This window comes from Dendrobium catenatum, unplaced genomic scaffold, assembly GCF_001605985.2.
Source record: "Dendrobium catenatum unplaced genomic scaffold, ASM160598v2 fragScaff_scaffold_1409, whole genome shotgun sequence".
Classification (NCBI taxonomy): Eukaryota; Viridiplantae; Streptophyta; class Magnoliopsida; order Asparagales; family Orchidaceae; genus Dendrobium; species Dendrobium catenatum.
The window spans coordinates 341,059-413,147 of NW_021319871.1; the positions used below are offsets into that span (position 1 = coordinate 341,059).

A 72,089-nucleotide genomic window follows, 5' to 3' on the forward strand; every position below is an offset into this window, starting at 1 on the left:
AATTCTAAATAAATGACAAGTTATCTATCTTGAATAAATTAGACTCAACAAGAATTTTAAATTATGTGTTATAGGTGGTTTGCTGGCAAACCCCTACTGCCAGACATAAGCCTAGTTTGTAAGAACACCCACAATATCTTCACATTAAGAGGTTTATCTGATCTAAATAAATTTTAAACTCAAATTAAAAGTAAATTTTTTATCTAAATGTTAAAGCAAAACTACAGATTATGCTAAAGTGTTTCTTGAAAACCAGAATCTTAAAGAACTTTCTACCTTTCTTCTTTCAATTCAATAAATCAATTTCAAAGCTTTGATCTATTCCCAGTTGGTAGTTTGAACACATCAAATCTCTAATATAAATGTTATAAATCTAGAATATCTAGTCCCCACTTTAAACAAAAGTTTTCTTTTTAGAGATGTGTGACTTTAAAGGCTTTCCTCTGTAGTGATCCTAAAACTCAGTAAAATATAAACCCTACTTGAGTTTTTGAAAGTAGTGAAAAATCTTTGGATGTATTGCTCATCTCCTCACAACGTCTCTCTGCTCTACTCTGAGGCAATTTTTGGGTGATTTAAGGCTTCCTCCCGTGCGATCATTTTTGGCCCTCCTGTCTCGAATTTCTTGGCGATTTTGGTTTGGATTTCTTACTCTTCACTTATGGTTCTCTATCATGTTTTGATTTTGCTATTTTTCATTTTTTTTTTCATGTGGGAAGATGACAACCATGTCGTCATCTTGCCTGGTTCCTTCTTCTTTTGAAGGGAAAACACGTTCTTTCAAAGAAGCTCTTGCTGGTTCTTCATCATCTTCTCCGAAACTGAAGTTTTTGCACTCTTCCTTTAAGGGCTGTCCGGCCCTTCTTTTAGAGGATTCGGTAGTTGATCTACTTGCTGCTCCTTATGCTTTAACCTTGGTTGGTAAATTTATTTTGAGAAGGGAAAATCTTGATGTTATCTAGAAGTTTTTTGTTAATATAAAGCTATATGGTTCTTTTCATGTGGGTTTACTGGATCAAAGGCATATTGCGATCCAGTTAGCCAATGACCTTGACTATAGCCAGATTTTTGGTAGGCGTTCATATATTATTCAAGCTTGTCAAATGCGTCTTTTGAAACAGACTCCAGATTTTGATGTTAGGGAAGAATCTCCTATTGCTCCGGTCTAGATTTCATTTCCTAATTTGCATTTGCATTTTTTTATTCATCAAATTTTATTTGGTTTAGCATCCATCTTTGGCTATCCCTTATAGACTTATCAAGCGACTGCTTCTGTGTCTCGTCCGTCAGTTGCTAGGGTTTTGGTTGAGTTGGATGTTTCTAAGAAACATCCTATTGAAATTTGGATTGGTTCGGAAATGAAAGGTTATTTCCAAACTGTTGATTTTGAAAATTTTCCTATATTTTGTTCCTTTTGTAATATGCATGGGCATGCTATGAATCAATGTTTTTGCAAAAATCCCCATTTACATACAGATAAGAACAGTTTGAAACAATCATCTAAGACTGCTCCTATAGGAAAATCTCTATCTGAGAGCCCCTTGGTCAGACCCGAGACAGATCATCCTGAGGAAATTATTGCCTCTGTTCCTCTTGAACAAGGAGTCGCTCTTGTCAATAATTCGCTTAATAATTTAATTAATGCTGGTTGTACTGACTGTGAGGGAAACATTGATATTATTGTGCATATTGTTGATCCTTCTCCTTCTTGTATTCTCAATCATAATATAACTGAGGTTAATGATATTATGATTTCTGATCCTCTTTGTTGTTAGAATGCTGAAACAGTTACTAATGGTGTTATTCAATTGGTTGACAGTGATAAAGTTAAGAATGATACTATCTTAGAGGATGGAGAATTTGTTGCTGTGGAGCAGCAATTATTATCTTCATGTAACCTTAATGTTGTGGAGAGAAAGGATTCTGAAATATGGGAGGATGATGGTAGATTTATGGAAGATGATGAAGCTCATGTCAACAATGTTGGTAAGACTCTTTCTTCTTGTAATTACAACAGTGATAATCTTACTGATACTGATGAGATCATGACTGCTGCTAGATGTTTTGCCTCGGATGACAATGATACTAGTTTTATTAAATTTCATTGTAAAAGGGGCCGAAAGCCTAAGCATGTTTCTTTACAACCGGCTAGAAAAACTCCTAGAAATACTCATTCAAATGCTTCTCTTTAATATGTTTTTATGTTTAGCACTATTATTTGTAATGTTAGGGGCATTGGTTGCCCTTCTTTTAAGATTCATGTTAAAAATTTATGTCGTATTCATCATATTTCTATTCTGGTTTTGCTTGAACCCCTTTTCCCTGCTTCTATATTAGTTAGTACCTCTCATTTTCTTAGTTTTAACAATGCTATTTCGAACACTGCTAATAAAATCTGGGTCTTTTGGAAAAATCCTATTAAAATTAATGTTATTTGAGATTTTATTCAAGTTTTACATTGTAAAATTGAGGCTTTCATTTTTTTGTGTGTTATGCCTCCTTTGTGTATGCTGCTTCTTCCCTTTATATTAGGATGTTATGGGACCAGCTTATGAATTTTAATAGTATCTGTTAATTACCTTGGATGATGGGAGGTGATTTTAATGCTACTACTACTCCTTCTAAGAGGAGCAGAGGGTCGCCGCTTTCTTATCATTCTATGTCTTATTTTAATAACATGATCTTGTGTTGTAACTTGATTGATATTGGGTTTGCTGGTAATATTTCACTTGGAACAGGGGTCACTTATGGCAAAGGCTTGATCGTGTGCTTTTTAATGATTCGTGGATTAATGCCTTTTGTTCTACTAATGTGCTGCATCTTTGTAGAACCTTGGATCATTCTCGTTTGCTTCTTAACATTAACAGTAGACATATTAATGCTCCTTCTCAATTCAGGTTTCAAAATATGTGGTTACTTAACAACACCTTCTTTGAAGTTGTTAAGTATAATTGGAAAGCTCTCCTTCATCCTGACAACTCCTTTGTTGGCATGAAAAGGCTTTGGTTCAAGCTTAAGAGATTGAAACAAGTTCTCAATTGGTGGAATCATAATATTTTTAGAAATATTTTCACTAACATTCTTCAAGTTGAGCAATGTGTGACTTTCAATGAAAACTTATGTCAAATTGATCATTTTGATGTTAATTTTCATTGCTTAATCAATCCAAAATTGATTTTTTCACTTTCAAGCTTAGGAAGAGGTTTTTTGGAAGCAGAAAACTGCTGCTAAGCACTTGGTTGAGGGTGACAGTAACACAAAGTACTTTCATGCTTTAACTAAGAGAAAAAGGGCTAAGAATAGTATTATCAACATTCAAAGATAGGATGGTTCTTTTTTTAATGATGCTGCTGAGATTGTTAATCTATCTGTTAGTCATTTTAAAAATAATTTAATAAAGTTTTTAATCCTAGTCAGGCCATGTGGATCACTCTTTTATTCCCAACCTTATTTCTAATGAGGATAATGTCTTCCTTTCTTCTCCTCCTTCCTTTGAGGAAGTTAAAGATACTATTTTTGGTATGTATAGTGATTCTGTTGCGGGTCCTGATGGTTACACGACTCTTTTCTTTAAAAATTGTTGGCATATTATTTATGATGATATTTTTTTGGCTACTTTAGATTTTTTTGATGGTAATCCTATTCTTAAATTTTTTATGTCCACTTCTCTTGTGCTTATTCCTAAAAGTACTTCTATTCAAATGTGGAATGATTTTCAGTCTATTAGTCATTGTATTTTTTTTTTCAATAAATTGATATCTAAGATTATTTCAAATCATTTATCTTCTATTTTGCCTAAAATCATCTCTCCTTTTTAAATGGGCTTTGTTAAAGGTAGGGCTATTACGGATAATATTATTTTGGCTCAAGAATTAACTCAAGATTTGGATGCTAAGGTTAGAGGGGGTAATATGATTTTGAAGCTTGATATTGCCAAGGATTATGATAACATTATTTGGAAGTTCATTTACTTTATGCTTGACCTTTTTGGTTTTAACACTATCTTTATTAATCTTATTAAAAATTGTGTTAAATATGTTTATTTTTCAATTATTTTGAATGGCTCTAACCACGACTTTTTCAACTACTCCCATGGTTTAAGGCTGGGCTGAAAGTTCGTTATGAACTAGCCTAAGGCTAACCAAGAGGGGGGGGGGGGGTTGATTGGTATTTAAAAAAATCTTTTAAACCAAAGCACAACAAAGCTCAAACCAAAATCACCACGGAAAACAAGTGCGGAAAAATTAAATGCGGATGCAGTAAAAAGAACACAAGGGTTTATAATGGTTCGGTCAACTCGACCTACAACCACTTCTCGCAGGCGCCATCTGAGTATTGCTCTACTAAAGTGACTCTCCTTTTGCTCCCATAGCAAGGCGGAGTAGCCCTTATAAAAACATCCTTTTTGCCAACCCCGGCAAGGTAGAGAACCAAACTCCTTTTGCTTCCTCCTAAAGCAGGCAGAGAACCTCGATCGATTGCTGAAGCTTACCAATCCTAGTACTTCCAAGGATAAGAGACTCTAGTGGTAAAAGAAGTGGAACAATGCTTCGAGCAACCCTTGTGAATCTCCCTCACAAGCTCTCCCTCACAAGATCCTCTTTCTCTTTCTCTCTCTCTCTCTCTCTCTCTCTCTCTCTCTCTCTCTCTCTCTCTCTCTCTCCTCTAGGCTTTCTCAGGTCAAGACAGTAGCAAAAGATTATTCAAAATATTGAACAATAGCTCTTAATAGAAGAGCTTCAAAATAGCTCATTAATTGCAAGTTGCCGACATTATCTTCCAGGATGATAGGTATATCATCCTGTACGATCAATGCAATTTAAGCTTAATCAGCCTAGATGATCTGGGATGAATAGAAGAAAGGTGTTCCTATCATCCAGGCCAATAATAAATTGTCATGTACTATTAGTTCAAATCAAAGACTATCCGCCCGACAATCACTCTGAAAAGAGTTCTGGACGACTCTAAATTAGCTTGATCGTCTGGGCCGATCTCATGATTGTCCCGGATGATTAGTTCAAATCAGAGGAAAATCGTCTAGAGCATCGCCCAAAACTTGAGCTGGCCAATCCTTATCACCCAGTCCATCGCCCAGAATTTGAGCTGGCTGATGTTGATCGTCCAGGAGCACTAAGGTTTTTTGAACTGATCATCCTGGCTGATCTTACGATCATCCAGGATGATGTGATCTTATCAATAATCCTTAATTGCTTGCCTTAAATGCTAGATTAATTTATGCATGATTGTATCATATCGTCCAGGCTGATACAAGATCATCCTGGCCCATTTTCATAAATAAAGAATGCCTAAATAGATCATGGCGGTTGATTCTTTCTATTTTGAGGCTATCGTCCTAGCCAATACAAGTATCATCCAGGATGATCGGCTAATGACGGCTATCTTAACATGATGCTTAATTAGGGTTTCTATTTTGAACCCGATCATCCAGGATGATATAAATATCACCCGGGATGATATGAGTAAAAAAAAAAATTTAAATCACTCAAGTGTGTGTGTAGGGTTACTTAGCATCAGACACTTCAAAGATTACAATTCACTCAAGAAAGGGAAAAAGAAAATTACATACTAACTCAGACCTAGTCTACCCAATCTTGAGTTGGTTTTGATTACTGTCTGATCTTGAGGCCATGAAATGTCAGTAGAGAAGGCGGTCATAGAGAAGTAAGAGTGTTTATTAATCATCAAAACATAATCCATGAAAATAGATTTGCAACAATCTCCCCCTTTTTGATGATGGTAAAATACTCCGATGATTAATTCCAAAATAGCAGTGCAAAATAGAAATCTTCTAAAATTCAGAATACATAACACAGTGAAAGCACCCAAACATCCTACTCCCCCTTTTGAAATCTCAAAAAGGAGGAGGAAACGAAGAAACAAAGTAAATAAAACACTTTTTTTTTTAATAAACCAAGGAATGAACATGATGTAGTATTCCATGTGATTGATTTTAAAAATTTGTAAGTTAATGAGTTAATAAAATCAAAAATCCAAAAAAAGGTAAAATATTCGATCATGGTTACCCTTAGCTCGGATTTTCTTTTAGGGTAAAATAATCTTTTGAAATTAATGACCTAACTCAACAATTAAATTGGATATGAAGAAGGATTCGTTCACCACTTGGTTTCAGAAAAAATATCTTATACAATAATGTATTAAAGTAAATTTGTCACAATCGTAAAACAATCGAAGTCAAGCCTTTGATTTTATCAAGTGATACATGAAATCTTCTAAGTTTTAAAAGATTTGAAAAGAGAGGAGAGCTTGTTTTTGGTGGGCTCATTTTATGCCTCTTTTCAATTTGAATGGCACTTTGTGCATCTTTTATTATTTGATACACTTTGTGTGTGTGTGTGTGAGTGTGTATATATATATATATATATTCAATTTGGCGTCATTGCGCATCTTTTGTTTTTGGCATCATTGGCCATTTTTTTTTTCATTTTTGCAATCTACATTCTCTTTCAAAAACTCTTAAATAATCTTAATTATGAGTATATATTCTAGATATTAGAGAAGAAAAACTCACTCTCTAATATAGGGAAGAACAATCCACAAAACAGAATAAATAATCGTATGAAGAAATGCAATGATAAGGGTAACGAGGAATCTTGATGTGACAAAAAGACTTTGATCATTATAAATACAAGATAGATTTGCTGTAACAAGGTTAGAAAAGATCTTAATTGCATACTCCATTTATTAATTTGATAAAGACTTTTGATTAGAAAAGAAAATTGTGCCACTAAAATATGTTAGAGAAAGAGAAACAATCAATAGAATATTTTTACGCTTTAATAGATTAAGAGATGTAAAATATTGACTGCAAATTTTTAAAAACAAGAACAAGACATACGATATCACTTTAATGATGATTTAAAAGAAAGCAAAAAATAAAACAAAACAAAACAAAAAAAACTAACAACAGAACATAAAGCAACAAAAGAAGAAAAGAAAAAGAACAAAAAGAAAAGCAAGTAAAAGATCAAGTTCATGTATTTATGTCAATCAGACTCAATCTGGTCCTTAAAGAGCTGAAAGTGTTGAAGGCCAGTGGTTTAGTAAAGATGTCAGCCAGTTGATTCTAAGTTGTCTCATGGTGTAACATAATATCTCCCTTAGCCACATGATCTCTAATAAAGTGATGCCTAATGTCTATGTGCTTAGTCCTTGAATGTTGGATAGGATTCTTAGAAATGCATATGGCACTAGTGTTGTCATAAAAGATTGAGATGGTGCCTACAGGTAATCCCAATTCCAATACTTATTATTTCAACCAAAGGACTTGTTCCACATAACTTCCTAAAGAAATGTACTCAACTTCAGCAGTGGAAAGTGCAACAGAGTTTTTCTTTCTTCAAGACTATGAGACCAAAGATTTTCCTATGAATTGATAAGTTCCATAAGTGCTTTTTTTATCAACCTTACATCCTGCAAAATTAGAGTCAGAAAATCCAATAATCTCAAAAGAAGTGTTGTGCCTAGGGTACCAAATTCCTAAGTTTTGGGTCCCTAAAAGGTATCTAAGAATTCTCTTAACTACAGTCAGATGGGATTCCTTAAGGTCAGCTTGAAATCTAGCACAAAGACAAACATCCTTCAATCACCTTAAGAGTAGGAGTCTCATTATCATGAGAAGCCAAAGGAACAACATTTCCTTGTGATAGTTTGGATGAATCCTTCTCCTTACGAAGATGTGGATGTAACCTGTAACAACTATTTAAACCATATCCATGTATTTTACAATGAAAGAAAAAATGGGCAAATTTTTAAATTTCACTTTTTAGAATTAGTCTTTTAATTGAACCGATCCAAATCTGATTATGATGTTTCTTAGAAATATCTAACTCAACTAAAATTTGAGCCACATACGGATTATAGATAGACGCAGTAGATAGTTCCATCTGCAAAGGCCTACCCAAGATCGACGCTAAACCAAATAAAATATGCAAATTAAAGAAATGAAGTCTCATATTCAGAAAGGAAATCCAAACAGGAGCGTTAGGGGATTCCTCACTAACTTCAAAATCCAGGGTCCATTTGAGCAACCACATATAACAAGCTTAAATATAGTAAGATCGCCTAGAGAAAATGTGGCTATAATTAAGATCATTTGAATGTTGAATCGCAATATGCCCATGATAAAGAAAACCGACATGAAACAAACCCCAAAGTTTCAGATTAACAAAAAAATTTTGGATGACATCCAAATTTGGACGCTATAAGAGGAACTTTCCAACCAATGTTAGAGAGAAAGGAGCAGCTAGCTGAATAAAAACTGAGTCATTGAACGTCAACATACGACAGCCCTTAAAACAAATTTGCACAAATTGGATCTTAGAAGATGAGGAAGAAGAACCAGCCAAAACATCTTTGAAAGTGTGAGATTTTCCATCAGGAAATGAAGTGGTTGAAGGGATCGATGAAAACATAGTCGTCATCTCCCCAGGAAAAAAAGCACAAGAAAAAACTCAAAACAAGCCACAAAATGAGTAAAGGAGAAAGTCAAGAAATGAATCACAAAGAGAAAATGAAAAAACCATGCCATAAGAAGGGAACCAGGAGCACGCACAGGGAAACCCTAGATCGCTTGAGTATTGCCAGAGAGCATGCGAGCAGATGATAAACTTTAGTAGTTAAATTTAAATCATTTTCTTAATTAGGGTTCTAAATTAAGTTAAAAATTCATAAAGTCTAAAATCAATAAAAAAAAATATTTCAAAACTTTATCAAGTTTAGTTTAATGCTGTTATATAAACTTAGAGTTAAAATTTTGAGTCATTTGGAAACATTTAAACTTAAAATTAATGCAAAATTGTTAAAATAACCCTAATGGCCTCTTTTTATAAGTTTCCCTTGGTTTCAAGCCTAAATGACTTTGAAATGTCGAAAATAAGACTTAAAGATAATATTAGGCACTTGTCCAAATTTCACTAATTGTTGAGTTTATTTGAATTGAAAACCATGAAATCCAAAGCTTAAGCAAATTTTTGGTAATTTAAAACTTCAAATGATTATACAAATTTCAAATTAACTTCAAATTGAAAAAACATAAATGCAATAGAGCTTTAATGAGTCTAAAAATAGAAAAATATCTAAAAAATACTTTTAAAATAAATTAAACATTTTTCTTAAATCTCCCTTAAATTAAAATTTTAATAAAAAAACTATTAAAATAATGGAAAAAAAAAGGAAATGAAATCTAAAATTAAAATTACATTTCAATAATAAATTCCAAAAGTTTGATATAATTATATCTAACTTTAAGAAGTTGCATTTGTTCTTTCTAACAAATTTCAAGAAGTTTAGAGATATCATTATTCTTGTATACGAGCCCTTAACAAAGTAATGCTTATGTCCTTCGATAAAGTACATTATTTTTTAGGGTCATTTGGTTAAGAGAATAAATGAAAATATCTAAGTTATTATCACTAAATAAATAATTATATGACATTTCAATCTTCAAGATTGTATGTGATTCTTTATAATAAATCGATTACAACAATCAAGAAAAATTTTATTTTTATATTTTAATCTATTGAACAAGAATAATATTTTTATCTTTCGAGATAATATATTATTCACAATGTTGTATTTGATTATAAAAATATAAATTTAAAATCATGCTGGATTTATTTTTCCACACCATGATAGACAAACTTGCAGATTCTTAGATAGACGCTTTTCGGTAATTGACATGACATGCATAAATGGAAACACTTTGTTTCAGATAGTGGTGTGTGGTCACCTCTTGGTGTAGAGTAAGTGAAGAGGTGAGTAATTTATGGGACACCGCCCCCCAACCCCTTTAAGATGTTCAGTTGAATTATATTTTAAAGTCATTGGGAGAGCTCTTTTATACGTACATAATGTATGAATTCATCTGCAGTAACTCACTCACTATATGTTAAATATCTAAAAAGGTACATATGAGTATACATACTAGTTAAAATAAAGGGTACACATTTTATTTTTTGTTCTATGATGATGATATTCATTTATTTAGTGGTTGCATTACGATGTAATTTGTGATTAATAGTAAGGAGTTATTTATTTTATTGCCACCTTTGACGAATATAAATCATATAAATTTTGAAATGCTTAAATTTGAATTTTTTGGCTTTGTCATTATTTTCTTAAATGGTAAGATTTTTATGAATTTCCATCTCTTTCTTAAAAATTAATTATAGGGAAAGTTGAGTGGCTACTAAGAAAGGCAGACTTAAGTGGCTCGGTAAGAAGATAATGACAAGGCCAAAAAATGGTTCCTGATACTAAGTAACCTTACACACACACACGAGGATTTTTTTTTTTTTTTGCTATTTTTTGTTTTGAGTTCATCAGCCTGGATGATGTCATCAAATCGGCTAGGATGATCCGATTAAGAATAGAAATCCTAATTAGGGCATCCTGGTTAAGATAGTTGTCATTAAGCACATCGTCCTAGACGATCCTTATATTGGCCAGGATGATAGGCTCAAATCAGAAAGAACTAGCCACAAGATCTATTTACGTAAGATTTCTTTTTGGACATTGGTAAGGCCAATCCATTACATAGGCCTTGATGATTTAACATAATTATGCCTAAATTAATCTGGTAATTAAGGAAAGTAATTAAGGCTTGATTGATACGATCACATCATCCTGGATAATCGCAGGAACATTAGGGATGATCAGTTCAAAAATCCTTGGTTGCTCCTAGATGATCAACATCGGCCAGCTCCTATTCAGAGCGATGTACTGAACGATTTTCCTCAATTTTGAATTAATCGTCTAGGACGATCGTACGATCGACCCAGATGATCAAACTAATTTTGGATCGTCCAGACCTTCTTTCTGAGCTATTATCTGGCTGATAATCTATAATTTGAACCAATCGTACAGGAGGATATGTTATTGTCCTGGACGATATGAACAAATTTCTTTTGTTCGTCCCAGATCGTCCCAGCTAATTAGACTTAAATTGCACTGATCGTACATGATGATATTTATATCGTTCGGGTTGATAAAGTTGGCAAGTTGTAATTAATGAGTTATTCTGAAGCTCTTCTATTTAAGAGCTCTTGTTCTTCACTTTATAAGATCTTTTGCTGTTGTCTTGACCTCAGAGAGCCAAAAGGAGAGGGAGAGAGGGAGGAACTTGTGAGGGGGAGTTTGTGAGAGGGATTCACAAAGGCTGCACCATGCAAGATTCCAAGGTGTCTTCTCCAATCTTCATCCTTCATCCTTGGGGGTTCAAGGGAGGTCTTCTCCAAAAATTTGGTTGACGTTCTCTGCCTGCTTCAGGAGGAAGTAAAAGGAGTTGGGTTCTCTGCCTCGTCGGGGTTGGCGAAAAGGAGTTTTTGTAAGGGCTCCTCTGCCTTACCGTGGGAGCAAAAGGAGAGTCATGTTTGTAGTGCAATACCCAGAGGGCGCCTCCGGGGAGTGGACGTAGGCTGAGTTGACTAAACCACTATAAATTCTCTGTATTCTTTTCTTACTATGTTCCACATTTATTTTTTCGCACGTTGATTTCTTTGTGGTGATATTGGTTTGATTTTTATTTATTTGGCTTTTTTATTACGAAAGATTTTTTAAGATACCAATTCACCCACCCCCCCCCCTCTCTTGGTTAGCCTCGGGCTAGTTCTATAAGGCTTAACATCCCTAAGAAACTTTCAAAAATAAGCACCAGCATAAAACCAAACCCATCCAGGATATGGTTATTGAGGTTTACCGAGCAGTAAACTTGGAAATTTCAAAACCAAAAAAGATACTGGCTATTAATAAAATCCCCCACATGGCAAACCCCAATAGCACAAATGCCAAAGCTCAAGGGATCTAGACAAGACAACCCAATAACAAAGCATAAAACTAAGTAAACAACCTAACCCCCAAACACAAGGAGGTTAAGGAAAAAGGAAATATAGCCACATAACCTCGTAAAAATAGAAATAGTAAGGTTCCAATAAAAACCCACTAGCAAAACCCCAATAGCAACAAATATGGGCCACATTGAGAAACACAAGCAACATCCACCCAAAAATAAATAAAGCAGCAAATATAAATAACAAAAAGGGAAAAACAACCAGCGCACCATACATAGAGCAAACCTCTACCCATTCACATTAAATTCTAACATAGGGGGAGACTAATTTTATCTAATCTAATAAGCCCTCTTAGAGTAATAGGAAGGTTATGAGCATAAATATTAGTGAAACAACCCAAATCAAACCCCAAATTTGCCATCCACTCGGCATAAGCATTTCCTTCCCTATACACATGAGAGAAGGAGTAATTAACAAAGATCAATAACTGGTTTATATCCCTAACAAGATAAAGCATAGCATGTTTACACACTGAATAATTAACAATATTTAAATAATGGAAATGATAAATTGAATCAACTTCAATCTCAATATTAGAAATATTAAGAGAAATGTATAATCTAATCCCATAAAGAATGGCCAAGAGCTTAGCAAAATTCACATCATAATTCTATAATGGACCAGTAAAAGCCATAATAAAACTCCCATGACTATCCTTGATAATCCCACCACACCACGAGGTGGAACCTTTAATAGCACCATCCACATTAAACTTATATGAGTTATAAGGCGATTTGATCCAATAAATAAAACTGGATTCATAAGGAGGTGCTCATCCTCTAGCTTGTGACCTAAATCAAATGCCACAAAGTAATAATTCTTAAAGTTATTGATGTATAGAAGATTAACAAAAAAAAGGCTTTGAACCTTATCTTTCACATTTTTAATAATTCTATGATGATTCATACCAACACCATTAAAGACTGAATTATTTTTAACCAACCATAAAAATCACTAAAGGAGAGAAGGAATAACATTTCTAATATGGCCTTTAAACTTGATAAACCAAGAATTAAGAATTGAATTAATATACAAAGTAGTACTAAAATAATTTAATATGAAAATACCATCAAAGTATATCTAGGTTTTAGCATCTAAGGGACCAGAAAGAAAAACATGATGCATATTCTCCACATGAAAATAGCATTGGCATTTGGACAGCAAAATAAAGCCACTTTTAATTAAGTAATCATCAGTAGGAATTAACTTATGAATAATTCTCCATATGAAAATAGCCAGATTATAAGGAATACTTTTATGCCAAATTATGGAAAAAAAACTAGAAACATCATTCTTGGTCCTAAAAACATGCCAAGCATCCTTTAATCTAAAGGCCACATCCTCAAATAAATTGCATAATAATAAATCATCTGATTAGTGTTCATGGGGAGGTTTAAGATTTTTTGCATTATAGAGTCAGGAATCACATTAGAAAGTTTTTCATAATCCCAACAATTATTAGTAAAAAAATAGTTCACCTTAACTGCAGTGTGGAAGAAGCATTAGTAATGGAATCCATAGAAACCCAACCAGTGACCTTGCCAAAAAAAATTGTTCCCCCTACCTAGGCCCCAAGAGATATGGGGCTCCATAAACCATTTAACCTTATAAAGTCTCTGCCAAACTTTAGAGTCATCTTTATTAAAAAAAATAAATAGTAGGGTGCTTACCCACACAATACTTATCAAACATAAACTTAACCCAAAGGCTCACTTTAGCATGAAAGGTGTACCACAACTTGAAAGAGAAAGCAAAGGATAAGTCAGACATATTCTTACACCCCAAAGTACCCTCATCCAATGCACCACAACACTTGTCCCATGAAGTCCAGATAATTTTGGAATTGTTACAAGTCTCTTTCAAAAAAAAAAAAATTTAAAAAGTTTATCATTTTCGTTGCAAACCGTTCGAGTAAGCTGAAGGGTTTGAAATATATAAATAGGGAGAGAACAAAGACTGCTTTCGATAAGAGCCAACCTACCCCAAAAATTTAGAAAATTAGAATCCCAGGACATAAGCTTGTCCTGCACCAAAGTAATCAAATCATCAAAAAGTAAAGTTTTCTTTCTCCCTTTGAAAAGAGGAACCCCAAGGTACTTAAGGTGCAGCTGAGCATGCACAAAACCAGTAAGGTTTTTGATAGCTACAACATGGTCATTAGGAACTTTCCTGGAAGCAATAAAACAACACTTATGCTTATTCCAAGAAAGACCACTAACAATCTAAAACTTGTGAAAAAAATCAAAAGTCTATTTAACATATTTAAAGAAGCATTCATAAAAACAATAAAATCATTAGAAAAGCATAAATGAGAAATAGGAAAACCACCCATGGTTCTAAAGTAGAGGCTAGGGTGATTCTCAAAGAGGTTTGCAAGGCCTCTAAATAAATACTCAGCATCAATAATGAAAAGAGCAAGAGAGATAGGATCACCTTGTCTTAAACTATGAGAGGATTAAAAAAAACCAGTGATTTTTCCATTAATAATAATAGAAAAATAGGATCCTTCAATGCAATTTATGATAAAGCCTAAGAAAATCAGAATTAAAACTAAATAAATACATAATATTGTAAAGAAAGTTCCAATCATTATTGTCATAGACCTCAGAAATATCAAGCTTCAAGATAATATTTCGACCTCTAACCCTAACATCTAGGTCATGACAAAATTCTAGGACAAAAAGAGTATTATCAACAATAGCCTGCCCCTTAAAAAAACCCATTTGATCAGGAGAGAGAATTTTCAAAATAATAGACATTAAATAACTCATAAAGATTTTAGAAATCAACTTACTAAAAATGGTGCAAAGACTAATAAGTCTAAAATCATTCCAATTACTAACAGAGTTACTTTTAGGGATGAGAACAATAGAAGTAGAGGTAAAAATTTTAGGCATAATGTTGCCAGCAAAAAAATCCATAACCACTGAGTAAAGATCAGTACTAATAATATGCCAGGATTTTTGGAAGAACTCAGTGATAAAACCATCTAAGCCAACCACCGAGTCAGCATTCATGCTATGAACAATCTATTTAATTTCCTTTAAAGAAGGGGCTTAGAGAGAAAGTCATTATCATATTGAGTGATGATGTTAGGAATAATAGAGGGGTTATCAATATGGCCATGATTAAAATCCTCATTGAGGTGATTTTAAAAATGCTGAACTACCAAATTAGCAATTTCCTCAACATCCTTACTAATAGAACCATCATCACAATTAATTTTATTAATGGAGTTTTTGGCATGTTTCCTCTTAATCAAAGCATGAAAATATTTGGTGTTATTGTCACCTTCAACCAAATGCTTCGTAGCCACTTTTTGTTTCCAAAAAGCTTCCTCCTTAGCTTGTAATTTAAAGAGATAATCTTTAGCATCCCTAAGCAACCTGGAATTCTCATCAAAGGGAGTCAATTAATAGTTAAGCTCAATAGAGTTCACTTTGTCTTTAGCACTCAAGATATTGGTGAAAATATTTTTAAAAATATTGTGATTCCACCAATTTATAATTTGTTTAAGTCTTTGTAATTTAAACCAAAGTCTCTTCATACCAAGGATAAAATTATCAAGATGCAAAGGGGTATGCCAGTTTTCTTGAACCACATCCAAAAAAGATTCAAGAAGTAACCACATATTTTGAAATCTAAATTGAGACAACTCATATGCCTAGTATTAAGGCTAATTAACATAGGAGAGTAATCAGAAATAGTTATACTAAGATGCACAATATAGATAGAGTTAAAAGAATTAAGTCAAGTATCATTAAATAGAACCCAATCCAACCTTTGCCATAAATGACCATAATTCCAAGTGAATTTATTACCAGAAAAGCCATTGTCAACTAAGTTACAAACCATAATCAAATTATTAAAGTCCTCCATAGAGTGATAGATAGGTGTAGAGCACACAATACACTCAGAAGGATTATAAATGGTGTTAAAATCACCACCCACAAGCTAGGGCAAGTTACAAATACTTTGAAAATTAGTGAGTTACTCCCATAAAACTTTTCTAGCATTACGAGAGGAAGCAACATAGATAAAAGAAGCACAACAGTTCATATTTAAAAAATCAATATTGAATTGCAACACTTGAGTAAAATCACCAATAACAACATCAATCCAAACTGGATCATTCCAAAACACCCAAATCTTTTTGGCAGAATTTGAAACAGAATGCTTAAAACCCAAAAATCTAGTATTAAGTAACTTAGCATAATTAATGAGAGGTTCAAGCAAAATAAGAATGGAAACATTATATATATGTCTTAAGTTATTAACCCTAAACCTAAAGGAGGGGCAACCAATGCCCCTAATGTTCCAAATAATAACTTTAAACATAAAAAAGGGGGGCTTAATGACAAGTAAGTGATCGGGTAGTCCTCAAAGATTGTAAATGATGTTCTTATTTTTCCTAATTCTCCTATTTTGAAACTTGGTATAGCTAGTATTATTATCATCTTTACTAAAATATTTGGCAACAATATCCAGATCCTCCATATCAGTAAAAGCATCACTATGTTAATGAGAATTAAAGGAAAGCTTACAATCATTAGGCTGGCCCATCTTCCTTACCTCCTTAGGCAATTCACTCTCTTCAAAGGTAAAAACATCCTCCACCCTCTCTTTACTACTCATGACAATACCATCATTACCTTCCATCAACATGAGCTGATCATCCTCCTGATCATTCACAACAGATTGATAATTCACAATATTAATGCAAGTATTATTGGATATCAAAAAATCCATATCAGGAAAATTATTGCTAAGCACACAAGGAATAATAGAAGACGATGTAACATTATTAGTAGTGATAGCCAACATTTGCTCTCCATATTTTCACAACTAGAAATAAGTAAAGAGGTAGAGTTAGTATTTTCTCCCTGAATACAATTAGGGTCAACAATATTTGTGGCAGGCGATTCCATATGAGCAATGGAAACCTGTAATGGTTCCTCAATAATATCTAGCAGTTAGGAACTATTTTCCTTTCAATCACCTTAAGAGTTGGATTCATTATCGATGAGAAGCCAAAGGTAAACACATTCCTTGATAGTTTGGATAATCCTTCTCCTTTACGAAGATGTGGATGTAACCTGTAACAACTTATTTAAACCAATATCCATGTATTTACAATGAAAGAAAAAAATGGGCAAATTCTTTAAATTTCCACTTTTATAGAAGTAGTCTTTTAATTAACGCATCCAAATCTGATATGATGTTCTTTTAGAACATATCCAACTCAACTAAAATTTGAGCCCAATACGGATTATAGATAGGACGCTAGTTAGATATGTGTCCATCTGACAAAGGCCCTACCTAAGAGATCGACTGCTTAACCAAAGTAAAATATGCAAATTTAAAGAAATGAAGTCTCATATTAGGAAAGAAAATCTCAAAACAGGAGCGTTTAGGGGATTCCTCACTAACTTCAAAATCCAGCGGTCCATTTGAGCAACCACCATTATAACAAGCTTAAATATAGTAAGTCGCCTAGTAGGATAAATGTGGCTTATAATTAAGATCATTTGAATGTTGAATCGCAATGATGCCCCATCGATAAAGAAAAACCGGAATGAAACAAACCCAAAGTTTCAGATTAAAACAAAAAAATTTTGGATGACATCCAAATTTGTACGCTATAAGAGGAACTTTCCAACCATGTTAGAAGAAAAGGACAGCAGCTAGCTGAATTAAAAACTGAGTCATTGAACCGTCAACATACGAACAATCCCTTAAAACAAATTTGCACAAATTGGATCTTAGAAGATGAGAAGAAGAACCAGCCAATAACATCTTTGAAAGTGTGAGATTTTCATCAGGAATGAAGTGTGAAGGGATCGATGAAAAACTAGTCGTCATCTCCCCAAAAAAAAAGCACAAGAAAAAAACTCAAAAACAATGCCACAAAGATGAGTAAAGGAGAAGTCCAAGAATGAACACAAAAGAGAAAAATGAAAAAAACCATGCCATAAAGAGGAACCAGGAGCACACACCAGGGCAAACCCTAGATCGCTTGCAGTATTGCCAGAGAGCATGCAAAGCAGATTGAAAATTTTAGTAGTTAAATTTAAATCATTTTCTTAATTAGGGTTCTAAATTAAGTTAAAAATTCATTAAAGTCTAAAATCAATAAAAAAAAATATTTCAAACTTTATCAAGTAGTTTAATGCTTACTCTAGGTTATATAAAATTAGAGGTACAATTTTGGATCATTTGGAAACATTTAAAACTTAAAATAACTGCAAAATTTGTAAAATAACCCCTAATGGCCTTTTTTTATAAGTTTCCTTGGTTCAAGCCTAAATGACTTTGAAAATGTCGAAAAAGACTTAAGTTTAAATATTAGCACTTGTCCAAATTCACTAATATTGAGTTTATTTGAATTGAAAACCATGAAACCCAAGCTTAAGCAAATTTATGGATATTAAAACTTCAAAAATGGTAATACGAATTTCAAATTAACTTCAAATGACCTAAACATAAATGCAATAGAGCTCGTTTAATGAGTCTAAAATAGAAAAAATCTAAAAAATACTTTTAAAAAAATTAAAATTTTTCTTAAAATCTACCTTTAAATTAAAATATAAAAAAAAAAACTATTAAAAATAATGAAAAAAATAAATTAAAGCATTTCAAACTAGATACGATGAACCTAGAGTTGCTTTGTTCTTCTAAACAAATTTCAAGAAAAGTTAGAGAATCATTATTCTTGTATCGAGTCCTTAACAAAGTATACTGCTTATGTCCTTTCGATAAAGTAACATTATTTTTAGGATATTTGTTATGAGAATAAATGAAAAATATCTAAGCTATTATGGACTAAATAAATAATTATATGGCATTTCAACTCTTCGAATTGTATGTGATCTTTAAAAAATCGATTACAAACAATCAAGAAAAATTTTATTTTATATTTTAATCAATGAACAAGAATAATATTTTTATCTTCAGAGATAATATTATTTATTCAAAATTGTGTATTTATTATTATAAAAATATATAATTAAAATTCATGCTGGATTTATTTTTCCCACCACCATGATAGACAAACTGAGCTTCTAGACATGCGCTTTTTCGGTAACTGGACATGAAATGCATAAATGCAAACTTGTTCACGATAGTGGTGTGTGGTCACCTCTTGGTGTTTAGAGTAAAGTGAAGAGGTGAGTAATTTATGGGACACCCCCCCCCCCCCCCCCCCACCCCTTTAAAGTGTTCAGTGAATTATATTTTAAAGTCATTGGGAGAGCTCTTTTATACTGTACATAATGTATGAATTCATCTGCAGTAACTCACTTACTATATGTTAAATATTCTAAAAAGGTACATCATTGAGTATACATACAGTAGTTAAAACAAAGGGTTACACTTTTTATTTTTTGTTCTATGATGATGATATTCATTTATTTTGTGGTTGCATTACGATGTAATTTGTGATTAATAGTAAGGAGTTATTTATTTTATTGCCACCTTTGACGAATATAAATCATATAAATTTTGAAATGCTTAAATCTGAATTTTTTGGCCTTCTCATTATTTTCTTAAATGGTAAGATTTTTATGCAATTCCATCTCTTTTTTAAATAATTCTTTTTCATATCTTAAAATTTATAATTTTTATTATAATTAAAATTAATTAATGAATATGTTTGCTCTTAATTTTCATTAATTAAAAAATAATTATAGGGAAAATTGAGTGGCTACCAAGAAAGGCATACTTAAGTGGCTCGGCAAGACCTTAAGCTCTAAAATAGGTGCTACTTCGAAAGAAGGTCTTAATACATTACCCAAAGATGAGTATCCAATGTTTCATACCTCTCCTTAAATACCCTAGTGGTTTCACAAATACAATGAACAAATTCTTTTAAACCCTCAAAATTCTCATCCTCACTCCAAGATTCATTTAAAGTTCAATCTGATAACAACCCTTCCCTTTAATCCTCAAACATAACTTCTTTCATACCAACCAAAAAATAATCCTTATTTATATCAGTAGGGAACTTTATGAATTTAAGCACATCTATAGTTACCTCCTTGTCCTGGACTCTCATGGCAAGATCACTATTAAGTGTAAATTTTATAATGATTTGCTATCATAAATATCTTTAAAAAATATTATTTCTATTTAATGTTGCACATAACTATCTGATAAAAATGAGAGAAAGTAATAAGTGTTGAACCAATATCAGAGTGCTCTAACTACTAGTGCCACAACATCTTAGAAATAATAGCACCGGAGCCTCAAGAAAAAAGGCAATTGATTCAGTGCCAGGGTGGAGCCAAGTTTGAGCAGCAGAGCATCAAACTTTAGTGAGTAATCAAACTTTAGATGAGTTCTACTAGGGTCCATCATTTTTAGTGAGTATTAAGTACGTATATGTAGTTCCTCCTTAGAGTTAAGTCAAAGGGAGACCAAAAGATACACTACAAGAAATTCAAGCATTACCGGCAGTTTTTTCCAGCAGTAAGATTAAGATTTTTGGCAGTTTAAGAAATTACAGGCGATTTTCTAGCAGTTCTCAAGCCGCTGGTAAAAATCACGTAGGAAACTATTTCCAACGGTTATAATCACAGATGGATTTTTGATAGTGAAGACGGCCGGTAAGTTCCGGCGGTCATAGCACCGGTGACCACCGGTTAATCACCGACGGCCAAATCGCTGCAGTGCTGCTGGATGACCCCGACGATCACCGATAAATCGCTAGTTAATCACCGGTAGTTTACTAGCAATCAGAATCACATGTATTACATATGGCTAAACTGGCAATTTTCCATCGGATACCACCGATAAACTGTCGGTCATTATCGATGACATGATTAACATTCTGGTGGCTATAGTAAGCCGTATGGTATTGGCATTTCTAGAGACCAAACCGTCGGTTGGTTGTTGGAAATCTATAACATTTAAAAAAAATGATAGCCTCTCCTATATATCTACTCAATTTTACCCTAAACACTAAACCTGCATATAATACACAATAATTATCACAAATATGAGCAACACGCCACTATAATCAATCATAACTATTATAAAGTCTACAAAATTAACATATATAATATTGAAATAAAATCCACAATAAGAAAATAAAGTTTACAAGTTCATCAAAACAAATAAACTCAATAAATCAAATAAAAAAATAAAGGTTGATAACATATAAATCCATAATAACATGTCGTTGTCCTAGCTTTCACATAACAAGTTCATCAAATTAAATGTTTAAAACAAAAGTTCATCAAATAAATAAGAGTACTACTCATCCTCTATGTCCTTGCTGTTTAGTGATGCATATGTTTGCTCTTAATTTTCATCTTTTAATTTTCATCTCTATAGGATCACAGCTCTGCCTGCATCTCATTTTGAGCCTTTCTCATCTCTTCTATCTCTCTTATTAGGGCTACAACCCTCCGGCTTACAATTTTATCCATAACAATCTAGCATTTCTAAACCTTTAAACCATTTATATATTGATCTTTTTTGCTCTAACATGAAAGAGTAAGGTGCTTTAGGCTTCACAATTTTTTCATCGGTGGTTGTTACTAACTCTAGATTTTTTTTACTGGCAGTACTCTTTGATGTCCATCCTTGCTTTGACATTATTCTTTCTCTTACCTTTAACATCCATAATTGTATTAAAAATATTATCCATGAAGTTTCTCTCCATGTGCATAACATTCAGATTATGCCTTATCAAATTAGTTCTCCAATATGATAATATCCAGAAAATACTTTTTTAATCTAATTATGTTGAACACCATATTTCAAAAATTTAGACTCTGATAACATTGAAAATCAATAATTATTGGAAAGTTAGAAAGTCTCTATAGTACATCATCACCACTTAATCTGGGTGGAGGAGGTGACCTCTCAACTCTGTTTTTAATGAATACTTCCTTATTCCTCCAAAATGGATGATCTGCAGGTAGGAACATATAATAACAATCAAACCAAGTATTTTTTTCCTCCATATTTTAGTGTGAAAGATTTAGTATTATCCATGCAATTAAATTATCCGTTGGATTAGTTTCCTTTAGAAGGCTAATGAAGTCATTAAAACAATCATGAGGAAAATTATATTCAGATTTGATACTTAGCATCCTCACTGCATTCGATAATTTTGAAGGAGTTTTGCAATCGTCCCAAATTAGTTTTTGAGCTGCATGTAGTAACTCAAAATTTTTTTTGATTTCTGCATTTGGTGGCTCTTCCACACTAGCCCTTAAATTAGGACCTGCTACATAAAAAAAAGTTCTTTATATGGTCTAGTCATTTGATCTTCATCAAATGTTTCAAAAGCTATGGATGGACTAGTATGAGTATCTCTGTGTGGCTCATACTCGCTATGTGAGGTCCAAATCTAGTAGTCTGGAACAATTCCCCTACGATATAAATCAACCTTCTCATCATCGGGCTTTGGGAATGCTTGATTTTTATGCTTTGAATATGGACATCTAAAACATTCCTTCGAACTTAAAGAAAGGCAGTTGAGATGCAACTTAAATGAAAGTCTCAACTCCCTGTATTGATTCATCTATCAATCATCTTTGACTGGTAACAATATGTTATACATCCAATATCTCTCTTCTTAGATAGTCATTAAACGTTAAAGCAAACATTTCCCTACATAGTTCTCAAATTAATTATTAGAAGATATGCACCCTGAACAAGTGTAAGAGCTTTGCTTGAATTAGAATGAATTCACTAACCATCCAATAAATATAATAAGACAATATAAATAATTTTTGTGACAAAATGGAAAACTCAACTAATGACTCCTATCCTATATTTAAGTGTGAAGCCACTATGAATTCCTATGCATTCCTCTACTTCAAGGCCTAACTTGAATTATATCTCATCTATTTCATCATCACACTAAATAGTAGGTTCAAGATATCAAAAATGTGTACTCTTATTAATGCCTTAATCACCCAAAGTCACAATCCCTCCACCAAATTTATTATTACTAAAATTACACTCTATATATTCAATTTTAGATTTACTCAAACAAAACTTTTAAGACTCTAAGGTTGACCTCTATAATTCATGTTTAGCTTCAACACCCTCTTTAGCCTTATCAACAAGAATAATACATCAACAAAAAGTATACACCATGTTACAATCTTTTCAAATGTCTAGTGAGAACATTCATGACTAAAACAAAAAAGATATGGGCTTAAGGCTGATCTTTGATGTAATCCAATTGAAATAAGGAACTTCTTAGTTAAACTACCTTGCATTTACACAGAAAAAACTATTACTCTCACAATATCATTTGAACACAAAATTATTTTTTAAACTAATTAAGAAAAATAACTTTATATATATATTACTTACATTTTTAATATTACCTCAAGATTTTCCTAATGTTCCTTTTATAGCCTTTGGAAGGAATGATGTATGGGCATTAGTGTAGGCTATAATGGAGCTATAGGGGACTAAAAATTCTTCAAGTTTGTGTCAAAAATGGTAAAGGCGATAAGGTTAGCAATTTCCAAGTGGTAAAGAGAAGATGCATTATCTTTTTATCGAGTGAGTGATTTTTGAAATTAATTCTTTGACTTAAAAAGAGTGACCATGGAAATGCACAGTATGATAGAGGCTATCAAGTTTAAAATGTGGCCAAGCAACCCCAAAGAGCTTGACTATTTAGATAAGATGTGATCCCAGTTATTTGGATAAGATGTGATCCCAGTGCATAGAGCAATGCATCTTTATGATGGCTTGAACTGGGTACTTAAACTCCAATATTCAATTAGATACAAATATTCTAGAGATTATCCCCAACTCATTAAATGATATTAGGATATACTTACCGAGGCATTTCATGGTGATATATGTGCCACTTCTCAATCTAAGGAGAAGATTTGAAATGTTGATGGATCCCTTAGTAGGAATTATTAGACAACCACAAGTCAACTAAGTGTGTTTGGATTAGCATCAAAGCATTAATAATAGGAAATTATCGAGTAGTTTTAAGGGCTTTCATTAGATAAATAGTTAATAGAGTAGTTGGTGTTTTAATAAAACTATATATAATATATAAAATAAGTATATGTAATTGAAATTCCAATATGAATAAGAGAAATTTTTGGTTTAATGTTTGATTATTTCTTGCTTTCTTTTTCTTATAAGAAAATGATGCGATGTTATAATACTTATGTACCTTATATGAGAATCCATGAATTAGATAGTATAGGTTGCCACCATACTAAGCCACTGCTAAAGAGGATTCACTGTTATGAGATAATTAATCATGCTAGAAGAAGAATATCCCTGGATAACGGTGTCATTTCTCATGAATCATCAATGAATCTTAATAGTCTTCGAGATTGTATGTTATTCTTTATAATAATTCGATTACAACAATTAAGAAAAAAATTATATTTTTATATTTTAATTTATTGATCAAGAATAATATTTGTACCTTTTGAGATAATATATTATTCTCGATGTCGTATTTGATTATAAAAATAGAAATTCAAAATCATGTTGGATTTATTTTCCCAGACCATGATAGGCTAACTTGGAGCTTCTTATATAAGTGCTTTTCGATAATTGAGATGACATGCATAATTGGCAACACTTCGTTTCAAATAGTGGTGAGTGGCAGCCTCTTGGTGGAGGGCGAGTGATGATTTGAGTAATTAGCGGGGACTCCCCTTTAAGTGTTCAGTTGAATTGGATTTTATGGTCATTGGGCGAGCTCTTTTGGAGGTAACACAATATATGAATTCATGTGTTGTAAGTCACTTGCTATCTATTAAATATCTAAAAAGGTACATGCTAGTATACATACTTGCTAAAATAAAGGGTATATATTTTTATTTTTTGTTATATGATGATGATATTCATTTATTTTGTGGTTGCATTAAGATGTGAGTTGTGATTAACAGTGAGGAATTATCTTTTTTATTGCCACCTTAGACGATGAGCAATCATATAAAATTTGAAATGCTTAAATGTGAATTGTTTGTGCCCTATTTTTTTGCTTTGACATTATTTTTTTAAATGTTAAGATTTTTATGCAATTCAATATCTTTTACAAATATTTCTTTTCAATATCTTAAAAATTATAATTTTATTATAATTAAAATTAATTAATGAATATATTTCCTCTGAATTTTCATTAATTAAAAAAAAAAAGCCAAAATGAATTTACACTTATCGCCATGTGCCAGGGTAGCGTTCGTCTGGGCCGTACGACGAATCCAGAGATTCCACCGTTTTCGCCGACAATCCCTTCTACTCCATTTCCCAAAACACCCCAATATACTTAGTGTACGCCTTCAATTAATGCCTTCTAAGAGGTAATTTTGTAATCTTCTCTCCGTCCGGATGCTTTTCTCCCTGCCCGAACCAGCAAGCACCGTCGTCCCCCGGCTGAACCGGCGGCGCATGGTCTCTAACTGGAGAGCGACTGACTCGTTAGAAGTTCAAAGGAAAAGAATTTTGGGGCTCCATCTCTTGCTCCAACCCTAGCTGAGGAAGCAGGTTTGCATAACTTTGGCTTCGATCTCCATCTTCGAATTTGGTCTCTTTCGCTTTTTCCAGATCCTTCCTCGAGCTATAATCTGTCGGTGATGTTCTCCTTTTCGGATATCGCGGCTTGGATTAATTTCTCCGTGTGAAGATATTTGTTGGATTGTATTTTTTATTTTTTTTTTCTAAATTTAGGTTTGGATCTGGGTGTTAGGTCGAGTAATTGGAGGAAGCGAGTGGACAAGATGGCGAACAGGATGAAGGAGGAAGAGAAGAACGAGAAAATTATTAGAGGACTTCTTAAGCTTCCTTCTAATAAAAGATGCATCAATTGCAATGGTCTGGTAGGAGATTATCCTGTCCTTGGCATCCTGCTTGATCTACTTTATCTTGTTTGATAGTTACTACTGTTCATGCATTATTATTTGTGCTGTAAATTGATCTGGAATTGCAGGTCTTACACGTTGTTATTACCTGGATCTGCTTGAAAATGGCACTTTTATTCGATTAGAGTAACTAGGGGCGTGCCTCTTTGGGATTACTGTGGTTTGGGGAGTACGGCTGATTCATAGAGCCATGGTGCATGATCTGCAGAAGCTTCTTTTTGAATGAAGTTGGAGGGCTTAACAGCTTGTCATAACCGAATACATGAGCCAATAGGGACATGCTTGTTCGAGCTTCTTGAGGTTTAAGGATTAATGCTGAATGATAAAGCCATTATAAGATTTGCATAAGCTTTTTTTTTTGATGAAATTGGAAAGTTTAACTGTTGAAACTAAGGAGGAATATCTTGAGTTCTTTCTTGCAAGAGATAGAGAGGGAGGAGGAGAGAGAGATAGACAGCAATTGGGGAGGAAAATACCTAAAGCTTCATTAAATTTTCCCCAACTCTTACATCAACCCAAGGCCTCTATTTATAGAGCATTACCAAGGTGTGATAACATACATGAGCAAAAAAGCTTAAAACTAAAACAACTCATAACAATCTCCACCTTGATTTAGTTTTACAAAAAAAAAAAAACCCAAAGAACCACTCGTCACAAGAATTCAAACTTATTGCAATCCAACCGATCGCCCTGGACACCCGTGCGCGCTTCTACCTGCGACTTCGCACTATCCACCTGTCCAATCCCAAGTTCGCGATCATCTTGCCTCCATGAGGTTCTTGATGCTTCAACATGATCCTATAATTCTCCACCTTGATCGAATCCAAGATCAAGAGTCTCTCTCTCTGCCTCTGCAGCTGCCTTCCGGACTCCATCTGAATCTTGACCGTAAGAACTTCAACAAGATCTTGTCACAAACTGTTCATCCACGGCCTCATTCATTCTTCCACTTTCAAGATCACCCAAAGCATCTTTAACCAGCAAACAAAACAAGCAAATTCTGCTTCGATTTCCTGTAGCCTTCTTGCCACCTATTATCTTGATTGCTGCTTTCTTGAATCTCTTGTACCACGTTCGGCTTCTCAACCCGCTCCAGGCCCGACTCCATGCCAACCGCCCGCTCAGCACAAGGCTCCCGTTGTCTCTACTCCAGGCGAGGCCCAAGAGTGCTCCGCATGCGGTCCTACCCGCGATCAAACCCTTCGTCCCGCTAGTCCCGATCGCGCCAGCCCACGCGTCTGCCTCCAGCCGACTCTACTTCGCCTCCGACCGTGCCTCCGGTATCCGAACTCAGGTAAACGTCCGGCTTTCAACAGACAACCCCTTCCGGTTGTCTTTCTAGGAGAGGAAAGAAACAACAAGCAAGAGAGACAAGAGAGAAAACAACCCTCTTCAACACACACAAGAAATTCTCTAGATTTCTTAAACTCTCTCTTCTTCCTCCTCACACAAGAAGCTACAAACAAAAAATCTAACCCTCTTTCAGCTCTCAGTTCTCAAAACCCGAAAACCAGAGAAAATCAATTTCCCTTACAGCTTTCCTCTACGCAATGCTTCTGTGCGTTGCCGGCAACTTGAACACCTTCCTCCATCTCCCTAGCTCTGATACCAAATGTTAGGATCTTGGAAGATGTTCTTGAGAGAGAGAGAGGGAGGGAGAGAGAGAGACAACAATTGGGGAGGAAAATACCTAAAGCTTCATTAAATTTTCCCCAACTCTTACATCAACCCAAGGCCTCTATTTATAGAGCATTACCAAGGTGTGATAACATGCATGAGTAAAAAAGCTTAAAACTAAAACAACTCATAACATTAACAATGACCCATAATCACAAATTATGTAGTCATAGATATAGGTTTTTTTGTTAACTTGATTTCCTTTTCTAACTTGTTTGTGTCACTGACCCCATCTTGGATCACTTTGATCCTCTGACGCCTAGCTCTCACTATTCGTTTCATTTCCCACTGAAAAAGTGTGTTGATCCTATAGGATATTGTATAACAAGTGACATCCAGCAAACTTGTATTTGTTGCGTTGTTGATATATTTTTCCTCTATCTAAATACCCTGCTTTTCGTGAAGTTAGGGCAGAACGTCTCTATTTTCTTGTTATATTAATTATTCATTTGTTTCCTTTGTTTTCTTTGTTTTCAATCTAAACTTGTTGTGCTTTGTTGATATGACTTATTTTTCCTTAATGTTTTTTATTTTTCAAAAATAATGAAGTTGGTTTTTTCATTAAGATACCAGCTATTAACAAACATGCCTAATTATCTTCTACTCTCTGATGAGTCGATATTGCACAGAAATGTTGATAATTTCTCATTCTTTTCTCAGTTGTCTATTCTTAAATCTTAAAATCCCAAGATGACCTTTGCAGTTTCCCCTTTGGATTAGAAAACATTTTTTGGTTATGTGATGTAAAATATGTTTGCCTTCATTTAAAAACAGTTTCAGGAATTGCTTCGATGAGTTGCTTGTTCATTATCTTCTTCTAGAGAAACAATTAATGCTTGAATACGAAAAACCTTAATTCAGCTTATAAAAATAAGTCCTATTCTATATTCAAATTCTTTTAATGGTCTTCCATGTATTTGGTTCTATGTTATCACTTCTATAACAGGCTTTAACCTTCTCGAATTGTAATTTTCTTACTTTCTTTTCATTTTATGGTGAAGTGTCATCAATTAAATTTGTTCTTAAAATCATGGCAAGGACATTCTAATAAGTAAAAGGAATTATTTAATTTAATATATGATGGAATAAGATTTTTTTTTTCTGCTTTTTTTATACCATATACATCCAATAATATATAACTGTATAGGATAACACTTCTACAACTGTCGTTAACCTTCTATAATTATAACTTCCATGCCTTACCTTTTTTTGTTCTTTTCATTATCAACAACATTATTGTGAGCCATATCTTCGATATTTGGGGTTTGTTTCATAAATATAAATATTTGGTTCTCTGTCTAGTTTACTCAAGCCTTTCAAGGAAAATTCTATTTAGGGCTGTCCTTTCCTTTACATTCCTTCAAATTAATTATATTTCTCCAGTTTAATTGAGCATCTTTAGCTAAATAATATCAATTCCAAAGTCTTTAACTATTTTCTTCAACTTTTACGACTCCTTTGGGCTTTTAGTATAATCATTTCTAACTTTATCTTTTATAGTATTTCAACACTTTGGTTATGTGTGAAGCAAATCATTTGAGATGCTAATTTACTTATTCTTTTTTTAATGGAATTTAAGCAACTAATGCATGATGCAAGGTGATCTTGAAAATGAAAATGTAATGAAGCAAAGAGGAAGATAAATAGAGTGAGTACCAAGATAAGAAAATCTCATGTTTAGATAATTCTATTACCTCTTCTAGAAGTGTTTCATGTATTACTCTTGGGTAAGAAACAAAATCCCGTAATGGATGAAGAAGAAGAGTTTCCACATGCGTAGTTAGAATTTTATTCATATTATAAACTTATCTTATATGACTCAGAATTTCATATATATACAGGAAAAAAATAATAAGTTACTAGCAGGTTGTTAATAAATTAATTGCTAACTTAATTATATTGATTATATTCACCTTAGAAAAATTATGAAACCTCAAAGATAAACAACTCAAGTTTTAATGGGAATGTAAAATTTTAAAATTTTTATCAGCATCAATTCCCCTTGTTTTGGAACGCTTCACTTTGAAGAGTGATATTACTAATACAACCAAAGTTAACATCATTCTTAACTTTTTATAGATCATCAAATGTTGGATTTTTTATGGAGTAGAGAATGATATGAAGTTGAAGGAATACCAACATTCTCATTTTGTAGATGTAGGTGGTTTATTTTAAAATCAATGAGATTTACATTTGTTTTGTAGTTAAATTTTCTTTTTTCTTTCTTTCTTTTCCTTTTTTTCTTTCGTTCTTTCTTTTCAGCGAGGGTGGGAAGATAAAGTTGGCCAAAATGTTGTTAGGATAGATGTAAACTTGATTTTTGTCTTGCATTTCCTTTTTTCTTTCTTCAAGTCAATAATGCCAGCTTGTGTAAGAAGAATGGAGGCATACTTGCCTTGTCTAAGAAAATAACCAAGTCAAAAGATATTTCAAGTCCAAGAAAATAATGTAAGTTGTTGAGATCTTTCATTTCAAAATAATGCTGAATAGGTCTTTTGAGAGCAATGATATTATCGTTGTCATTGCTAATAATTAATAGTTCATGCACATAAAGAAGCTGCAATATTGTGCCTTTAGAATATTGATGAATAAATAAAGCTGAATCATAGGATTGGAAGAGTAACCAAGATCATGATAAATGCAATCAAACTTTGTGAACCCTGCATAAGGAGCTTGTGAATACCATAAACAGGTATATTTAAGTAAATAGATCTTTCCCATTGGAATATCAAGATTAAATGGTACATTTTGAAGTTTTGTTGCTAGTGTTTGTTAGAGAAAATCTGTGAAGAGGTTTAAAGACTAGATCAAAGTTTGTTAGGACTTTGAACCAAAATTGAATTTGAATGAGGCAATTTTTTTGAGGAGAGGGAGGTTCGAATGTGGGGGAAAGTAAGATGCTAAGGTCAGTTCATTGTTTACTTGACAAATAAAACAACAGGAAATAAAATTCAAACATGATTATGAAAATTTAAAGATGGTAATGAAACCTCAAGAAAAATTGCTTTCAATGTAGAATCCTACATGTCAAATTAACTAAAAAAACCATGTCTTTGATATCTATTTGATGCAGGATGACCTTGAAAAAGTTAGAAAAGATATTAAGTTATAGGGAAAAGATATTAAGTTAAAAGGAAAAGATAAAATGAATAATTAAGGAAAGATAACTGAGCTTCATGCTTGAACAAGGAGATCGCCTCTCTTGATTATGAAGCACGGATACTTCTAATTGCCATTGTGTCTGTGTTAGACATGTATAGGATACATACACAACTCCAACTTGCCTTGACATGCGTCCGATACATTTCAAATTGTGTAGAGGTCTCTTAAGAATGAAATTCAATTTTTCCACGGGCCAAACACAAATCAACACCCCGAAGACGTCCATACATCGCAAGTATCTTGTGTAATGGGAAGTATAAGGTATGTGCAAATCGTCTTGTTGTGCGAATCTGAATCCCATGAGTTATTTTTTATTAGTAGTATTTTTGTTTTCTCAAATGGTGCTATAATATTTTTATAGAGTAGGCATTGATTGAAATTTATAGTTGGAGTATATATCTGTATTCTCATTGTTTGTGCTCTAATAAGTTTATGTATATATTTTTCTATGTTATTTTTTATTTTTTTTATATTTGCTACTTTTTATTATTATTTTTAACTTTATGATAGAATAATGGCTTATGAAATGTTTAATATTGAAATTCATGGTTGAAGTATATCTCTATATTCTCATTGTTTGTATTATAAATTGTCCAAATGTGATATTCTGAGACGAAATTGATTATATATGAATTGTCATGGGACTATTTTGAAGTTTATACCATTGCAGAAATATTGATTGAGACTTAATACTCATATTTTTTTGGATTCCTTTTGATGTTCACAAATTGAATGTTGCATTGAAGAATATTTATGCTATTAAAATAGAAGATAATAAAATCACTTTTGAACAATGTAGTTAGTTCAGGGACATTGCTGGAGATGCAACTTTTATAAAGACCTTTATTATCAATCACTTGATGAGATTATAAATTTTCAATGAATTTGTGAAGTTAAAGATATTAGTTATAATATAGACTCTTTTTGCATCAACAATCATTAAAATTAGAATTGTAGACTATGATGATTACTGATAGGTGGAGCGTGCATCATGAAGATTATGTAAATCCAAGTTTGTGAAGGAAAAATCCTGTATAAGTTTATAAAATAGTTAATGTGATGAGGACATCAGTAGAAGATTCCAGCGCGTCTATTACAGGAGACTTCGCAGATCGACGACAATGATAAGGAGCATCTATTTATGTGTTATTTTATGTTATTGTATTAATATTATTATTATTATTATTTGTTTTAGTTGACCTTTGTACCCCTATGAAGGAGTTTAGTGAGTTGTAGCTCGGAGGACATATTTGTCTTTAAGTTTTCTTCTTTGTGGAGGTCTATATATAGAGGCCATAAACTTTGTATTGGGTTTTTAATGATTGCTTAAGAAGATTTCAGAATTTCTTTCTCTCGAGCTTGTGATTTCCTGAGTGGTGAAGTCCCAAGTGTGGGAAAAGCAATACCCACCGGACGTGGAGGTGCTCCTGGTTCGTGGTCCGACTTCTCCCTTGTTCTAACCGTCGACCAAATCCATCCCCCCTTTGTACCAAGCCGCTGACCATACCCTCCCTGAGATCCACCCGTCGACCACCATCCGACCTCCCCTTCCCCTCACCCGTCGGTCCCTCTCCCTTCTCCTACCATAGTGCCGGCCTACCCTCCCAAACCCAACCCATCTTCACCCAACCCGAATCCTAGCCGCCGGACCCCTCTTTAGATCCCCTTGATGATGAATTCAATCATCATTATTGCTTGCCTAAATTAGCTAAGTTGATTTTGGAAAGACTTTAATCCTATTTGAAATTCAAATTTGAATTCTCAAATACTTTTCTAATTTAACTCATCTAAATTAGGAAAGTACCTAAATTAAGATCTAATTTAAATTTAAATTAGATTTGATCACTTGAATTGATTTCTAATTTGATATCATGAATTCGGAAGCATTGAATCTCCCTCCAATCCCTTCCTTTCTCATACATACCGCCGACCCCTCCCTTGACCCAATTTGGAATTTGAATTGAATTCTAAATTTCGTCCCCTCCATTAACTCGTTTAATTAATTACCTTCCTTGGTAATTAAAAGAACCCAAGCCCTCCTAACCCAACCATCCCCTCCTCCTCCCGAAAGCCCTAACCCCTCCTAACCCTAGCCGATCCCTCCTCCACTTGAGCACCCCAATCCGCCACCCCTCCTCCTTTCACTCACTGACGGCTCCTCCAAGGTTCACAACCATAAATACTCCCATGTTCTTGGATGGCCGATCCTGAAGTCGATCACGGATTGGTGTACAATTCTCAAGGGTAAATCGACATCCTTCAATCGCCCTTCTTTGATCCCGATTGGAAATTTGTCGAAGAATACGTAGATCATATACTATTTCATCTCGCTGAAACGATTGACGAATAATGATCATCTGGAAAGTGGCAACTTATCAGATGTCCACCTGTGTTTGCTTCTCCGGCTACTCTCTTGTGGATCAAGACCATCTGCGTCATCACCCTCCTAGTGGCATCATTTAGTTTGCTAAAGATCTCTCTCCGCTAAAGCCCCTCATAGAGCGTGAGTGAGAAAGGGAAACTCGAGGTGAAAGCTCTTGATATGAACTTGTGGATTATTATTACAATACATCTCGCTTTATTGTATTTTTTGATATTGTTTTAAATTGATCTGTAATTCTGTATTCCTAAAAGTGTATCTGCTTGCTAGAGCAAAGCTTCAACGGATAATTCTTAAAACTTAGATATAGATAAGCTTTAGCATAATATTGTGTATGACATGTGGGGTTATTCTATGATAAAAAAGGTGAAAGATATCTTATTTTAGCATGAAAGAAAGAGAGATAGTGAGTACTCTTCCTTTTATAAGGTAATATACACTTTTCTTCATTGCTTAGCTCCCTTAATCTAAGTTAACATTTAAAATTTTCATTGACTTAGCTTGTCTTATTTCAAAATTATTAATTTCATTTTTAAATGCATTATTTTAGTATGTGTTACAATCATGCTTGGCAAAGTTAAGCTCTCATTTGTGTTGCATCTTATAAAGACATGAAGATATTATTGAATTCGAATTTGTTTGTCGAAGATACCCGCCTTCACTAGCAGGTGATGAGCTGAAACCTATATGAAAGAATGGAGAGTGCAAAGAGAGAGCGGAGACAAAGAGCTATAGGTCTCAAATTGGTAGATTGTCAACCATCGATGAAAGAGAAATTTCACGAGGTCCTCTAATGTTCCTCATCACCTCTCATTTATAGGATTCTAAAGGCTACTAGAAAGGCAATACAAAGAAAAAGTAAAATTACAAGCCACGTAGAATACCTGTACAGCGCTGCATGCTAATCTTGACATATGTTGCCTCATGATAGGCTGGAGGAGGGTGAAGTTAATGGGCCTTGGGCGAACTCTCTTTGGGCTAGTTTAATGGTAGCGAGTTGGCTTCAAGTGAGTCTAAAAGTGAGTCTCAATAAGAGGTCAATAGTGGTCGATGATTTGTCTAGAAGATTTTGGGCAGCCTTGAGGAGATGTAGTGGGAATGAGGGCTTTATGTTGGTCAACATTAATTGAATGATGTGAGGTCTTTGAATAGGCACTTCCCTATAGCTGAGTTGGGCAAGTTTGAATGCTATGGGAGAACGATCGATTGAGGTAGTGCTGAGTGGTAGTTTAATGAGGAATCTTCGATTTGCCTTGTATAAGGCAAGTTTGTAGTAGGCTCAAACAAGTTGCTTGTTGATCTTCACGGGTGGTCCCTCTGACAGTTCAAGTATAGTTCTCGAAATGGACCCGTCATGAGGGCGAGTATTCTTGTCGTGTCCCGGTAGCCACTTGTTAAACACTTGTGAAGGCATTTATGAGTATAAAAATATCAAATGAGAGAAATTAATACTTGATTTTTCTTTTAATATTGAAGATAGATCAATGGTTAATTTAGAGTTTGCCAACTTTTTTGAATTTAGTGATGTTTTGTTGATCATGACTCCATTGCTTCTAAAGGCTATGGATGGAAATGCTTGTTGAATTATTTATGGTGCTAGTTCATCATGAATGCAAAGTTTGACTTTTAAATTAGTATTTCAACAATTTTACTCTTCTTGTGCAAAATAAATTATAGTACATACTTTTTTTTATCAATTCACTTGAGAGAAACAAGATCAACCCTTGATGAGGTGAAGATTTAGTATTTGTGGCTACTAATCTTCATCCTTTATCTAAGTGAAGCTTTGAAAATATAGATGGAGAGACTAAGTAATGAGATATTAGTGGGAATACATTAACTATGATGGATGACATTGGAATATTTGAAGTTGCTAATCTTTTTCTTGAAGGGTTTTCTTTAAAAATTGTGTTTTTTCTAGAGATAGGTTAAGATTTTATTTAAGTGGGCATGGGGCTAGTGTTTATGATGATCATGGCATTCAATATGTTAAGTCCAAGTTGCCATGCTGACATGGTCATATTTTGTTTGTTTATTTTAAAGAGGGCATTACTATTTATTTTTATGGAGGTTTTTGATATTTTGTAAGCAATATTGATATTGGCTACAAGGTTTAAAATTGCTCATTTTATTTTTTTTGTGTGAGGCGAAGCCTAAGCCTTAAAATCAACTAATTTTATGAAGTAAGAAGTATTGCACACACATCATAGCATGAAGAAGTTAGATATTAATATCCTAACTTAATTAACATATCAAAGAGCAATATTGTAACTTCCTTACATAATAACAAGTAATAAATTGTACGAAGTATCAAATAGCAAATTAACATCCTGACATAAACTTGCCAAGTAAGAACTGTTATATAAACATCAAAGTAAGAGTTCTTTGTGGAGAACGAATAGACTTTGCAAGGAGGAGGAGGTGGTGGCGGTGATTTGGAAGGAGATGGACCAAATAAGGGTTTGCATGAGGTGCACAAGTAATGGCTATCCTGTGACATTGAATGCTTACACGAGGTATAAAGATTGTTTGGGTAAGTAGAAGTATTTCACTAATTTTATTTATTATATTGATGTTTTTAAAAAATATATATCTTATCTTTGAATTGTACATACATCATCAAAACTGCTGTATGCCTCACATTATCTGAGGTTTAGGCCTAACATAGCACCCAAGAAGGCGTAATCCTTATGGCGAATTTTCATGCCTCGTATTGCACAGTTTTAAAACTTTTTTTTTTTGTGATAATACACATCATTAAGATGTACCAAAATTGAACAAAACATTAGCTACTTCAACTCCATACATGCACTAACTCTTGTCCAAGAAGCATATCCTATTCACAAAACCACCATTAAAACCAGGGTATATAGTTCAAGAACAAATGGCTCACTGCTTCCCTAACCAAGAAAATTTACCAGCTGGAAAAAAAATAGTGTTTTAATGAGCACAGGTTTAAACCATGATTGGCTATATATGCAACATATGAAGGGATTAATGAATACTATTATTGTAGCGTCATTGACACTGTTTATGTCATAAAACATTTTTGTATCATCAAGAATATTTGTTTTTCTTTTGTTATTGTTAAGTTTTTTTCTTAAGGAAATATGCATATGATATTATACTTCACCTTGTGAAGCTTAAAAAATACTAAAAATTGTTTATTTTTATATTAATATATTAGAAAATTGAATGTTGTGTCTTGACATGTAGTGTCCTACTTTTTACAATATGTTTCGTTGTCTTGTTCGTTCACCCTATCCTTGTGTCCCTGCTTCATAGCTTGAAAAGGTTTAATGTGTCACTTCTGATCAAAATTTGACGTAGTTGAAGAGAAGAGTTTCTACACCTAATATAAAAATTGATATATGCTATAAAAAATGCTTTACATTATGATAGGTATTCGAACTCCAAACAACAAAAACAACATTAACGAAGAGAAAATTGGGAAAAAAATCAGTGAGAAAGATTCTTATTTCAGCACAACAAACCAAGATACAAGTTGATCTACTATTCGGAAGCAATGTTTAAAATTGCGTATTCGGGTATTGAGGCGTTTTTCATTCGTGAGGCAAGGCGCAAGCCTCAAGGCGTTTTGACGCGTAAGCCTCAAAATCAAAAGATTGCGTAAATATAAAATGATAAATTTGTTATATACTAATGAGTGAATAATATAAAACATAAAAAAGCATAAGATATGAAGTGAAATCAAAATATCTCAATAATAAGACAACATGAAATATAGTTCAACTCAAAATTCTATCTTTCCGAAATCCCAGTATTCTTTTCATTAACATATAATTCCGATTTCCAAAAATAAATAGCAATGATATATCACATAAGAACTCATAAGTCATCAATACTGTCATAACTAAGGGGTTCTTCATTTGAATCATCATTATGGTGAACTGCTCTCTCCCCTTCCTCCTCTTCTATAGAGTCCAATGTGGGGCATTTACTTCAAGATTTAAGTAAGTTTTAATATATATAGCGAGAGGCGTAAGCCTCATGCCAGTGTGGCGAGGCGGGCCTCAATACGGGCCTCAACCAATTTGAGGCGCAAGCCTCATAAAAAAAACTCGAGGCGTAAGCATTGAGGCATTTTTTACTGGAATTGCGCAAAGGCGGGCCTCAAGGCGAGCCTCATATTGCGCAATTTTAAACCATGTTCGGGAGGTAGATCGGCTCTCCACAAACCCTAGGCGCCGCTAGTAATAACTCCAAAGAAGACAACAACAAAAACGCAATCACATGATGAATATTAAACCACATAATTAGCCCTATTGAAGCCTCCGTAATTCCGTCCCAAATCTCAATTCAAAACAACCCCCTTTCCATAAATAAATATTTCTGAATTCCTTCCAAATCTCAATTCAAATTTGCCCCCTTTCCTTAAATAAATCTTTTATAATTCCCTCATAAATTTGAATTCAAATCAGCCACCCATTCCCTAAATAAACTTTCATAATTCCTTCCCAATATTGGTTTCCTATGGTAAGTAATTAAAGGTGGATTTATTCCCCTTTGGATCATCATCTTTCCTTGTTCGCCACGTCTGCTAGTGGGGGTCCACTGGCTTTGCCGGTCCATTATTATTTCCTCCCAAAAAACCACCTTGTCCTCAAGGTGGAATGAAGGAAACTATTGTTGAATCATGAGGTATGGTTCCCATGTTGTTTTATATTCGGGCAAATCCTTCCATTAAATCAACACTTCTCTAACTCCTGCAACTCCTTTCTTAGCTTCTGGATTACCTCCATTTCTTCAGTAAAGTTCATCGATAGTGTCGCTAATGGATTGTGGTCTCCAATAACTTTCCTTAGCTGGGACAAATGGAACACCTGGTGTATGATGGAATTAGGGGGTAGCTGCAAATGATTCGTTATGGTACCAATCCTATTCACCACCTCATAAGGTCAATAATACTTTGGATATAACTTTTCATTTCTTTTTTGAACTATGGTCTTTTGTTTTTAAGAACTTTTGCCTTAAACAGAAAGAGAATGCAGAATCTTTTCCCAAGCTGCCTGTTTGTATTAATTTGTATTTTGCTGCACAATTCTTCTATGCATCTGAATCCTATCATCACCCAATAAATTCTTTGCCTCTGATATTCGAATGTATCTAACCATGTAGTAGATGTTATTCATAATAAATAGATAAGTCAACTAAGGATCCTTATATTGCTTAGATTAACTGTCCAGTTACTTTGAAGAGCTTGCGTAATTCGCATTATAATAGGCAATAGTTGGGAAGTTGAATCTTCTTCCACCTTTTTGAACTCATCAAAAAATGGCTTTAAAGTTGATTGATAGTTAAATGAAAACTTTACATTGTTAATTACATAGGTCGTCACTCGTCAGAGGGTGCACAATTCCATCTATCGTATCAGTTTTTGTTTCTTCTTCTTCCACTTTTTTCCTTAAAATCACCAAATGTTTCTTGGGCTAAGAGCACTGAAAGATTATGAGCAGCATCCCTCATCTCCGAACAAGTTTTTCCTTCAAATATCTTTTCAATCTTAGAATGAAGCTTACGCATTATTTCATACATGTGTCTAGAAGCAGAAACAACTTCTCTGGTGATCCCTTGCTTTTAGCTTTAGTATCCCCCAAACTAAAAAGCATCAATACATTGTCTACTATTAGTTCAACAAAGCGACAATCCTTAAGAACATTGTGATACCATGAAGAATTTGATCACATATTTTTCTTTTTGCAGCGAACATGAGTTTCGTAGCAATCCTTTTATAGTGAATCCAGTTTTCAAATTTGGACTATAGAACCTGCTATGGCATCTTTATACATCCTCTTTTTGAGCTTGTCCACTCCTTTACCATGAATTGCCCTCACCATGATTTTAAGAGAAACCCAGGTTTGGATCGACTAAGATCCCCCCTATCCTCACCTTCCTCCCTTCACCATGAATTCCATAGTCAATGCCTTCTATTTCACCTTGTCTCCCCCATGGTCTGCAACTACTTTATGCCCAAAATTACATATGTACTTCCTAACTCCAATAGAAGGAAATCCTTCCTCATTTGGATTTCTTGGAGTGTCATTATCAGTCTTGGGCAGATTCCTCTACTCTTCTTCACCTTCGCCATTTTCATTATCACCCCAAAATAGCCTGTGTCGACCATCTTCAGCCATAACTGATCCACCACTTGGTTGGAGATAAAATTGCGGGTCGCCTTACTATCCACTAGAACTACCACTGATTCTTTTCCTATCTGTCCCCTCACCTTCATGGTGTGATTTGAAGTAAAATTCACCCTTGTGTTCAGGGAGACCTTCACCACATTTAGGTGCGAATACTCCTCAACCTCCTCCTCTATAGTCTCCTCCTTTGCCTCGTCATAAACTATAAGTACCTTTAGCGAACTATCCTTGCAGCACTGGCTTAGTGCAATGTTCTCATCACAATAGAAACACAATTCCCTAAGCCTGCTTCTCCGAACCTTTGCCTCAATCAGCAGTTTGAAATTTCCCTTAGGCCGTGCTCCCGCTCCCAATCCTCTATCCATGGGTACTCTCTAAACGGCCACAAGTTGTATCTTTGGTGACAAAAAAGTAGTCGTCATATGATATGAAGCTCCTGAAATGCTGCTCTTAGTTCTTTTCTCTAGTGAGTTTTTGTCCTCCACCATCTGGGCTAGCTCAACAGCCTCCCCCAACCCTCGTGGCCTCAATAATCGACAGCGGCCCTGATCTCTGTCTTAAGCCCCTTCATGAAATTTTCCTCCAACGCTGTCTCGGATAGCCTCCCCAATTTGCCAGAAAGGTATTCAAACCTCTCTCGATAATCTATCACTGCCCCTTGTTGACGAATATTTTCGCATCGACTCGACCCCGACTAGGCTCGATCGCGCTCAATCAACTCAATCGATCATCGTCGAGGCAAAATTGATCCGAATTGAGCCTCAATTTAATTAAATTAAATCCAATTTAATTTAATTAAAATCAAATCAATTTAAATCAAACCCCGTCGAGCATCGTCAAGCACAATTCGACACAATTCGACACCATTCGGCGCCGATTCGAGCTCAATTTCACAATTTTGACTCGATCGGACCCAAATTGATCCAAGTCGGGTTCGACTCGAGCTCAATTTCATCCATAACTAATGAGATCATAAACTGATTTGATTTCTAAAATCAGATTTTTTTTAATCTAGGGCTGAGATTGGATCACAAATCCCACCCAATTTCAATTCAATTGGGCAGAAAATCTACTCAAGTAGATTTTCCCTTATTACACGGAACGAGGCGAGGAGAAGCGACATTTGGGCGGCTCCCTGCAGGCGTCCCTAAGAGAACGAACGAGAGAGTGGGGAAGGAGATTAGACTCCTTCGTGCTTGGTTCTGTTCGTCTGTCCCTGATAGAGTGAAGAGGAGAGCGGGAGAGCAGCAGGGGAAACGGAGTTCTATCCCGCGTGTGAGAGCCCCGTCCAGCCTCCTCTCTGTGCGGAAGTCCCGTCCGGCCTCCCTCTCGCGTGCACCGGCCTCGTCTGAGCTCACCCAGAGCCTCGGCCAAGCCTGTCAGGAGGTTCGGCTCCTTCTTTCGCCTGACCTGGGTGACCCGACCGCCTCGACTCCGCCTGGATCGACGCAAGAGAGGCTCTATTTTCACTGCAGTGGTTTCTCATCCTCCTTCTTTCGACTCCGGCGACTTTGAGGCGACAAAAAAGGCAGTTGGAGACTTCCAAACAGCAAGCGAAGGTTCCTAAATCTCCCAAACAGCGATTTGGGGCCTTCAAAACGCCTTGGACAGCAGCGGCGAGTTCCGGAGCGTCTTGGACAGCGACTTGGAGCTTGGAGCGGAGCTTGGACAACAGTTAGAACTTGGATTGGAGCTTGGACAGCAGCTTGGACAGGAATTTGGAGCGCTAGGACAAACCGGGGAAGGTATACCTTTGAAACTTAGTGAAACCTAGGGTCCCCCCATGGCCAATTGTTGTGTGGTTGACGCCTCCAAGCCATAGGTCCTTAAAAACTTCAATTTTTGCTCTCCTAAAATCCTATCTCCACTGTCCACTTATTTAAATCATTGAAATCAAGTAATTTTCCATGATTTTCTCTCATATGAGAGCTAAAAAGATAGCGGCGTGGCGATGGGGCGTTGAACTTGTGTTCAACGTCCCTATTTTTGCATGCAAATAATATCCATGTCATGTTTAGAACCGTCACCTACAACCAAATCCTAGGTTTAGTGGCTCTTTCGATGTCCAATAAAGTATAGGAATGCAAGGTCTCTTGTTTAAGTGTGGCATGCGTTAACTTGCCCTTAAAACTTGCATGTTATGACAAAATTAGTATGCATGTGATAGGTTTACACCGCCGTGACATATATGATTCCCTCTAGATTCACTAGATGTTTAAGCATGTTTTTCAATCATTCCTTTTTTATATAGTTGTGGGATCGCCCATGAGCATTTTTGACTCATGTTGCAAATCCTACAACTAAAGGGTTGATTGGAACACATCCTTGAACTTCTCTAAATTTATGTAGAAAGCGAAATCTCTCTTGTTATTGCGCTTTTATTTCATAAATGCTAAATTAAGCTTATATGAGTTGTTGTCTTTGAGTGATCGCTATGTCATTGGCTATGGTCCTTGTACCTACAATTTGCAAAACCATGAATATGCCCACCAAATTTATGGATGCTTTGCAAAGCAAAGATGGGGTGGCCTATGGCTTCAAGGAGCTTATAGATTGCACCCCATCATATATTGGAAGTTTGTTGGACATGTTTAGTGTAGTTTGTAAGTTGACGGTTAAGGGCGTTAACACATAACTTAGACACTTGGTGAAGCTTTCGAAAAGACAATCGAAAGCCTTCACCCCTAGGCTCCCCTTAGACTCTAGAAAACTAATTCTTAGAGCCTATCCATAGGAATTTTAACGGCATTCCATCCTATATCTTTAGATCCCTTAGATGACACCATGTGTTGTTTTTCTAGAAGAGTCGTAGGAGCAAGTCCACCCAATCCTTCTTACCCAAATCATGCCAAAACTGATTTGGGGACCTTTTCATTGAGTTGGAAGATCTTTAGTAGTCTTCCCTTCCTCGTGTATGGAAATTTGGAGCACCTCAAAGCGCCAATTTTCTATTACATGAACAATATTAACCTAGGATCCAAAAAAAAAAATCCTAAGTCCAACTCTCTTTGCTTGTGGATACAAAATCCACGAGCAATTCATCTCTCCAAATGCAGGGTAGTTGGGACCTTCTCAAGGCCCCAAACATATATCATTGCATGACTTTTGGGGCGTCCTCAATGCTCCAAATGTTTTGTCTTTTAACTCGTAGCATATCTTAGGAGTTATCATCAACCTTCGTCGTGCTTTGCATTATGGATTTCATTAAAAAAAAATCCTTTATGCATCATGTTACAAGCTTTAGAAACTTGGAGCCAAAATCCAAGTTTTCTTACATCTCTTGTTGGATCCCCAAAACCAACAAGCATCCTCTCATGTGAGGTAAGTTGAAGTCCCTCAAACCTTCTAGTGTACCACCAGATGAGTCTTCCAAACTTAGAAAATCAAATTCTAGGTCCTCGTCATTCCTTTGGTTGAAACAAGAAAACAAACAAATGGTTCTCTTGCTTGATGCTCTCTAAATCACCTCTAAAGAAATTAAAGAGCACTAGTGGACTTTGGGATCAAACCCTAGTTCCCCCGTTCATTTGCTAATAACAAAAAGCCCTTCATACATAATGATTTGGAATTCTCTAAAATTCCAACCTATCATTATATGAAAATCTTGTAGCTTAGAGCCAAAAAATCTAAGCTCTCCTTTTCTTTTATTTTGAGACTAAGATCAATGAAAGAATTCCCCTCTTAGGCTTAAGATTCTAAATCTAGCCTATCTCATTTGCCTAACCTATATAGGTAGATGACCATCTTAATTTGTAGTCCAAAAATTACAAGTTGCATCTCTTATGCAATAATATTTGGAGCACCTCAAGCTTCAAATATGTCATCGCATAAATTCTTTCTAACTTGTAACCAACTTCCAAGTCCTCCCACCTAGTTTGTTGAAGCACCTAATCAGCAAATAATTCACTCATGTGTTGTATTTAGAGACTATCCAAGGCTCTAAATGCTCCCTCACACATGAATCTTTGTAGTTTGGAACCAAACTCTAAACTATCAACCCTTGTGTTGGAACATAAGAAACCAACATATTTCTTCTCATGCAAGATATTCTAAAGTATCATTGCATGTCTTTTAACTTTAGGACCAAATCTTAGGTTCTTTACTCCTCTTGTTTGTTGGTACAAAATCAACAAGTTAATGTTAGCCTTTCTTCAACCCCTAAGTTGTAGGAAATCTATCAAACCATTTGTTCATTGGAACACCAAACCAATAAATGATTTCTCGGCCTTAGGATTCAAATCCTAATCCCTTCCTCCTACGACTCAAAATTGTAAGAAAATATCTAATCCCCCTCATTCTCCTAAACCATGTTAGGTGAGTGAATCCTTTTCTTTGGGCACCTAAAAGCCTAATGAATTCTTAGGAATGTGGAATCTATAAATTGCACATGTTTTCCCTTTTTCTACAACCCAAAAGTTGTAGGGAAAATCATCTCACCCTCCTAAAACTCAAAATTAGGAGAATGTACCAATCTCTTTTGAGCACCAAATGTTCAAAGGATTTCTATGATTTGCAACTTCTAAGTTACATTTCACTCTTCCCTTTCCTACAAGCTAAGATTGTAGGATAGTATCTAAACCTATCTTCACCCTCTCAAACCCAAGTTGGGAGGATGAATCCCCCTTTGAACACCAAGAGTTTAATGATATTCATGAGTTGCAACCTCCAAGTTTGCACATTCCTTTCTTCCACCAAACAAAACGTGTAGGAAATCTCTACATTCACTTAGCCTAAATTAAGTGAATGTGAGTCTCTTTCTTTGAACATCAAATGTTCAAAGGAACATGAAACACTCAAGGAAAATCTTTCACTTTGCAACCTTCAAGTTGCATTTCCTCCCCTTCCTACAAATCTAAATTGGAGGTAACCACCAAGTTTCCTTCATTTATCTTAACCCAAGTTAAGAAAATGAAACTCCACCTCCTTGAATATAAAAATTCAAGGAAGCACCTTCTTGATTTGTAGCATTAAAGTTACAAACCCTCTTTCACTCCTATAGACTCCAAAAGTCTTAAGGAATTCCTTACCTTAGCTCAAAGCCATAGGTTCTTTCACTTTTCTTACAACACAAAAGTTGTATGAAGCCACTTTCACTCAACCTATATTGAGTGATCCAATTTTGTCCCAAATTATCTTACTTGTTGAACCAAAAACAACAAGTAAATTCACCCCAAGCTTAGGATTCAAGTCCTATTTCCTTTTGCCCTTCCAAACTCAAGTTGGAAGGGGGCAATTCTCTCTTTGGACGTCAAAATGTCCAAAGACCTTCATGAATTTGCAACCCAAAAGTTGCATTTTCTCCCAATCCTCCTCCAACTCCAAAGTTGTAGGAGACTTCTCATCTCTTTAGCTCCAAAAGCTAGAGAGAGCCCTCCAACATTTAGCTCAAAAGCTAAACGTTAGATTCCTACCTCCTCTTCTTAGCTCCAAAAGCTAAGGAGAATTTTCCTCAACATGTGGCCCAAAAGTTACATGTTGGACACTCCTTCCTTAGACCCAAACTCTAGAAGGATCCTTAGTGTGACATACCACACAGACCTCACACACTTAGATGCACAACCCCTCAGGCATGCTAGGATTAGGATTTTTCTTTGTGTGCGCATGTGATTGATATTGTGGAGTGATTGACTTTTGGATTGTCTGCGTTGTGGGCACTTGCCCTTAAGTGGTTAGTGTAGAAAAATATAAATGCTTTTCTGTGCAGGTGGCCATATCTAAAAGGGGGGCGCTCATAAATAATAATAAACTGCTTGCATGAAAAGTACTGCTTAAAACCCCCCTCAAAGATGTGGCCAATAGGGTAGAAGCAGGGGGCCTAGCACTTAGCACTCTAAGTGTTAGGCCAATTTTGAGATGATCATATTTCTGTTATATAAACTGCTGCCTGACTATGTTTTGCAGATTTGAGTCTTTTTCTTTTTACACAATATATTTGATTAGATCTAGGGTGTGAAACTTGTGGGGTTTGGATCAGAAAGCAAGGAAGATCAAGGGAGAAAGTACCATTTTGGAGATGAAGCCCAAAGACCTCCTTGAAGGTTAAAGCTTGAAGATCCCCACAAGTAGAGTATGTAATTAATTTAACTGGGTTGTATAATGGCAGACAACTCAGCTGCCAAATCTGGTTGTAATAAATTGGACTGTATTTACATTTCCTGCACTTTGTTTATAAATAAAATCATGCGTTGTTTGTTTACTGGGTGTGCAATAGAACTGCATGTCTTTCCTAGGTTTCTTCTTTTGTTTCTGTGGGCGTGGCCTGGACTTGACTACGTTAGGCTCTTAGGATAAAAATTAAGTTTTCTACCCCTTTAAAATGTAAGCAACCTAAAATAAAATTAGGCTTCAAGGTTTTCTAACAAAAGAAAATTTACATGGCTCTCTTTTAAAGGGTCAAGTTTTCCAAAAGCTTAAAATAATTATGCATAGCCCAAGCATGTTGCATATAGAATGCCTCCATATAAGGATTAGATAACAAAAGTCTTTTTCTTTGTGAGTCAGTATTTGCATACACACATACTTAGGCATCTTGGCCTCAAAGCCAAGCTATAAGACCTACCTTCTAAACAAAAAACAACCCTACCTCTCTACATTTGCATTGAGACCGAATAACATGGTTTTAAAAACGATTAGGAGGAGTTTAGCTGGTAGTCTCTTCCAGGCCGGACAATAAATCCAGAGGTCGGGCGGGTTATGCCGCTTGTGAGGTGTAGCTTGTAAGTCCCTCTTTGTACTCGTTAGATCTAGGTTCGAGGAACTACCTGTCGGTAGTCATCACCTTAGTCTTAGGGTCCGAGGCATGGGTTGATTCCAAATCACCCTATAAGCCCTCATTCCTTCGGGCAATTCCTCCAACAAGTGTTGTTGGGATGTAAGCCTCAATCTTCTAATTAAAATATCAACTTGAACCAAATTTAGATTCAAAAATGTAAAGCCTAACATAGGATAGTTTGGGCACCTCTGAGTTTCTTCTCAGAATCAAGTGGTTCTACTTCACCTCCTTTGACTTTTGTTCCCAAAATCTAATCCTAAGTTGATCCACTCCTTGAAATTCCTAAAGGCCAAATCCTTTTGCTAAGATTTTCATGGACTTCAAAACACAACAAATTTTAGCCAATGTCTAAAATGACTTTAAAAAAAAGCAAAACCACTAGTTTAATCAAAAGTTTTCCCAAATCAAACTTGAGATGTAATTAACCATAGGGGCTTGCCCCTATGGGATGTCTGTAACCCAGAAATAAATAAACCCCGCTCGACCAAACATCGAGTGGGGGAATCTCTGTTAAATAATTGTAAATTTTATTATTGAGCCCATAAGAAAATAGTATTTTTACTCTCCGGGGTAATATATCGTATTCTTATGCCGTGCCCGATTATAAAATATGCAATCCGTTTGAGGATACAAAAATTCTCCAACACCCCTTCCTGAACTAGAGCAAAGAACTACTCGTAGAATTCTCTTTCCCGTCTCGTTCGAAAATGTTCTTATAATTTATCTTTGAACTCCCTCCACGATCGGATTGGATCTGTTATGTCTCTCCACTGATACCAAGACAAATCCTTCCCTTCCAAACAAAAAGTTGCTTCCATGAGTCTCTCCTCTATCAGCCTATTCATAGCAAAGTACCTCTCCACCTTATAGATCCACCCATGAGCATATTCCCTTTCAAAAAATCGGTATCCTTAGCTTTCTCACTCCCCAAATTCCTCTTCCACCTTCGGGTCCTCCCATGTTGGGATTGTTATTATCTCTCCATTGTTCCCTCCCACCAATCCTCCTTTCATAGATATCATTTTCCTCAAAATCAACCCTCCTTGTTTCTTCCTACCAATTTCGTATGCCCTATCCTTCACAAATTTTCCTCCTGGTTATCAATTCAAGAGATTGCATATTTTCCCTGTCGCCCAGAATTTCTACCTCTCGATCATCCCCCATTGTGCCGATATTAGGGTTCTTTCCACTTCCTTGGCTACCAACCGGTCCTCTTGCCTCCGATGCTGCCGGTTGAGTGTGAAGCTTCAATATTTTCTTTTTCATGTTTATAAATGGAAAAATTACATTATACTAATAAACTTTTAGCAAATTGCTAGAAATTTTAATTGGATTTGACATAAACAACCTTGAAAATGAATGATATCTAAAAACAGAAAACAACTCAAATTCTTTTGTTAAAGTAAAAAAATCAGAATTTATGTCCGCGTCATTACTCTTTATAAATTCTTATCGTATAGAACCTTTAACATCTTGCCTATGCATGAGCTCTTAGTTTAAGTTTCTGCTCCTTGAGACCTTCTCAACTCCAATTCTTCCTTGTCCTAATTTTCTTCTTTTCTTCTTTTTGCCCACTGGTGTACACGAACAGATTTGGTTGGTAGTCAGGCTCTTCGTGATGAAACAACAACCTTCTTTGTTTTTAGATATGTTTGAGTTTGGTATTAGACATAAGCATGTTCGCATGAAGCCATGGATTTTGTTAGTTTATTTATTCTAACTATCTCTATTAGGTGATATAATATAGCTGTTTTAGAAATTACCAGCAATTGCCAATATTAAAATTTTGTTACACTATCGCCAAATTTCAGTACTTCCTAGTTTATAATTAGTTTTGAAATTAGCAGCTAGTATTAATTCTGAAAACTTTTTTTGGAATTGTTTTGATTGTTTTAGATGCCATCTGCGGGGAAATTATTGACAAATATGCATAGTGTACTTTAATTGTTTTAGCTGCATTTCATCGTTTTGTGCAGCTAAATAAAACATTTCCTTGTTTTGCGTTTTTTTTCTCTTTAGGCTGTTATACATATGCTATTTTTTTGTTATTAAGTTGAGCTATCTTATGATCTTGTGAAATGGTTTATTTTTGGGAAGGTTAAAAGATTCTTACTGAATTCTGCAAATAGGGCCCACAATATGTTTGCACAAATTTCTGGACTTTCATCTGTACAAACTGCAGTGGGTTACAGTAAGCATCTCACTTTCTTTACAAATTTGAAAATCTTCATCAGAAATTTCTGTTACAATATCATATGTCAAATTACTTTATGTTGACATTGATTTCTAATATTGATGATGATGTGTTTGATTAGTCTTGATGATGCACTTTTGAATAACTGGCAAACCAAAATGTTTGAAAATTGTATTGGTTTCTATACTAATTGAATCTTTGTTCTTAGTCGAGAGTTTACTCACCGAGTAAAATCAATATCCATGGCCAAATTTACATCCCAGGAGGTTAGTGCGCTGCAAGAAGGGGGAAATGAGGTAATCTTATTCATTCATATTTGATACTCTGAAGCTGTTCTCTGTTGGAAACAGCCTGTTTTTTATTTACTAGAAAGTTTCTTCCATACAGCGTGCTAGGGAAATTTTTTTCAAGGAGTGGGACCCTCAGCGACACTCTTATCCAGACAGCAGGTTGTTTTTGATCTCTACTATTGATCTCTTGCCTCCTCAGCAAGTGAAAATTAATCTAGTATTTGGTATCAGCCATCTTGACAGGCTCAGAGATTTCATTAAGCATGTTTACGTTGAGAGGAGATATGCTGGTGGGAAAAGTATTGGTGGCCCTAATAATGTGAAGGTGGTTATATTTACTTATAATATATGATCCTTTCTATAAAATGCGTCTCTTTATGAAATGTGGAATCAATTATTTTATTAATTTATTTTCAGCTTTTGATTTCATTTTAAGAAGCCAAATCTGCATTTAATCTACAGGGTGAACGAGAGGATTATGATGACAACCGAAGCTCCAACACTGGTCGTAGTGGTTCACGGAGTCCACCTTATTATGATCCATATGAAGGTCGATATGGTGAAATGCCTGGTTCTGCTGGAACGAATGATGATAGAAACTCTCGCTCTAGCTATGAGACAAGAAGCCCTAGCTACGTTCAAGCTGATTATAGAAGTTCTAGCCATTTTGAGATGAGGGATGAAATACGCCGAGATGATAAAGCTGGAAATGAAAATCAAAGTCCAAAATATTTTGAAAACCGAATTTCAGAAGGATTACCGAAGCCTGGAGTGTCTGATCACCAGAAGGGTGTATATATATCAAGTCCTCCAATGGTACGTCCAGTGAGAGATATATTGGGTTTTGATGCCCCCCCTCTTCGAGTCAGTGAACCTCCACAGATGAATGCTGGAAAAGTGCCAAACAGTCCTTTAGAAAAACAGGTTCATTTTTTGTTCATATTAAAAGTTTAATCTGTTGGATTTGTTGATGTGTTTAATAGTTAATCACGTGTTCACATACAGTTTGAGCAATTTGCTAGATTACATTGAAGATAGCTTTCTGTATAAACTGTGGCATTCATCATATCATTTGTACACTTGTTATCATTGTGTTGAGTATAGTCTCTCTCTCTCTCTTAATGAGGGTCGTTAATTATCTTTAAGATTGTACAGTACTTGGGGAAGGATTTGGACTTACCTACTCCTTTCTTTGGAGAGCAGGAGTACTATTAATTTAGGAATTTGTTAGACCGGCTGGTCCGGCTGAATATGTCCATCCTGGACTGGTTCCCTTCTACAGGAGGCGGGCCCAAAGGAGGGGGGTGGAACAAGGGTTGGGCCTACTCATTGATTGGAGCAAAGATTTAGGTGGGAAAATTCAAAATTGGTAGCTATTTAGGGATTAATTAATTGTATTTAGATTTAAGTAATTTCCTTTTGGTTAGGGTTAGGTTTATCTTGAATTTGGAGGCTGAATTTGAGATCTTGTGTTTTTCTTTTAGGCTCCAAGCTTTTGCTAGAGATTTGGAGAGTTGAATCTTCCTCTCCAATTGATGATTCATTGTATCGGTTTGCTATTTTTCTTCTATTGCTGAAATTTAAGTGATTTTCACTCTTATTTCTCTACAGATCTTGCAAAAATCTATACCGTTTTGCTGAATTCAGCAAAGTTCTGCGCTATTGGTGGCTGTTTTATTTCAAATTGGTATCAAAGCACTGATTTAAGGGAACTAATGGCTGGAAGAAAAGTGAAAGTTTTGGAGAGAGAATTAGATCAACTAAAGTAGATTTTGAAGAGAAGATTTCTGATCTTATCAGTTTGTATCCGTCCATGAAAAGATGGATGTAAGGTTTGCCATGGTAGATGACATATTGAAGAAATTGCTTGAAGTCAAACCCAATCCGGTGTCATCTGAAGTAAAGGAAAATACCGGCGGCCATTGAAGAGGTGGGAACCCTAATATGTTTAGGGAAAGGGAAAATCTAGAAGTGGAGATTCTAGAGGGATAAGACGGAATGGCTCTACTAGAGCCACTTTCGAGAGAGGAGATGTGTATCGGCTACGAAAGGAGGTGCTGATTTTGTGTTGAGAGGGGAGGATTTCGATCGTCGGGGTGCTGATTTTGAAAGAAGAAGATGAGATTTTGATGAATGATTTGTGTATGAGTGCGGAAGAGAAGTGCGTGATAATCGGGGATCACCTCCTCTTCGAGTAATGGGGGCTATAGAGGATTCAGGGGAAACAGGGGTGACCTGAGAGTAAGGAAGCTGTGGATGCCCATCTTTGAGGGCAAGGACGCACATGGGTGGATCTATAAGATAGAGCGATACTTTGTAGTCAATGGGTTGACACAGGAGGAGAAATTAACATCAGTTGGACTGTGTTTACAAGGGAAGGAACTGGCTTTGTACTAATGGTGGGACATGAGGCGGCCCATTCAGAATTGGAGGGAGTTCAAGGATTGTTTATTAGAACATTTCTGAACAAGTAGAGAAGGAGGCTTCAATGAGAAATTCTTTGTCCTGACACAGGAGGGGACCGTGGCAGAGTACCATGATAGGTTTGAGTATCTTACCAGTAGGCTAGAATGACTTTTAGAGACAATGCTAGAGGGAAACTTCATAAAAGTGAAGGGAGAGATAGTTGACAAAGAGGTGGTGGTGCTTATTGATGGTGGGGCCACCCATAATTTCATCTCCCATCAGATTATTGATCTGTTAGGGGTGAAATTAGTGGACACTGGGGGCTATGGTGTGATGATGGGCACAAGGAAGGTGGAGATGGGGGGAGTAGTGCTGACTATTCAGAGGATTGAGATGAGGGAGGATTTCTTTCTGTTGGAATTGGGAAGCACTGACGTCATCTTGAAGATGAAGTGGTTGCAGACCTTATGAGATACCAAGATAAATTGGGGAGCGTTGAGGATGGAATTGGAGGTGGAGGGAAGGAGGATAGTGATTCAGGGAGATGCAAGATTATCTAGAGCCATGATGTCTCTCAAGACCATGGTCATGACCATACAGGAGGTAAGGAAAGAGTTTCTGGTGGAACTCTAGAGCCTAGAAGGGGTGACATTGGAGGCAGAGGGAGACATTTGTTTGTCTGTAAAACCACTCATTCAATAGTTCAAGGATGTTTTTCAACCAGCCCAAGGCCTTCCCCATAGAGGGAGCTGGAGCATGCCATTACCTTGAACGAGGGTGTATAACAAGACCGAAGAGGAGCATCTGCCACTTTCCAGTTCCCGATGAACAAGGTGTTCTGACCGTATCTCAAGAATTTTGTCGTAGTTTTCTTTGATGATATACTGGTGTACAGCAGGATTGAAGAGGAGAATCTAGGACCTTTGAGGTTGGTCTTTGAAGTTCAACAGGAGCATCAGTTAAGGGCCAACATGAAGAAGTGTAGCTTCGCGCAGGCTAGGGTGGAGTGCTTGGGGCACGTGGTATGACATGAAGGGGTGGCAGCTGACCAAGCCAAAATTGAGGAAATGCAGAAGTGACCTTTACTTAGGAATTTGAGAGATCTGAGGGGTTTCCTAGGGTTGATTGGATACTATTGGAGGTTTGTGAAGGGGTACAACAACATAGCTTGGACTTTGACAGAGCAGCTAAAGAAGGATAACCACTTGTGGGAAGAAGCGACTACCTAGACTTTTGAGAAACTGAAGAAAGTCATGACTACAAAATCAGTTTTAGCTTTACCAGATTTCAGTTAGACTTTTGTGGTGGAGACAAATGCATCCGGATATAGGTTGGGGGCAGTGTTGATGCAAAATCATAGACCCATAGCCTACTTCAGTCAGGTGTTGACAGCTAAAGCTTGGATGAAGTCTGTGTATGAAAAGGAATTGATGGCCATTGTGTTAGCCATTCAGAAGTGGCGTCCATACCTGCTTGGTCGTCATTTCAACGTCAGAACAGATCAAAGGAGTTTGAAGTATTTGCTAGAGCAGAGGATGGTGACTGAGGAACATCATATGTTGTTGTCCAAACTCTTGGGATACGATTTTGAGATCCAGTACCGATCAGGGTTGGAGATTGAGGCAGCTGATGCCTTTTCCAGGTATGGGGGAGAGCTCCAGAAGATGACCATTTCAGTACCCCTGATAGTGGATTGAGGGGCTATCAAGGAAGAAAGTGTGCGGGATGAGGAGTTGAAGAAGATTCAAATGGATTTGCTACAAGATAGCAGTAGCCACCTAGGCTACTCTCTAGAGGGATAGAGGCTATTGTTCTAAGGGAGGTTTGCGATGTCACGAACCTCCATCTATCCCATTTACAACAGGAGTTCTATGGGAGTGCGGTTGGAGGCCATTCATGGGTACAGATGACATATCGAAGATTGACAACTAAATTATACAGGAAGGGTATGCACAAAGATGTGGAGGAGATGGTGGCAAGGTGTGGGGTGTGCTAGAGAAACAAGTACATGACTATGGCTCCAGGGCGGTTACTATAACCCTTAGCACTTCCAAACAGGATATGGGAGGAAGTGTCCATGGATTTAATAGATGACCTACCATGATCTGAGGGATTCACAGTCATTATGGTAGTGGTTGACATGCTGAGCAAATATGTGCATTTTATTCCCTTACAACATCCTGCACCGCTATTATAGTGACTACAATATTTATCTGGAAGGTGGTTAGATAGCACGGAACTCCAGAGTGATAGTTTCTAATCGAGATAAGGTGTTTCTCAATTAGTTTTGGAGGGAGCTATTCAGGTTACAGTGTACTGTTCTTAAGAGAAGCACCTCCTACCACCCTTAGACGGACGGTCAAACGAAGGTTGTCAACAAAAGCTTAGAGACTTGAGGTGTTTTGCTTCCGAGACACCACATATGTGGGCCACGTGGTTAGTATGGGCCGAATATTGGTATAATGCATTGTACCACTCAGCTTCCTAGATGATCCCTTTTAAAGTGCTGTATGGAAGGGACCCCCACACTTGGTTCATTTCGGGCAAGGAGTTACACCAATATTGTCAGTGGAGCAGCATTTTTAGGAAATGGATAAGGTGCTAGAGCAATTAAAATGGCACATGTTGAGGGCACAATAGATGATGAAGAAGCAGGCAAATGCACATAGGAGAGACATCCAGTTTGAAGTGGGGGAAGTGTTCCTAAAACTGCGTCCCTACAGACAGAAGACAATGACCAACAGACTAAACGAGAAATTGTCCATGAGGTACTTCGGCCCCTACGAGATATTGGACAAGATTGAGGCGGTGGCATATCGTTTGAACTTACCTCCATCTGCCACTATACATCCAGTCTTCCATGTGTCACAGTTAAGGAGAGCTCTAGGAGAGCATATAGCTAGTGCAGAGTTACAAGCAACATTGAATGAGGAGATGGAAGTGGTGTTGGAACCATTGGAGCTAAAATGAGAGATCGAGAAATGGAGGGAACAAAGACGGAGCCGTGAGGGTGGCCGGCGGGTGGACTCTAAGGGGCGGCGGCAATGGAGCTAGGGGAATACTTTGTGGATGAAGAGGGGAGAAAAGAGAAGAACAAGAAAATACGAGAAAGATAGAGATAACTAACGAACTCACAAAGAGATTGTAAGAACCGCGAACCTCGGACTCTTCCAAAGATTGGCGGGTATTGCGAATTACCCTCCTCGGGCTTCTCCTCTCATGAACTCACTAAGAGATCACGTGAACTCACTAAGAGATCAACAAAACATAAAACTTTTCATTATCAATAATCATCATCCCAAAATACAAGACAACTAGCCTATAAATAGGCCTCATGAAAAGAAAAGAAATAAAAGACTAAAATGCCCTTCGGGCTACAATACTACATGACCACCTATAAGGGTATAAAGGGAAAAACAATAATATGAAATAAACTAGTACATATAAATAAATAACTCAAGATCGTAGCCGTTGATCTTCGATGTCCTCATCATGATGCCTTTTCTAGGTGTGGGAGAGAGCTCCAGGAGATGATCATTTCAGTACCCCTGATAGTGGATTGGGGGGTTATCAAGGAAGAAAGTGTGCAGGACGAGGAGTTGAAGAAGATTCAAATGGATTTGCTACAAGATAGTAGCAGCCACCCAGGTTATTCTCTAGAGGGATAGAGGCTATTGTTCCAAGGGAGGTTTGTGATGCCACGAACCTCCATCTATCCCACCTACGGCAGGAGTTCTATGGGAGTGCGGTTGGAGGCCATTCATGGGTACAGATGACATATAGAAGAATAACAACTAAATTATACAGGAAGGGTATGCACAAAGATGTGGAGGAGATGGTGGCAAGGTGTGGGGTGTGCTAGAGAAACAAGTACATGACTATGGCTCTAGGGGGGTTACTACAACCCTTAGCACTTCCAAACAGGATAGGGAGGAAGTGTCCATTGATTTAATAGATGACCTACCATGATCCAAGGGATTCACAGTCATTATGGTAGTGATTTACATGCTGAGCAAATATATGCATTTTATTCCCTTACAACATCCTGCACCGCAATTATAGTGATTACATATTTATCTGGGAGGTGGTTAGATAACACGGAACTCTAGAGTGATAGTTTCTAATCGAGATAAGGTGTTTCTCAATTAGTTTTGGAGGGAGCTATTCAGGTTGCAGGGTACTGTTCTTAAGAGAAGCATCTCCTACCACCCTTAGACGGACGGGCATATCGTTTTGCTTTCGAGACACCACATATGTGGGCCACGTGGTTAGTATGGGCCGAATATTGGTATAATGCATTGTACCACTCAGCTTCATAGATGATCCCATTTAAAGTGCTGTATGGAAGGGACCCCCACATTTGGTTCATTTTGGGCAAGGAATCACACCAATATTGTCAGTGGAGCATCACTTTGAGGAAATGGATAAGGTGCTAGAGCAATTAAAGTGGCACATGTTGAGGGCACAATAGATCATGAAGAAGCAGGCAAATGCATATATGAGAGGCATCCAGTTTGAAGTGGGGGAGGTGTTCCTAAAACTGCGTCCCTACAGACAGAAGACAATGACCAACAGACGAAACGAGAAATTGTTCATGAGGTACTTCGGCCCCTACGAGATATTGGACAAGATTGAGGCGGTGGCATGTCGTTTGAACTTACCCCAATCCGCCACTATACACCTAGTCTTCTATGTGTCACAGTTAAAGAGAGCTCTAGGAGAGCATATAGCTAGTGCAGAGTTACAAGCAACATTGAATGAGGAGATGGAAGTGGTGTTGGAACCATTGGAGCTAAAAGGAGTGAGATCGAGAAATGGAGGGAACAAAGAAGTGCTGATTAAATGGAGGGGCCTACCCAACTTCGACGCCACTTGGGAAGCGTATGAGAGGGTGAAGCATCAATTTCCTTCATTTCACCTTGAGTGCAAGGTGAGTCTTTAGGAGGAGGGTAATGTTAAAACGACTGGGCCAGTTGAACCGGTCCCTCCTGGACCGGTTCACTTCTATAGGAGGTTGTCCCAAAGGAGGGGCGGAATTGGGGTGGGGCCCACTCTTGGATTGGAGAAAAGGTTTAGGAGGGGAATTTCAAAATTGGGGCCTGTGTTGGGATTAATTAATTGTATTTTGCTTTAAGTAGTTTCCTTTTGGCTAGGGTTAGTGTTATCTTGAATTTGGAGGCTGAATTTGAGATCTTGTGTTTTACTTTTGGGCTCTAGGCTTTGGCTAGAGATTTGGAGTGTTGAATCTTTCTCTCAAATTAAAGATTCATTGTATCGGTTTGCTACCTTTCTTCTATTGCTAAAATTTAAGTTATTTTACTCTTATTTCTCTACAAATCTTGCAAAAATCTGCTTCGTTTTGTTGAATTTCTTTGAAATTCAGCGAATTTCTGCATTATTGGTGGTTGTATTCTATCAGAATCACTTGGCGGTTAGGGTTGTCATTCTTTTTATTGTGGCTTCATGTCTTTTAGTGTACTTTTATCAAGCATGAAACAACTTTATGCAGTTTGAACATTGAAAGTCTCGGTAAAATTCACTTTATTATGTTCTTTTGTACTCGCATATACCTTCACAAGTGTCTTATAAGTAGTCGGTGGGTTGCGATGAAGGGACTCGCCCAAGTAGATGCCATAGGAGAACTCGCTCGATGGTCAAGGGGAGCAACTCATCTAGTATACATAGGTAAACTCACCTAAATGATCAACAGGTGCTACTTACTTGGGCCCACTAAGAGAAGTCATCCCCCTCATAAAGGGGCAATTCAGGTTCATCACCAAGCAAACAATTGTCATCTGTCACATGAGAAGATAGTTGTTGTGATCACTTGTTCTTCTCGAGAGGGGGCATCCTCACTTATACACACTAAGCTTAACTTCAGGAAAGTGCCTACTCACGTGGCCTTTAGCTCATTTTGCCACAATCATCTGACCTAGACATCTCCTTTCTTGCAACAATAACTCACTCGTCTCTCTTATAAGGCGATCGAAGGCCTTCAACACAAGTCGATGGTAATCTCAACAAGCCCTCCAGTTGCTGGCTCCCTCATCTTAGCACTTGGCTATGGACCCAAGCATAGTCATTCAAACTTACTCGACACTACTAAGCTCGACCCAGAGGAAGATTATTAAAGGCCATTCGATGCTGCCCCCTCTAGCCAATTATGAGGCGACATGTGTTTATTATAGAATGTATCGAGAGTTATTTTAGTCAATATATTTTCTATTCTTTTTTATATAAACTTTCTTGTAGCCTTTGGATCCTTAAAAATAAGTGGTGAAAATGAGCATTTTGAATTATTATACATTTCACATATATTTGCATGTTTTGCTCATCTTGCTGACTTTGTGAGATTTTGAGCCCCATAAGCATTTCTCTACATATTCTTTGTAGTGAACTACCAAAAGGCTCGTAAGGTCTGATATCATCCAGAGACCAATTTAGATCCAATATGATCAAAGGTCCGGGGAGCGTAGACCGATGGTGGTGACAAAAAAACATACTCATATGAATGAGCTGAGTGCCCGTGAGCCATCAATGAACATGTTGAATCTCAACTACACTACTCGTTGATATCTGATGGAAATGTAGAGGTTGATGATTCGAAGATGCCTTGGGAGGGCAGCCAAAGTGAGAACAGAGGGACAACACCTTTGAAGGTTCATCTGACATGTTAGTCAGTTGTAGGATACCATACTATGATGCACAGACACAGCGACACAGATACGACACGATACGGACCCGGGACACGTCAATTATTGAAATATAGAACACGGACACGGGTTGGACACGGTATTATATTCTTTATATTTTAGAAATAGTGTATAAAAATTAAATAAACATAATTTAAAAATAATTTGAAAATATTAAGTCATTTAACTAAAATTTGTGCTTAAAATGATTAGTATTAGAATGTCGAGAGTCAGGGGTCGATGCCGTTTATCAGTCACCGAGAGAGGAGATGAAAATACCTTCACTGCCAAAAAAAGATGACTGGGTATTAAGTGCGGACGTTGATTTTGTGTTTTGGATAGGAAAGAAGAAATTTAGTTTAAATCCTGCCAAATACAAGAAATTATATTTAAAAAAAATTCATAAAATATTTAAGATACGTGTGTCAGACACGCATGTTCAATTTGTATTTAATATTTTTTAATCGGACACGTTTTCGGCATGTCCGACACGTGTCGGAAGAGTGTCGTGTCGGATACGGCTTCGGACACTGCACGCCTCTTTGAGGAGAAGTGTCGGTGAATCATAGATACCATATGACTTTATCACTAGTTCTTGATCCTACTCGCACGCTAATGAGTGATGAATAAAACAACCTGCCTGGCTGGCGAGCTAGAAGAACTATTTCTCATCATTAACTTTATCCCCAACTATTTTGCATCAACTTCATTAATCCTTATCCTTTCATTTCAATTTTATGCTGTGTTGTTAAATCTAGCTTTTGCAGATTTTGGTGTATAGGTTTTACCAGGATTACTTTGATCCATCCCTTCCTCTTTCTAATTCTTTCACCTTAATTTTGTCTATCAATCTTATTTCTGTATCATCAGATGTCTGCTATTCTTGTCCAAATCATGTAGGTCAAAGTCTATTTTAACCTATAATAGATGCTAAAACTGCAGTTTGTTTAAAATAAATATCTCATTCCTAGACTTCCTAATTGTACCCCACATCTATCCATCATTTAGGCTCGTTATCTTTCTATGCTATAACCCTTAATGTCGTCTATATTTTATCATGATTATTATTACTTTTTTTTTGCTTGGCAGGGCTCTGCTTCAAGTAGCAAGGGGCCTATTGATGGGAATTCAGCGGAGTTGAAAAGGGTAAATTCTGGAAGTTTAATCGACTTCTCTGCAGACCCTGAACCTCCTGCTGCTAGTCTAGCTCAGGGATCTTTTGCTCTTCAAAGCGGCTCTACACCTGCTAATAGTGTTGGTTGGGCATCTTTTGATGTTTCTAGTCAACAGAAGGCACCGGAGGCAGTTTCAACATCAGGGGATCTGGAATCTGTGTTTGCACAACTGTCGGTTCATGCATCTACATCAGTAGTGAACTCTACTATATCACCTGTTGCAAGCAACGACTCTTTTCCCATAGCAAATAATGGTGGAAAATGGCCAGCTGTGCAGCAGCAGGTTTCACCACTCCCAATTGCTTCTAATCGGTCAACCAATCCGCTAGTCCATACACTTGTCGGTTCCCTAAACAACCAGGTAATTTTTTTAATCCATTTGTTTACTGGATTCTTTTTTACAACCAGGTAATTTATTTTTAAATTGCTGGAATTTGTAATATTACCATGAAATGTTTCTTTTGTAGGTATCCGCTCAGCTGGCTGGCCCATCATTTCCAGGAAGTGTAGAGGGTACTGTGGCTGTTCTTGATGGGCATACTTCTCGCCCTGTCATGAATCCGTCAGATAGGCCAGGCTACTTTCCAAACCCTTTAGAGGCTAATAATAGTGGAAGGAAAGAACTACCAGCGGTAACATTTGTGTAAACTATATTTCATAAACTTTACTGTAAATTATATTTTGAACTGATAGTCTTGATTCGGATAGGTTCATTGTCTTCCTATCGATTTACCTCAAGCTGAAGCGGATGATATTTAATTTTTTCAGAACCTCATTGATTATTCTTTTGGCACTTAATTGGCTTATCTTTATGCTTGCAGGATCTATTTACTGGACTCTATCCAACATCACCTGCTTCATATACAGGGTGGAGAGTTGGACCGCGCCATGGTATGGTCTACGGCATACAATATCCTGTCATGATGGTGTGTATTATCTTGCACTTGATAATTCTCCTTGAAAATATTTGTTTAAAACATTCTAGTCGTTCTTTTTATCTATTATGACGTAAATAGGGTGCTGTCCAGCGACCTGTGACAATGTTTCACAATTCCCCAACTTCCATGAATCCATTTGATCTTGCTAATGAGTCAGCTCCAGCTCCCAATCCTATGGTATGCCCAAACCTCCAAATTTTATTTTTTTGCTGCAAACTTGAATGGTACACTACGGACATGCTTATGAAACTTAATTTTTGTCCTAGAATTGGTTAATAAATAAAGATTTAAAAATTCCTATTTTAAAATGTTTCTTTTTTACTCATATGAACACTTAAAATTTGAAAATCTGATAAAATGTTCAGCTTGTTTTGACATTTTTTATTTTACATCTGACATAAAATTGTTGATAATCTAGATATGCCGATCTAAAAAGTTGCCATAGTGCGATTGCTTTTTTTTGTTTGATTATTGGCTGGGAAAAAAAGGGGAAAAGCTTCAGTGCATTGTCGAAGTGATCATCAACAATGGTCTAGGGGTTTCCTTATGATTGGATTCTTTACCTAATGAAAAATTTTGAAAACCTTGTGCCTCTTTAGCATGCATCATACGATGATGGAACGAGAAGTTTGATAGGTTACATCATACCCAAAGCTGACAAGGAATATTTTCTGAAATTTTCATATTATCCGTCTTTGTCACAAAATCTGCGGGCTTTCAAGTGCCTGAGTCCCACAGTTATCAACCTGTTTTTGTTGATGGCTAAAGAGTTTTTTGATGACTTGCTAATGATTGTTGCTCAACCTTCGGCTCAAAATTTTGGGTTGAAATTTTCTGGGAACCTTGTCAGTCAATAAAGCTAATATATGGTTTCTGGTTTTGGTCTTGGTTTGAATTGGTCGAATCAAGTAGGTTGGATGGCAGAATAAATATCAGTCAATTCAAGGTCATTGAATTGGTATGGGTCTGCTCTGAAATTGTTGTAATCGGAGGCCTCTTAAGGGACAACGGTCAGATGGCTGATAGAAGTGAGTAGTTGTGAAATCCTAGTTAAGATTCTTGCATCCAAGGATTTAATTTTTCCCTCTAAGACTTATATTGAATAGAATTTGGCCAAGCTTGCATGAACTTGAAATCGAAAATTTAATTCCTGCTTGAATCAAGTTCGAAATACATTAAGTCATGCTAATTTACTCGAAATCAATCAAATTTGATTCACTTGAAATGGTTTTCAAGGAAACATGAAATTCAGCCATATACAAAAGGGGGTTTGAATTTGAAAAGCGAGGGGTTTGTTATGATTTAAGCGGTGCTGAATTTGAGAAGAGAATGTGAGAATTTGATGAAATACTGGGGTATAAATGTAGAAGGGTGTGGGCTTCGAAAATTCGGCCTCGGCCTCCGCCCGCTTTTCTTTTTATTCGGCGAGGGAGTTTTAACGAAATAAGTTTCGGGGTAAATTTTGGAAGGCAGATGGATTGTAGATAAAACACTACCCAGAGATTTCGCCCTCATTTTGTGAGGACTTTATGATCTGAGTTCTGGTTTCCTATAGGCGCAAGCCCCTATAGTTAATTACCCCTCCCGATTATGAGAGAGGACTTTCGATTAAGGCTAGTCGTCAATCAGATACGTATAGATACGTGTTATCTGACATGTAGTAGCAGCAATGGGTCTGGATTTGGGTATTTGGAAATGTTTGGAAAGTTTGATATTTAGGCATATTTGATATTTAAAATAGGAAATTTCACCATCTTGCACTTAAAGCGGATGGTGGGGGAATAGATGATGGATCCGATCAAGATCCCATGGTTCCGTCGTCCCGGGCCATCGTGATCCCTGGTCTACTTAGTCAAAGGAGGTAGTCGACCCAACCTGACAGAAGGATCCTTGTCGGCAGCCATGGGTTGCTTCGTCCAAGGGGACCTTGTAGACCGGGGTTGAATGTTTGTCTAAGGGGACTGATTTGAATCCACCTTAGCTAACAAAGGGTTTTGTGCCCTATCGATCATATCCTATTGATTCATATCTCAAGGATTTGATGCCAATAACGTATCGGCGCTGGCCATAACCGGTATTTCTTGGTGCCATTTGGCGGCAAAACCACTCGGTTCAGAGGGCCCCGGGTCATAGTCGTTTATCTTGCGGTGCCATTTGGCGGCAAAACGCCGATCAGAGGACGCGTACCACGTCCTTACTGGCAGGAGACTGTTTGAGAATGGATCCCAGTGATATTTTAAACTAGACATTTGACTCTTTGTGAGCTAGAGTTTATTTGAATTTGTCCACCCTGGCAGACTGTTGCGGAGGGTGGATGGGCTTTACTTTAAGTGTTTGATAGTTGGATTTCAATTTTAAATATTTTTGGGGTTTTAGGATTTTGAGATTTTTATAGGATTTTTGTGGGTATTTTAGGTGGAGCTATGGACTTTGGATATTTGGGAGACATTTGAAGATATTTGGAAACCCCTCCGGTTGAGATCTGCATTCAACACGGCTATCATCGGGGTATTTGGGGTCATTTTCTCTTTATTGATCGAACCTTATCAACTCTGTCGGGCTGTCGACAGAGGATCAGGTTTCGTAGGCTTTATGCCCTTAATAGTGAATTCTCATTGTTATAGGCCTTGAATGCCTAATATGAATGTATTAAAACAAATATTCGGGTCGCCACGGCCACATCTTTGCTTAATGGTTCAAACCCTGTCGACTCCTATCGATCAATATAGAAGGATCGGGTTCGAACTTGAATTCACTTGTCAACCCGCGCAGCATCCCTAGACGTCACGTGTGTACCAATAACATGCTCGCCGGGGCCCATGCGGGTTTGGGATTATTTTTACCCATTTTAGTGTACCTAAGTGTATACAAACTACGGTGCACGTGCGGGGGTATTTCATAATATTTATAGACGCATTCTGTCTGCTTGTACAAGGGTTGCAGATCCGGTGACGTGGCGTAGCATCTTCTGGATAGAATTGTTCGCTGCTTCGTACAGGTAGACTGTCGTGCACTATTTGTTGATTTTTGTAGGCGGGTTATAGTGCACTAACTAATCTCCTCCCTTAACCCGTAGGAGCTCGTATTTGCTGAAAGCCTTATGTATTTGCTCGTAGATGTCACTTAATGTTTATACCGGGTCTCTTATAGAAACTCGTAGGAACTTGCATTTGCTACACTCATTTTTGTATTTTGTTTGTAAACAGTATATTGGGTGTAGAATATATCTCCTAGAATAGTTCGTAGGAGCTTGCATTCACTGTGATATTCTCCCTTGTAGGTAGGTTATGAACACAAATTCCTTATCTCTATTCATGATTAGTAACATGTAGGAGGGCCCTTTGATATTTCAATGAAATTCCTTGTTGTCGACTGTAGACATATTATTGCATACGAATCACTATAATTCACAACGAATTTGTTGTTGTGTTCAGTGTATGCCTCTTGAATGTGTTTGTAGACTAATCGCGTGATGAACACAACTGCTGTAATTGATCACTATCATTCTCATATGATAGATAAAGCATCAATTTTGTTTTGCATGAGTTTCAAACTTATATGTTTAATCACTTCTTATTTTAGAGATTTTAGCATTAGACATTAGATTATGCTCTTTATAATTACAAATCCAGTTCATGTTCTCCTTGATGTTGTATAGTTCAAGTTCAGTGTCCACTGTAGTCCAACTCAAATCTTTGTTTGAGTTTAAATGTCCAAGTCATGTCTTTGTTCATTTCAAGCTCTAGTTTTGATTTGAGTTCCTTATAGTTCAAGGTTGATTCTTTGCTCACATCATTTGATTTTCAAATCAAGCATGAGTTCAAGTCCGAATGCACAAGTTCAAGTCCAAAAAGTCCCCTGAGTCCTTGTAAGTTCAAGATTGAGTCCTTGCTTGAGATCAAGTTCATGTTCAATTTCATTTCAAATATTTTTATAGTTCATTTTGTGTCCAAATACAAGCCCGAGTCCTCTGCTTCAGTTCAGGTTCAAGTGTGAATCCAAGTTCATTTGAGTTCAATCAAGTCCACTGTTCTAGTCATTCAAGTTTAAACAGTCCCCTACAGTTCACTTCAGTTCGAGCCGTTCTCTTGTTTCGTTCGCACTTGAAGTTATTAGATTGTTTGAATTTGAATTAAGTCTATTTGATGCTCCAATCAATGTCCAAGTAGAGCTCCATATTGTCCCAAGTACAAATTACATTTACCCGAAATTTCGGTAGCCTTCCGGCGTCTCACCCGTTTAGGGGAAAACTACTGAAAACTGGGCCTCTCGCCACGCTAGAGAAAAGCGTGCACGGTAGGTGCCCTCGGACGAGGACACCGCGGCCGTAATATTTATTATTCCTCACCACGCCAGGGAAAGGCGTGCATGGGTTGTGGGCACCAATTTAAAATAAGCAATTTTATAATTTACCCCGCCTCGCCGTAGGCGTCGCACCGGATTCCCTTCCCACCACGCTAGAGAAAAGCGTACATGAGTTGGTTTTCCGGTCCGCCGCTAACGCCGAAAATGGGGTTTTGATTCCCCGCCCCGTCGCAAGCATCGCAACGAATTCCCTTCTAACCACGCTAGAGAAAAGCGTGCATGAATTGGTCGTTCACCGCGTTGCAAGCGTCGGGAAAAGAACCACTTTTTTATTTATATTTTATAATTTATTAGAATTAATGATAATTAATTATAATTTAAAATATAATTAATTATAATTATAACAATTAATCATATTTAATTATAACTAATAATAATTAATTTAATTTGCGGCAGCTGCTTGGGATCGGGCAAGGTGGAGTTCGGCCAGGTAAGAGGAGCTCGGTACTCTCCCTCTCTCTTTCTTTCTCTCTCTCTTTTTCTCTCTGCGGAATGGAGGAGTCGAAGCAGGTAAGGGGCAACGGGATGGGAGAATCGGAGGAAGAGCTCGTGCGAGAGGAGACCGTAAACAAGAGCAGCCATCGCCTTGGCTTCGTTCGGTATTTAACGACACGGAAACGGTACGATCCCACGAAATTTCTGCAAGAATCGCGAAGAAGCGATGCTAGCGGCGCCGAACAGTCAGGTAATGGGATTTCTTGCATAATTCCGAGATTACGTGGATTTTTATTTTGATTCTCTTTTTTCTTTTGTTTATTTTTGATCATTATCTTGTGGTCAACAGATGCCCCCCAACAAATGTGTATTGTGTCTGGAGCGAATCACGTTTGTTGTAAGCTGATTAACCCCGTGGATCTCTAGATATTTATCCTAGATGTCACACAAAGGATTTCATTTAGTGGATCTCCAAAAATTTTCTTGGATGTCACATTTGGGTCTTTATTAAGTGGATCTCCAAAATTTTGCTTGGATGTCACACTAAAACTTTCCTTCTCCATAGAGCTCTTAGATGTATCAATAGATGGTTGAGATACTGATTCTTTTGTCCTGTGCTTTGTGCTGCAGACATTGATGGAGAATTACCTGATTTGTCATTATTGACTTGTCAGATGATTTTTTGTACTTTCGGCCCTATGCTTCTAGCTTTGGCGGGCTTGATGAAGGAGTAGATGCCGATGACCTAAATCCTTAGGTTTGTATTAGGTCGATGGCAAAAAGTCATCGGTACAAAGCTTTGTGCATAACGGACTTGTTGATGACGGAATCCTCTTAGTTCAGCCTTAGGATTTGTGTGAACTTTGGGATAGTTTTCTTCGGTCCTTTGCTTTGTGCTTTGGCGGACTTGTTGAAGAAAAATTCCTTCGATCCTCGCTTTGTGCTTTACGGATTTGTTGAAGGATTTGCAGGTTCTGGATTCAGTTGATAGTACCAAACGTATGTAGTATCTTGATCCTTAACCACTCGAGAAGACTTTAATCTGAGTCACTTGAGTTCATCAGATCAGGAGAGCTGGGATTTGACAGCTCTTTGTCCTCTAGTTGTTGAAATGGGGGTTCTTCTACTGCGGCCTTTCTTATGGCTTGTTGAGTAGATGGAGCTGCCAGCGATCCGGCCATATTTGGACTTGTTGAATCCGACCTCTTACACCCATTCAGGCTTCAGGCATGAGCTATGGGAATTGTGCTCCCCAATACTGATTTTGCTGAAGTTGGTAGATTTGGAGTCATCCTTTGTGGTTGCAGATTTTGGAGCCTACGAACATTTAGTGGTTGTTCGAGACTCCTTCTACTAGAACTTTGATTGTCCAGTCATTTAGGAGAATTTTGTAGACCACGATCACTTGAACTTGTCGAGTCAAATTTGTCTTCGTTCTTCCTACAGTCCCTACTGACAGGTTGACGAAGTGGGGTTCCGCTACTACGGCCTTTCTTATGTCTTGTTGAGTAGACAGAGCTGCCAGCGATCCGATCATATTTGGGCGTATTGGATCCGACTTTTTACACCCATTCGAACCTTAAGCTTCAGGATGTCGAAAGACTTCAAGCTTCTTCGGCTCAATTTTGTAGGAGTGTGTAGCCACCAAAGTCTCTTTCTTGACTTTTGAGTCTTTGTTTGTTGTAGGTGTTGTCTATCTTTTGAAAGATCACCTACATATACTTTGAAAAACAAGTATGTGTATTCTTTAGCTCAAAAAATATTTGAATTGATAATTTTAAATATTTATTCGAGGATCTCGGCATGCAGCGCGATGTCGACCCGAATAAATATTTAAAATGCCCCGTCTCGCAGGGACATTCTAGAATGGAATAGATTTAGAATATAAATTTTAAATATTCATTTGGGGATCTAGGCGTATAGCATGATGTCGACCCAAATGAATATTTAAAATGCCCTCATCTCGTAGGGACATTTTTGATAAGCTTTTTGTCTTTAAGATTTTAAATATTTATTTGGGGATCTCGGCACGCAGTGCGATATCGATCCGAATAAATATTTAAAATGCCCCCAATCTAATGAGAGATTTTGAAATGCACTCTTGGTATACAAGAGAATTTTAAAATATAAATATATGCATGCTCTGATAACTATGTATATAAAACTTTGTTCATCACAAAATACATTAACTATGAAACTTTCATGCATGATACTTCTTTAAATGTCGATCGTTGATAGGTGGCATGGGCATCTGACCATTCAGATCGATCAGCTGATATGTTCTTCTTTGGTATACTTTCTCGATGACGAAAGGACCTTCCCAGTTGGATAAAAATTTGCCACCGATTTTTCGGTGTGGGATGATTGGTCTTCTCAGCACCAGGACCAATTCCCCTTCTTGAAATGATCGAGGACGCACCATTCGATCAAAGGACTTTGCCATTCTTCCTCGGTAGATTTCTAGGTTTTGTTGAGCTTGTAACCTGAGTTCATCAAGTGCGTCGAGCTCTTCCATTCTGAGGCGGGCATTTTGCTCATGAGTGAGATCATTCTGAATTGCTACCCGAAGTGACGGTAGCTCGATCTCCAATGGTAATACGACTTCAACACCGAACACCAATGAATAAGGAGTGGCTTTAGTTGGTGTTTTGTAAGTTGTACGATAGGCCCATAGAGCTTCTGCCATCTTCGTATGCCACTATCTTTTGTTCTTGGTGAGAATCTTCTTCAACAATTTCACCAGTGTCTTGTTGAATGTTTCTGCCAATCCATTTGCCCTTGGATTGTATATGGATGAATATCGCAAATCAATTTTGTGCCAATCAACGAATTTTTAAATTTTTATACTTTTGAAGGCTGTACCATTGTCTGAGATAATGCGGCGTGGCACACCGAATCTGTAGACGATGTTGTGTAAATAAGTTGATCACATGCTCTGATGTGACCTCTCTGAATGGAGCTGCTTCTGCCCACTTGAAAAAGTAGTCTGTCGCTGCTAGAATAAAGCGGTGCCCCACTGATGATGGCGGATCTATCGGCCCAATTATGTCAGTGCCCCAACATTCAAATGGTCATTCGTGGAACCTCTTTGCGTGGTCAATACAATCTCTGATCATGGTAGGCCAATAATATCCCATTATTTTGATTTTAGCAGTCATCTTAGGACCTGACTGATATGCTCCACAAAGCCCTTCGTGGATTTCTGTCACCACTTTATCAGCTTCCTTGGTTCCTAGGCACCTTAGCCACATTTGATCAAAAGCTCATCTGTACAACGTATCATTGACAAATGCGTATCGCAACGTCCTTTTTCGAATTTGTGCGGACATAAACTTTTCTGTCGGGAGTTTGTTTTCCTTGAAGTAGTCAATGAATGGCTGCCTCCAATCATTTTCGACTTCAATATCTAAACAATGCCATCACGATTCTGAAGCTTGACTAGCTTTATGTCTCTTGGCCATGTGATATTCTTATGGATAATTCTCCATAACGATCTGATGGAGAGGTTGAGGGTCGACTGAGATTTTATCTTGCTGGCTTGAATCTGGTACTTCTTCTACCCTCGAAAATTGTAATAGAGCGGGCTCTAAGACCCTACGAGTGTAAACTCCTATGAATGTAGGCATCTCCTTGTTGATGTTCGCCATTTCTTTGGCCAATTTGGCCAGACAATCTTCTTTAGCATTCTGTGCTCGAGGAACTTGAAATATTTTAACATTTGGCACCTGTTTTAGGAGTTCAAGGGTCCGCCGGTGGTAGTGAGCTAATTCAACCTTAGAAATCTTGTAAATGCTCAAGACTTGATTTATCGCAAGTTAGAGTCGCCGAAGATTTGAAGATTTTAAATTTTGACATCAATTGCAATCTCCAACCCTACTATTAGAGCTTCTTACTCGGCTTCGTTGTTGGTTCGAGGTTCAGTCAAACTGAATGAAAACCTCATTATGCCTCCTTTAGGTGGTATGAGAACAAGACCGATACCGACTCGGGCTCTTGCAATATTTGGAGGTCGGACAGGTCTAATCGACGATGCCCCGTCGAAGTACATTTCCCCAGAATGGTAGCCTTTCATTCTCCTCGACCTGCATCATCTGCTCATCTAGCAAATCATCGTTTAGTGGAGAATCGGCCGAGATTGGATTTGCAGCGAGGAAATCTGCCAAGGCCTGTACTTTCACCGCCTTCTATGGCATGTATATGATTTCAAACTACAATAACAATACTGTCCACCTGGCTAGACGACCTCTCAACGCTGGTCTTGTCATCAAGAACTTCAGCGGATCGATCTTTGATATCAGTGTGATTTTATGGGATAGCATATAATGGCGGAGTTTCTGAACTGCAAAAATCAGCGCCGAACAATGCTTTTCAATTGGGGAATAACGACTTTCTGCTCCAATCAACCTTCGACTGATATAGTAGAGCGTATTTTCTTTGCCTTCGTTATTCTTGGCCAATAGTGCTCTGAGGGACTCTTCTAGTGCAGTTGTATACAATATAAGAGGCTTCTCCGGAATTGACGCTGCAAGAATGGGTGGATTCAACAAATCTCTTTTGATGCTGTCAAATGCCTCCTGACATTCTGCATCCCATTTGAAACGGACATCTTTCTTCATTAGCTTTGAAAATGGCTGGCACCTACCCGATAGATTTGATATGAATCTCCGAATGAAAGTCAGTTGTCTTTGTAGCGAGCGAAGCTGTCGAAGGTTCCTTGGTGGTGGCATCTCCGTGATCGCCTTAATTTTGTTGGGGTCGATCTCAATACCTCGATGACGAACAACGTATCCTAGGAATTTGCCGGAGGAGACCCCGAATGCACATTTGAGGGGGTTCATTTTTAGATCAAATTTTCTGATTCTCTCAAATATCACTCTGAGATCTTTTAAGTGATCATTTCGACTAAAACTTTTGACAACAAGGTCATCTACATAGCACTCGACCTTCTGATGTATCAAATCATCAAATATGTGAGTCATTGCCCGATGGTAGGTGGCACCAGCGTTCTTCAAGCCAAAGGGCATGACTATGTAGCAGAAAATCCCGATGGGCGTCCTGAACGATGTATGCTTTTCATCTTCTGGCGCCATATCGATTTGATTGTATCCTGACGATTCATCCATGAAGGAGAAAGCATGTCGTAGTTGGAAGTGTTGTCAACTAGGAGTTCGGATACAGGGAGTGGAAAATCATCTTTTGGGCATGTTTTGTTGAGGTCCCTAAAGTCAATACAGACACGAATTTGCCCGTTCTTCTTCTTCACTGGGACGATATTTGCGATCCATTCGGCATACTTTTCTTCTCGGATGAAACCTGCCTCTATGAGTTTCTTCGTTTCTGCGATCACCTTTTTTTCAATGTCCAATCTCATTCTCATTGGAGCTTGTTTGACGGGTGTTACATCCGGTTTGATTGCTAATCTTTGAACCGCTACATCAGGGGATAAGCCAGGCATCTCAGCATATGTCCAGGCAAAGCAGTCCCTGAATTCACAGAGAAGTTCTTTTATTTCTTCTATTTGTTCTTCGGGTAAGAGAGAACTAATGAAGGTTGGGCGAGGATCCTCCTCAGTTCCCAAGTTGACTTCTCTTAGATCATCCATAGTGGCTGCCTGTCCATCATCTTCAAGCTCTTCTGGTGCAGGTTCGACTTCTACGGCTTGATCATCATAATCATCAGCTTCGTATGCTTCTTCAGCACCACCTTCCTCGGATTCAATTTTCGTGCATGTGATTGCCCGACAAGTCTCTTTTCGGAGGAATTTTCGTTTGATGAATCCGATATCCTTATATACATCTGTATCCTTCTACCGTAACGGACGCGGACTCCTCCCATACCAGAGACCCAGACTTATACGAAGTTGTCGCTTGGTGGTAGGAATATTGACTTGTTTTCGTAGCATTCTCTGGATATTTTTGGTATTGAACCTAGGTAGCCTCGTAGGAAATAATTCATCGGAGTCGAGGAGCATGCAATCCCAGTCATGATTCTCCTCTTCACGAACTCCCGTGGAATATAGCACATTCTTTGGAACAATCCTATTTTTAAGGGGAGGCAGATAGAGAGTGGCGAGTTCTTCAACTTTATGAATCTCGCGTGAAATGAGTTCTTTGAAATGTTGCAAGGGAACACGCGTGACTACGAGTACGCTATCTGAAATTGATAGGCTGTCTATTCTTCTAGAGAACACATTCTGCATTGTGTTCATATAAAAAGAGTCGTAGTCGTAATTATCGTTTGAAAATTCGACTTGCTTGCTCCATTCATCCGTGGACTGGCATATTTTTCGGGATTTGACAGGAGTAACATCATCTTCATCTGTATCACTCCTAAGATGAGGTACATATTTCTTTTCTTTTGGAATGATCGGCGCTTTGGGAAGAGTCGGCAATGCCTTCTTTCTCCCCACCTTTTTCTCACCCTCCAGTTCAGGTCGCTTTGCAGCCTTTGAATTTGATGTTCTAGCCTCGAGAGAACTCGAAGACTTTTGTTTCTTTGGCATGAAATACCGTGCATCTTCATAAACTGTTGCTTCATGAACTGTAAAAGGCTGAATGTCGTCAGAGATCCTGAATTCCTCTCCATCTTTGAGATACTTCATACACTGGTGTAGTGTTGACGGGACAATTCCATATTCATGCAATCAGGGATGACCTAGTAGCGCATTGAATGAAGTATCCGCATCAATCATATGGAATTTAGCTTCTGTATGGAGTTCTCCAAATACATGAGACAGCATAAATGACCCAAGGGTTTTCTGCCCTTTTTCGTTGAAACCATGCACCATCAACTTATCTGGCCCATGGTGTTCCACATCAAGGCAGAGAGATCTTAGTGCTTTCAAGCTTATCAGATTCACGGAGGATCCAGGATCGATCAGGATTCGACTGATGATCAGCTTATCGCTCTCTGCAGTAACATATAGAGGACGATTATGGTTTGTAGTTCCAAGCATCATGTCTTCTTCGGAGAAGGTAATGAACGGCTCATTACGAGCTTGTAGAACTTCAGTCAAATTACGTTCAGCAAAATACGCCTCGTATCTTTCGGGATCTTTGAGAGCCTGAATCAGAGTCTCTCGAAGGTCTTTTGACATTACCAAGGCATCGTATATGCTGAGTTGTGCTAGAATTTTCCTCAGATATGATAAAATATTATAATCTATCCTATTAGCTGAAATCTTCTTTTTATTGGGATCTTCAGGAATAATATCGTCATTGATGACTATTTCTTTCTCCTTATCTTTGTTGGAGACCCCTTTTTTCGGTGGAGGCAGTAGTATCTTGCTGCTTATTAACTGCACTTGAGCAATCTCCTCCGGTTCAGAGTCATTTAAATGCATATTTTCTTCAGAATCAGCCATTGTTGCATCTAGGGATTCATCTGTTGATTCAGAATCATCACCCAGGTTTACATGTCCTATCCGAGACGCTATGCTAGGGTCTAATTCGTCTCCCTCTGGAAAATACAAATCCTCCACCGAACTGTAATCCAGTGGCAAAACCATCATATATGATTCAGAGGGTACTTCTTCTGTGTATTCCTCTTTTATCGAGGTACTCGGCGCCACTGAGATGACCCGACATACTTCTTTTGGGAGAGAATCTTCATCTCCTTCAGCTTCATCGATTTTAAGCTCCGCCATGAAGTCAGCAAGCTTGATAGGTCGCCTCACAGTCTGGTAGT

General features: G+C 37.0%; 1 protein-coding gene across 6 annotated transcripts; it reads left to right on the top strand.

Moving 5' to 3' along the window:
- The first annotated feature begins 25,175 nt into the window (after positions 1 to 25,175).
- On the top strand, positions 25,176 to 59,894 carry LOC110102405 (ADP-ribosylation factor GTPase-activating protein AGD5-like). Of its 6 annotated transcripts, none has more exons than XM_028699895.1 (11): positions 25,176 to 25,461; positions 25,582 to 25,711; positions 48,038 to 48,099; positions 48,311 to 48,398; positions 48,490 to 48,551; positions 48,624 to 48,717; positions 48,855 to 49,316; positions 58,580 to 59,026; positions 59,133 to 59,297; positions 59,487 to 59,591; positions 59,682 to 59,894. In XM_028699895.1, exons 2-11 carry the CDS (start codon positions 25,613 to 25,615, stop codon positions 59,877 to 59,879), a joined length of 1,782 nt encoding a protein of 593 aa, XP_028555728.1. In that variant the 5' UTR covers positions 25,176 to 25,461; positions 25,582 to 25,612; the 3' UTR covers positions 59,880 to 59,894. The 6 variants fall into 6 exon arrangements, with proteins under 6 accessions (XP_028555728.1, XP_028555729.1, XP_028555730.1 ...); XM_028699896.1 differs by having other exon boundaries at positions 25,176 to 25,379; positions 25,563 to 25,711; XM_028699897.1 differs by having other exon boundaries at positions 25,176 to 25,379; positions 59,694 to 59,894.
- Positions 59,895 to 72,089: the final 12,195 nt, after the last annotated feature.

Excerpts from the sequence above, each read along its gene's own strand:
- LOC110102405 (XM_028699895.1), top strand. The coding sequence starts at position 25,613 with ATGGCGAACAGGATGAAGGAGGAAGAGAAGAACGAGAAAATTATTAGA. Across the intron at positions 48,100-48,310 it reads ACAAACTGCAGTGGGTTACA|TCGAGAGTTTACTCACCGAG; the intron begins GTAAGCATCTCA and ends CTTTGTTCTTAG. Across the intron at positions 48,718-48,854 it reads GTGGCCCTAATAATGTGAAG|GGTGAACGAGAGGATTATGA; the intron begins GTGGTTATATTT and ends TTTAATCTACAG.